General features: G+C 46.3%; 4 protein-coding genes and 2 long non-coding RNA genes across 8 annotated transcripts; 4 read left to right on the top strand and 2 right to left on the bottom strand.

Annotated features, from left to right (window-relative positions):
* Window positions 1–34,628: 34,628 nt before the first annotated feature.
* LOC109767556 (protein AMEIOTIC 1 homolog) lies at window positions 34,629–41,203 on the top strand. 2 transcript variants are annotated; one of them, XM_040390852.3, is made up of 11 exons: window positions 34,629–35,299; window positions 35,968–36,045; window positions 37,207–37,357; window positions 37,469–37,548; window positions 37,695–38,758; window positions 38,885–38,969; window positions 39,273–39,335; window positions 39,539–39,601; window positions 39,797–39,880; window positions 39,988–40,530; window positions 40,637–41,203. In XM_040390852.3, exons 2-11 carry the CDS (start codon window positions 35,983–35,985, stop codon window positions 40,769–40,771), a joined length of 2,331 nt encoding a protein of 776 aa, XP_040246786.1. In that variant the 5' UTR covers window positions 34,629–35,299; window positions 35,968–35,982; the 3' UTR covers window positions 40,772–41,203. The 2 variants fall into 2 exon arrangements, with proteins under 2 accessions (XP_040246786.1, XP_020181895.1); XM_020326306.4 differs by having other exon boundaries at window positions 34,630–35,299; window positions 37,472–37,548.
* A 1,944-nt stretch (window positions 41,204–43,147) lies between these two features.
* Window positions 43,148–46,700, top strand: LOC109767554 (uncharacterized). Its single transcript, XM_020326305.4, has one exon. The coding sequence runs from the start codon at window positions 43,391–43,393 to the stop codon at window positions 46,526–46,528; it is 3,138 nt and encodes a 1,045-aa protein (XP_020181894.1). The 5' UTR covers window positions 43,148–43,390; the 3' UTR covers window positions 46,529–46,700.
* A 2,539-nt stretch (window positions 46,701–49,239) lies between these two features.
* LOC120965296 (uncharacterized) lies at window positions 49,240–52,532 on the top strand. The gene is made up of 2 exons (XR_005757982.3): window positions 49,240–51,533; window positions 51,617–52,532. It is a non-coding gene; the product is annotated as an uncharacterized lncRNA (long non-coding RNA).
* Window positions 52,533–53,186: 654 nt separating this feature from the next.
* Window positions 53,187–60,513, top strand: LOC109767553 (uncharacterized). Of its 2 annotated transcripts, XR_012183140.1 has the most exons (4): window positions 53,187–53,548; window positions 53,780–53,964; window positions 54,173–54,435; window positions 59,896–60,513. It is a non-coding gene; the product is annotated as an uncharacterized lncRNA (long non-coding RNA). The 2 variants fall into 2 exon arrangements; XR_002233852.4 differs by lacking the exon at window positions 59,896–60,513 and having other exon boundaries at window positions 53,195–53,548; window positions 54,173–54,690.
* Window positions 54,852–59,154, bottom strand: LOC120965294 (uncharacterized). The gene is made up of 4 exons (XM_040390851.3): window positions 57,967–59,154; window positions 56,286–57,862; window positions 56,052–56,219; window positions 54,852–55,966 (listed from the first exon to the last, which is right to left on the bottom strand). The coding sequence occupies exons 1-4, from the start codon at window positions 58,816–58,818 to the stop codon at window positions 55,771–55,773; spliced, it is 2,793 nt and encodes a 930-aa protein (XP_040246785.1). The 5' UTR covers window positions 58,819–59,154; the 3' UTR covers window positions 54,852–55,770.
* A 231-nt stretch (window positions 60,514–60,744) lies between the features above and the next one.
* On the bottom strand, window positions 60,745–61,870 carry LOC109767557 (uncharacterized). Its single transcript, XM_020326307.4, has 3 exons — window positions 61,584–61,870; window positions 61,264–61,445; window positions 60,745–61,158 (listed from the first exon to the last, which is right to left on the bottom strand). The coding sequence occupies exons 1-3, from the start codon at window positions 61,692–61,694 to the stop codon at window positions 60,993–60,995; spliced, it is 459 nt and encodes a 152-aa protein (XP_020181896.1). The 5' UTR covers window positions 61,695–61,870; the 3' UTR covers window positions 60,745–60,992.
* Between the last annotated feature and the right edge of the window lie 8,458 nt (window positions 61,871–70,328).

Raw genomic sequence — 70,328 nt, 5'->3', positions numbered from 1 at the left:
GTATTAGTCACATGGAGATGTGAACTAATCACATAAAGATGTGAACTAGATTATTGACTCTAGTGCAAGTGGGAGACTGAAGGAAATATGCCCTAGAGGCAATAATAAAGTTATTATTTATTTCCTTATATCATGATAAATGTTTATTATTCATGCTAGAATTGTATTAATCGGAAACTTAGTACATGTGTGAATACATAGACAAACAGAGTGTCACTAGTATGCCTCTACTTGACTAGCTCGTTGAATCAAAGATGGTTAAGTTTCCTAGCCATAGACATGAGTTGTCATTTGATTAACGGGGTCACATCATTAGAGAATGATGTGATTGACTTGACCCATTCCGTCAGCTTAGCACAATGATCGTTTAGTTTGTTTTTGTTGCTACTGCTTTCTTCATGACTTATACATGTTCCTCAGACTATGAGATTATGCAACTCCCGAATACCGGAGGAACACTTTGTGTGCTACCAAACATCACAACGTAACTGGGTGATTATAAAGGTGCTCTACAGGTGTCTCCGATGGTACTTGTTGAGTTGGCATAGATCGAGATTAGGATTTGTCACTCCGATTGTCGGAGAGGTATCTCTGGGCCCTCTAGGCAATGCACATCACTATAAGCCTTGCAAGCAATGTGACTCATGAGTTAGTTGCGGGATGATGCATTTCAGAACGAGTAAAGAGACTTGCCGGTAACGAGATTGAACTAGGTATTGAGATACCGACGATCGAATCTCGGGCAAGTAACATACCGATGACAAAGGGAACAACATATGTTGTTATGCGGTTTGACAGATAAAGATCTTCGTAGAATATGTAGGAGCCAATATGAGCATCCAGCTTCCGCTATTAGTTATTGACTGGAGACGATTCTCGGTCATGTCTACATAGTTCTCGAACCCGTAGGGTCCGCACGCTTAACGTTCTGTGACAATTTGTATTATGAGTTATGTGATTTGATGACCGAAGGTTGTTCGGAGTCCCAGATGAGATCAGGGACATGACGAGGAGTCTCGAAATGATCGAGCCGTAAAGATCGATATATTGGAAGGCTATATTCGGACATCGGAAAGGTTCCGAGTGATTCGGGTATTTTTTTTGGAGTACCGGGGGAGTTACGGGAATACGGGAGTACATATGGGCCTTAGTGGGCTTTAAGGGAAAAGAGGAGAAGCCACGAGGGCTGGCCGCGTGCCCCCCATGGGCCTAGTCCGAATTGGACTAGGGGAGGGGCTGCGCCCCCTCTTTCCTTCTCCTCCCCCTCTCCTTCCTTTCCCCTCCTAGTAGGACTAGGAAAGGAGGAATCCTACTCCTACTAGGCCGGCCTCCCCTCCCTCCTTTATATACGCGGGGAGGGGGGCACCCTAGAAGACACACAAGTTGATCAGTTGATCTTTTAGCCGTGTTGTAAGGGCATATTTATCCCTAAGGTGTTTTGGTGATTGATGACAATGCTTTTGTGGACTAATCGTATGCCTTGAGTTTCTCAGACGTTTCATCACTAGGCACAAGACGGTTTGGTGCCCCTCAAAGACTATTGAAGACGGCGTTCTTTTTACGTTTATTTTCGGTGGAATTGAGTCGTAGGAAAGCCGTACTATCAAGAGGGGATCCGCTTCGGAAAGGTTTGGGTGGAATCATCACGTACACGTTTTCTTCCTTGTCTCCACCTTTCCCCCTGTGCTTTGGAGCATCCTCCGTTTATTCTCCATGCATTATGTCTTGGTTGCTGATATTGGGCTTGCGGTAGTACTGCTCCCTGGAGCGGTAGTACCGCAGGCACCTGCGGTAGTACCGGACCTCGGCGCGGTAGTACCGCAGGAGCCCACGGTAGTACCGCTCCTCTGGGGCTGTAGTACCGTGCCCCCCAGGCCAAGTGCCGCTGCATTGCGGTAGTAGGGGCGGATGTAATTTTTTACATCCGCGCCTCTGCGGTAGTACCGCACCTTGTGCGTGGTAGTACCGCGCGCGGCCTGGCTCAGCCGCCACGCGGTAGTACCGCTCCTCCAGCTGTAGTACCGTGTCAGATTTTTGCATCGTTTGATTTTCAGCGGAAGTAGGCACGGATGTATTTCTATTCATCCGCGTCTTTCCCAGGCTAGGCCATTCCTGCCTTGCGGTAGTACCGCAAGGGGGAGCGGTAGTACCGCTCCTGCGGAAGTACTGCTCTCAGCCTCTGTGCTTCAGGCTTGACCTAGTTCCTGCCGTAGCAGCGGTAGTACCACGGTCACCCGTGGTAGTACCGCTTGTCAGGTGCAGTAGTACCGCGAGTCGCGGGCTGGTTAGGTGGATAACGGTTGGATTTAGTTCTCGACTATAAAAGGAGTGTCTTCTTCCTCTAGTTGACCACCTCTTCCAACCCTAAGCTCCATTGTTGCTCCAAGCTCCATTTTCGCCCGATCTCACTCCCTAGCCAATCAAACTTGTTGATTTGCTCGGGAGTGGTTGAGAAGGCCCCGATCTACACTTCCACCAAGAGAAATTTGATTCCCCCCCCTAATCCCTTGCGGATCTTGTTACTCTTGGGTGTTTGAGCACCCTAGACGGTTGAGGTCACCGCGGAGCCATAGTCCATTGTGGTGAAGCTTCGTGGTGTCGTTGGGAGCCTCCAATTAAGTTGTGGAGATTGCCCCAACCTTGTTGTAAAGGTTCGGTCGCCGCCTCCAAGGGCACCAATAGTGGAATCATGGCATCTCGCATTGTGTGAGGGCGTGAGGAGAATACGGTGGCCCTAGTGGCTTCTTGGGGAGCATTGTGCCTCCACACCGCTCCAACGGAGACGTACTTCCCCTCAAAGGGAAGGAACTTCGGTAACACATCCTCGTCTTCACCGGCTCCACTCTTGGTTATCTCGCGCCTTTACTTGTGCAAGCTTATTTGTGTTATATCTCTTGCTTGCTTGTGTGCTTATTGTTGTTGCATCATATAGGTTGCTCACCTAGTTGCATATCTATACAACCTACTTTGATGCAAAGTTTAAATTGGTAAAGAAAAGCTAAAAATTGTTAGTTGCCTATTCACCCCCCCCCCCCTCTAGTCAACTATATCGATCCTTTCAATTGGTATCAGAGCCTCGTCTCTTTATTAAGGACTTTACCGTCCGAAGAGTATGGTTGACGTCATAGACGGTGTGGAGGAGCACTCCGGTGCGAATCCGGTCTCGTCTACGGGAGATGGAGGAAGCGCGGTCTCCCGTGAGGAATTCAATGTGGCGTTGGACACATTGAAAACCTCCATGACGACCGAGGTCGAAAGCATGTTTAATAAATTCTTAGAAGGGCTTAAACTTTCCACCGCACCGTTGAAAGTGGGTGATCCCGCTAACAAGGTGATGGATGCTACCTCCGACAAGGGGGAAGCTACTAGCGAGAAAGCTCCTTCTTCTAGTGGTAAAAATGGCACCGGCATCTTTGCCCATGTGGAACCTCCACTTGTCTATGGTGGACCGCTTCCTTCCACTCATTTGAATCATGCCGGCCCAGCCCCTAAGATTGAGAAGAATGTGGAATTTGATTCTTGGGTCTATCGTTTTAAGCGTCATTTAAATCATGTGAACACTAACCTTTGGAGAATCATTGAAGAAGGTTTCTATCCGCATGACCGAAGTAACTTCACTCCTAGAGAAGCCGTGGATAATCAATTCAATGAGAATGCTCTCTTCATCATCCAAGAAGCAATCCCACCCGAAGATCTTCCTCATCTCCGGCCCTACTCCATGGCCAAAGATGCTTGGCACGAAGTGGTTTCCCTCTATCGGGGAAGCGCAAGCATTCAACGCTCCAACTATGAAGTGGTGCAAGATGAAGCCGATGAGTTTGCAATGAAAGAATATGAAGAACCTCGTGAGCTTTATCGGAGAGTAACCAAACTCGCGGTCTCTCTCTGAGATCATGGAAGTAAGGACACAGATGACAATTGGATCAAGCGCAAATTCCTCAAGGCAATGATGCCCTACCACAAAGCCATGTCCTCCATCATTCGTCAAAGGTCGGACTTCCACACCTTGTCCTCAAGTAAAGTGTTGGATGAGTTCGTTGCTATGAGCATCTTGGACAAGACCGCCGACAATGCGGTACTATGCTCTCAAAGAGTAAAGAAGCCCAACCTTGCTCTCAAGGCCAAGGTTAGTATGGAGGAAGAGGATAAAGAGGAAGAAGAGGAGAGCAACCTCGAAGATACGAAGTATGCCTATCATGAACACATGGCCCTTGCTTCAAGGAAATTTTGGAGCAAGAAGAACTCAAGGCCCAACTTCAACAAGAACAATTCAAGTGGCGCAAAGGGCAAGCAACGAGTGAGGACTTGCTTCAATTGTGGCAATGTGAGCCACTTTGTTGTGGAGTGCCCTTATGAGAAGAGGGAAGACAATGGTGGCAAGCTCATCCGAAAGGACAAGGCCAACTCATTCCCCAACAAGAGCAACTTCACCAAGAAGACTCCTCCCAAGGCATTGGTGGTACAAGAAGAGTACAATGAGGATGATGACGATGATGAAGATGGTGAGTCAGTTGCCATGGCCTCCGTTGCCATTGCGACGACTCCACGGGTGTCTCTCTTCGACTCACCCAATGAGAGCATCACCGCCAAGTGCCTCATGGCTAAAGCCACCAACAAGGTAACCCCCAACATCAAAACTACCATCATTAATCATCCTTCTTTGACGGATAGCATTGATGAACATGAGGGAACAAATGTGGAGGAGGATGAGTTTGAGACCTTTATTGGTAAACTCAAGGGTAAATCCAAGAAGCACTTCGTTGCTCTCTTGGAACAACTTGGTGAAGCCAATGACATGATCGAGGCTCATGAAGATACCTTCTCTAAGATGGAGGGGCATAGTCGTGACTATGCCGATGAGATTTCGGATCTTTCAAATGCTCTTCAGGAAGAGCGTGGTCTTCGTTTGGCTCTTGAGGAGTCACAGAACGATGATCATGCTAAGTTAAAGAAAGATCTTGATCATGCTCTTGTTGTTTCTCGTGTGCTAAACTCCGAGAAGGCAAAGCTTGGGGTTGATCTTGCTAGACTCAAAGAGGAGTTTGACATTCTCGACAAGGCTCACAAAGTCTTGAAGGGTGTTCATGCTAGCCTCAAGGAGTCTCATGATCAACTCCAAGTGAAGCTAACCAAGGAGAAAGCCACCTTTCCTCATATGGTGTTAATTGATAATGCAAATGCTACTAACCCTTGTTGTGAGCATGTGCATCTTGTTGAGGAGAATGCTAAGTTGAAGGAGCAACTTGAGAAAGGCCTTGTGTCATGCATACAAGGTGAGAAGAACCTCAACGACCTTTTGAGCAATCAAAAGGAAGCTGTGGCCAAGGAGGGGATTGGGTTCGCACCCAAGCCCAAGAACAAGAAGAAGAATGACAAGACCAAACGACCTCCTCCTCTCAAGCAAACTTTTGTGAAGGAGGGAGAGGGTGCTTCCAAGGAGAAGAAGAACAATGCGAAGGGTGGCGATGTCAAGAAGGGCAATGCCACCCCTCCCAACAAAGCCGGCGACTTTAATCCTTCTTATGTGTTATGCCGTGCTAGTGATGGGCATGTTTATGCCAAATTTGTTGGTTCTCCTCATGAGTATATTGAATGATCTATTTGGGTTCCTAAGACCCCTGTTACTAACATCAAAGGACCCATTACAAAATGGGTACCTAAAACCAAGCATTGATCTCTTGTAGGTGTTTTCTTCTGGTGGGGGATCATGGTTGCTCGATAGTGGAGCTACAAATCATATGACCGGGAGCAAGGAATTGGTGGTGGACGTGCACAAGATTCCATCTATGCCCACCAATGTCGAGTGGGGTGATGCCTCGTCTTCTAAGGTATTGGGACTCGGCAAGGTTGTCATTTCTCATGATCTCACGATCGAGAAGGTCATGCTTGTTGAGTCCCTTGCATACAATTTACTTTCCGTTCGTCAACTTGCAATCATGGGCTTTGCCACTTTCTTTGATATTGATACCGTGGCCCTCTTGTGGAGCAAGACTCTTAAAGTAGCATTTGTTGGGCATGTCGAGAACGGTCTATATGTGATTAACTTTTCGGAGCGACCCACTAAGACCGCGACATGCCTAATGGATAAAGTTGACGTGGGATGGCTTTGGCATCGCCTACGTTTAGCCCATGTCAATATGAGATCTTTGCAAAGTCTTCTCAAGGGGGACCATGTCCGTGGACTAACGAATGTTAGTTTTGCTAAAGATCGTGCTTGTAGTGCTTGTATCGAATGAAAGCTACATGAGAAGGCTCACCCTCCCACGACTATCATTTACTCGAAGAGGCCTTTGGAGCTCCTTCATTTGGATCTCTTTGGGCCTCCATCCTTTGATAGTCTTGGGGGTAGGAAGTATTGCTTGGTGATTGTTGATGACTATTCAAGATACACTTGGGTGTATTTCTTCAAGAGGAAGAGCGAGACCCAACAAACCGTCATTGACTTTGCAAATGAAGCCCAACGTCAACACAATGCAAAGATCTTGACAATAAGAAGTGACAATGGCACCGAGTTCAAAAACTGCACCTTGGATGAGTTTCTTAGTGATGAGGGGATCAAGCATCAATATTCCGCACCTTACACCCCTCAACAAAACGGTGTTGCAGAGAGGAAGAACCGGACGTTGATGGATGCGGCAAGGACCATGATGGCGGAGTTCAAGTCTCCATACAACTTTTGGGCCGAAGCCATCAACACCGCGTGTCATGCATCCAATCGGCTCTACCTCCGCAAGGGCTTGAACAAGACTCCATATGAGATACTCACCGGTAACAAGCCCAACCTCAAGTACTTTCAGGTGTTCGGGTGTAAGTGTTTCATTCTCAAGAAAGGTGTTCGTTTGTCTAAATTTGAGGCTAGAGCATATGAGGGCATTTTTGTTGGTTATGCTACAAACTCTCATGCTTACCGTGTCCTCAATAAATCCACGGGACTCATTGAGGAGACGTGTAACGTGGAGTTTGATGAGAATAACGGCTCCCAAGTGGAGCAAAGTGGCACTTGTGATGTAGGTGATGAAATTCCTCCTCAAGCCATAAGAAGAATGGGTGTTGGTTTTATCCTACCCATTGAGGAACCCCTTGTGGCCGAAGGAGAAGGACAATGCTCCACTCAAGTGGAGCCATCACCAACCCAAGGCCCACACGCTTCCGAAGAACAAAGTGAAGGCCCTCAACCTCATGAACAAGACCAAGGGCAAGATCATGCTCAAGACGGTGTTGACACACCAAGTGATGTCCAAGGTCAAGTTCTCTCCTCCGAGCAAGTTCAAGATCAAGAACAAGCTCAAGACGACGCTCAAGATGATCAAGTGACCGCTCCTCAATTCACCATCGAGGAGGAATTGGAGCGTCGTGCCGCCAAGATTGCATCCAAGCTCTCCACCAAGGGTCATCTCATGAAAAATGTGCTTGGAAGCATTCAAAAGGGGGTAAGCACTCGTAGACAATTGGAAAACTATTGTGAACATCACGCGTTTGTCTCTTGTGTTGAACCCCAAAAGGTATATGAAGCCCTCGAAGATCCGGATTGGCTTAATGCCATGCATGAAGAACTCAACAACTTCGAGTACAACAAGGTGTGGAGATTGGTGCCAAGGCCGACGGGGAACCACAATGTCATTGGAACCAAGTGGATATTCAAGAACAAGCAAGATGCTCATGGGACCATCATTCGCAACAAGGCAAGATTGGTGGCACAAGGCTACTCCCAAGTCGAGGGTATCGACTACGGTGAAACCTTTGCTCCCTTTGCTCGCCTTGAATCCATTTGTTTGTTGATTGCTTATGCTTCCCATCACAACTTTAAGTTGCAACAAATGGATGCGAAGAGTGCTTTTCTTAATGGTCCTATTAATGAGTTGGTATATGTCAAGCAACCCCCCGGGTTCGAGGATCCCTACTTTCCCGATCATGTGTATCAACTCGATAAGGCACTCTATGGCCTTAAACAAGCCCCACGTGCGTGGTATGACCACCTTACCGAGTTGTTACAAGATCGTGGGTTTGAAGTTGGGCTAATCGACCCCACTCTTTTTACTAAGAAGGTCAAAGGGGAGTTGTTTGTGTGCCAACTATATGTTGATGACATTATCTTTGGTTCCCCTAACAAAGCTTTCAATGAGGAATTTGCCGCACTCATGACCTCAAAGTTCAAGATGTCTTCCATGGGAGAGTTGAAGTTCTTTCTCGGTTTTGAAGTGAAGCAAAGAAGAGAAGCAACCTTCATCAACCAAGCCAAATACACTCAAGACATGCTCAAGAGATTCAAGCTAAGTGATGTCAAGCGGCGTCCACTCCAATGCCCACCAAGTGCCAACTTGACATCGATCCCAATGGTAAAGCGGTGGATCAAAAGGTATATCGCTCCATGATTGGATCCTTGCTTTACCTTTGTGAATCTAGACCGGATATCATGTTGAGTGTGGGAATTTGTGCACGGTTTCAAGCCGCACCTAAGGAAAGCCACTTTGTGGCAGTCAAGCGAATCTTTCGATATTTGGCTCATACCCCAAACTTTGGCTTATGGTACCCAAGAGGAGCAAACTTCAAGCTTGTAGGGTATTCGGACTCCGATTGGGCGGGAGACAAAGTGGATAGGAAGTCTACTTCCAAAGGGTGCCAATTCCTTGGTTGCTCTTTGGTAAGTTGGTCTTCTAAAAAGCAAAGTTGTGTGTCTCTCTCGTCCACCGAAGTGGAGTAGGTGGCGGCCGGTAGTTGTTGTGCACAACTCTTATGGATGAGGCAAACTTTATAGGATTACGGTGTCATTTGTGACAAAGTGCCTCTTTGGTGTGACAATGAAAGTGCCATCAAGATTTCTCTCAACCCGGTGCAACACTTCAAGACAAAGCATATTGAGATTCGGTATCACTTCATCCGGGATCACATTAGGTGAGGGGAGATCGAGCTCAACTACATCAACACTCATGATAACCTTGTAGATATTTTCACGAAGCCGTTGGATGAAGCAAGATTTTGCGAGTTAAGGCATGAGCTAAATATCATTGATTCGAGCAATGTTGCTTGAACCCTTGCACACCCCACCGTACTCAACTTGTTGTCTTGTTTAGATGTAGGCATGGACATAGGGGGAGTGTTGTTCTCTCAATGAACTCTCCCTCCCCCCATTATGCATAAATTGATCAACTCTTTCACATTAGCCATTTTTATGGTACTTGTGCTTCAAAGACGAGTTTTGGTCATGGGCCCAAGGATAATTCTTCGCGTTGCCATACCAATTGACTCAAACATAGGTGGCTCCGGCCACCGCCCTCTCTTTGGAGAGGTTGTGTCTCGAGGTTGTTTCTTGTTGTCTTTTGCCTTTCTTTCCTCGTGTTGAGCGTGTTCTTGTGGTGTCTTGTTGGCTTGAAGATTCTGTGCGAAGACCTCTTTTTCTCGTGTTTGAAACGTGCATCTTCTTGAGCTCACGGTACTACCGCGGCCAGCCATGGTACTACCGCGTGTGGTGTGCACGGTACTACCGCACCTAGCGCGGCAGTAATTTTTTACTGCCGCCTGGGAGAGCGGTACTACCGCTTCGGTGCGGTACTTCCGCCCGAGCGGTACTACCGTGATGAAGCGCAGTACTACCGTGCTGACGAGTGTGCGTGGGGGGTTATGACTCGGGCAGGGGGAGTTCCAACTCCCCATACCCATTCACTTGTCTCTCTCCCCGCCGCCTCTCTCTCTCTTGCTCAAGAACGGCGCCGGAGACCCTCGCCGGATCTCTGTCTCCGGCCACTCTCCTCGGATTCCGACCGGTGGGATTGTTCCCCACCACTTCCTCTTGCCATGGACCAAGGTTTCTCCCCAAATCCCTCTCTCTCTTGGTTGTTCTTTTGCCTCTAGGTTTTTGGGGAGATGCATGTGTTCTTGAGATTTTAGGCCAAATCTTTGCAAGAGTAGGATGTAGGAGAGTAGTGTTGCGTAGAAATTATACTTGATATGTTGTCCCGTGGTAGATTTGATCAACCGTAGTACCGCCGCGTTTTCGCGGTTTTTCTCAGATTCAAAGTGGTTTGGATCCGCCGCCGTGCGGTACTACCGCATCTCCTGTGCGGTACTACCGCAGGTCCGGTACTACCGCCCGTCAGGTGCGGTACTACCGCATGAGCTGTGGTACTAAGGTCCTACTACCGCTCCAAGCCCCGGTACTACCGTGTCTTCACACGGTACTACCGCGACTAGGAGCGGTACTAAGATTTTAGTATCGCGCGACCTGGCAGTACTACCGTTGTTGTCCAATCTTCTTCTTGGCAATTACCACGTATGCTTTCTACTTGTTTCCCTTGTCTTGCTAAGGTCTTTGCATTAATTCTTCTCGCTCTTTGTGTGTGCTTTTGCTTTGTGTCTTAGGTGGTGGCTCCGGTGCCCCTGCTCGCCGTTCCAATCCCAGTCGTGACACTGGCTCCAAGCGACTGCGCAATCAAGATGAAGCTCCAGAGGGCTCCAGTGCCCCCAAGCGCAATGTCAAGTCCTCCACTAGCAAGTACAAGGAACCCGCCAAGGGCATGGACGAGATTCCACTTTTTGAGTTTATCCCTCGAAGGCAGATCAACCCATATGTGAATGCCCGTGCTATCTTCAGAGGCAATGACTTGTTTTGGAATAAGCAGCAGACTCTCATTTATCTGGATGTGATCAAGGCCAAGCAAAACACCTACGTGGATGTCAAGTGGATTGACATGAATCACATGAGGAAGGACAAGCATCGTGAGTACTTTGGAGAGGCTCTGGGTTTGGTGGAGCAGTTTGGTATTGAACATGTGATCTCCTTCCACCTGGACTATAACCCTGAGCTTATCTGTTAGTTCTTTGCCTCAGTTCACTTTCACCCTGGGGAGGAGCGGAGGATGACCTGGATGACCAATGGCCGTCAGTTGACTGCTACCTGGAAGGATTTCATGGATCTGCTACTGGTTCCTGATGACGGGCTCACCACACCCGTAGGTGTTCGCCCTCATGCCAACCCTGAGTCCGCAAGCAAGAACAAGCTCCAGCAGTATTATGTTGAGAAGGTGCTTCCCAATGGCAAGTCGATGTGGGTGCTGAACCCATTTCTGGACATCATGTATCGCATCTTCCGCAACTCTCTGTTTCCTCGCATTGGCGACAAGGACAAGGTGCATGCCTATCTGGTGGGTATGATGCTCCTGTGCGAGGAGGCGCGTGTGTCTCAGACTCAACCACTTGATGTCTCACACATCATGTGGTGTGAGCTTTGGTTCGCGGTGTTCAACTGCAAGGTACCTATCTATGGACCGTACCTGTTTCTGTTGATCTCCAAGACTTGGGAGAAGTTGTTCCCAGGTGATGAGTTCCTTGCTCCAGACTGGATTCGGCATGAGTCCATCAGTCTCCGTGTCAAGCCCAAGTGGGCCAACAGTACTACTCGTGCTGAGGCGTCTGCTGCTAGGAGGGCTATTGATGAGGAGGAGGCTGAGGCAGAGGATGTTGTTGAGGACCGTGCTGCTGGGTATACCCATTGTTCCACTGAGCCCTCGTGGGCCAAGAAGCTGAAGGACAAGATGAAGACTCTGTTCTGCATGCAAGCAAAGGGGCAGTACAGGACTCACGTTGCTTCCAAGAAGAGTCGCCGCCGTGACAAGAGGATCATGAAGGTCTTTGGTGAGGCAGAATCCAGCGGGTCAGAGAGGCACATCACCCCGGAGGCCGAATGGATGGCGAAGCAAGGCTACAAGTGGACTGATTCTGAGGAGGACATCGAGGAGACCGTCCCCGCCGCCGAGTCTGACGGGGAGCGTTGGAGCGATTTCTCTGCCTGAGCCACCCATTGTGTGTAGGTGTCCTCTCTGCCTTTTTTGCGTCTCGATGCCAAAGGGGGAGACAGTGTAGGGATTTGCATGCTTGCGAGTCGTGTGTCGTGTTTGTTGTGTTTGCTTTTTCGTTTGAACCTCGTTTGCCTTGGTTTGGTTTGCGCCTTTGAGACTTATCCTTCATATGGTGTAAGACATATGCACTATATCCTATCTTAGTGAGCTTACGATATAATTGTGCTACTTATGTTATGCTCTTGTTTGCTATCTTGCCTAGTGTTAGCCTTACTATTGCAAGATATGCCTTGTATCTAAAATATAGGGGGAGTGTTGATCCTAGTATGTGTGCCGTGCAGTCCAAAGCACCCATCTAGATTGCACACATCTAGGGGGAGCCCGTCTATATTTTAGAGAGGAGGGGTTTGCATTTGCTCAATATTATTTTCCTTTGTGCAAATCCCGTATTGTCATCAATCCACCAAAAAGGGGGAGATTGTAAGGGCATATTTATCCCTAAGGTGTTTTGGTGATTGATGACAATGCTTTTGCGGACTAATCGTGTGCCTTGAGTTTCTCAGACGTATCATCACTAGGCACAAGACGGTTTGGTGCCCCTTGAAGACTATTGAAGACGGCGTTCTTTTTACGTTTCTTTTTGGTAGAATTGAGTCGTAGGAAAGCCGTACTATCAAGAGGGGGTCCGCTTCGGAAAGGTTTGGGTGGAATCATCACGTACACGTTTTCTTCCTTGTCTCCACCTTTCCCCCTGCGCTTTGGAGCATCCTCCGTTTATCCTCCATGCATTATGTCTTGGTTGCTGATATTGGGCTTGCGGTAGTACTGCTCCCTAGAGCGGTAGTACCGCAGGCACCTGCGGTAGTACCGGACCTCGGCGCGGTAGTACCGCAGGAGCCCACGGTAGTACCGCTCCTCTAGGGCTGTAGTACCATGGCCCCCAGGCCAAGTGCCGCTGCATTGCGGTAGTAGGGGCGGATGTAATTTTTTACATCTGCGCCTCCGCGGTAGTACCGCACCTTGTGCGCGGTAGTACTGCGCGCGGCCTGGCTCAGCCGCCACGCGGTAGTACCGCTCCTCCAGCTGTAGTACCGTGTCGGATTTTTGCATCGTTTGATTTTCAGCGGAAGTAGGCACAGATGTATTTTTATTCACCCGCGTCTTTCCCAGGCTAGGCCATTCCTGCCTTGCAGTAGTACCGCAAGGGGGAGCGGTAGTACCGCTCCTGCGGAAGTACTGCTCTCAGCCTCTGTGCTTCAGGCTTGACCTAGTTCCTGCCGTAGCAGCGGTAGTACCGCGGTCACCCGCGGTAGTACCGTGTGGCTGTGCGGTAGTACCGCTTGTCAGGGGCGGTAGTACCGCGAGTCGCGGGCTGGTTAGGTGGATAACGGTTGTATTTAGTTCTCGACTATAAAAGGAGTGTCTTCTTCCTCTAGTTGACCACCTCTTCCAACCCTAAGCTCCATTTTTGCTCCAAGCTCCATTTTCGCCCGATCTCACTCCCTAGCCAATCAAACTTGTTGATTTGCTCGGGAGTGGTTGAGAAGGCCCCGATCTACACTTCCACCAAGAGAAATTTGATTCCCCCCACTAATCCCTTGCGGATCTTGTTACTCTTGGGTGTTTGAGCACCCTAGATGGTTGAGGTCACCGCGGAGCCATAGTCCATTGTGGTGAAGCTTCGTGGTGTCGTTGGGAGCCTCCAATTAAGTTGTGGAGATTGCCCCAACCTTGTTGTAAAGGTTCGGTCGCCGCCTCCAAGGGCACCAATAGTGGAATCACGGCATCTCGCATTGTGTGAGGGCGTGAGGAGAATACGGTGGCCCTAGTGGCTTCTTGGGGAGCATTGTGCCTCCACACCGCTCCAACGGAGACGTACTTCCCCTCAAAGGGAAGGAACTTCGGTAACACATCCTCGTCTTCACCGGCTCCACTCTTGGTTATCTCGCGCCTTTACTTGTGCAAGCTTATGTTGGGGATCGTTGCAGAAATTAAAATTTTCTACGCATCACCAAGAATAATCTATGGAGTCTTCTAGCAACGAGAGGGAAAAGAGTGCATCTACATACCCTTGTAGATCGCGAGCGGAAGCGTTCAAGTGAACGGGGTTGATGGAGTCGTACTCGTCGTGATCCAAATCACCGATGACCGAGCGCCGAACGGACGGCACCTCCGCATTCAACACACGTATGGTTGGGGAAGACGTCTCCTCCTTCTTGATCCAGCAAGGGGGAAGGAGAGGTTGATGGAGATCCAGCAGCACGACGGCGTGGTGGTGGAAGCAGCGGGGATCTCGGCAGGGCTTCGCCAAGCTCAGCGAGAGGGAGAGGTGTCACGGGAGGGAGAGGGAGGCGCCAGGGGCTTGGGTACTGCTGCCCTCCCTCCCCCCACTACATATAGGGTCCCTGGGGGGCGCCGGCCCTGGGAGATCCCATCTCCAGGGGGGGCGGCCAAGGGGGTGGCTTGCCCCCCAAGCCAAGTGGGGCGCCCCCCCACCCAGGGTTTCCAACCCTAGGCGCAGGGGAGGCCCAAGGGGGGCGCACCAGCCCACCAGTGGGTGGTTCCCCTCCCCACTTCAGCCCATGGGGCCCTCCGGGATAGGTGGCCCCACCCGGTGGACCCCCGGGACCCTTCCGGTGGTCCCGGTACAATACCGATAACCCCCGAAACTTTCCCGGTGGCCGAAACTGGACTTCCTATATATCATTCTTCACCTCCAGACCATTCCGGAACTCCTCGTGACGTCCGGGACTCCGAACCACTTTCGGGTTTCCGCATACTAATATCTCTACAACCCTAGCGTCACCGAACCTTAAGTGTGTAGACCCTACGGGTTCGGGAGACATGCAGACATGACCGAGACGACTCTCCGGTCAATAACCAACAGCGGGATCTGGATACCCATGTTGGCTCCCACATGTTCCACGATGATCTCATCGGATGAACCACGATGTCGAGGATTCAATCAATCCCGTATACAATTCCCTTTGTCAATCAGTACGTTACTTGCCCGAGATTCGATCGTCGGTATCCCAATACCTCGTTCAATCTCGTTACCGGCAAGCCACTTTACTCGTACCGTAATGCATGATCCCATGACCAAACACTTGGTCACATTGAGCTCATTATGATGATACATTACCGAGTGGACCCAGAGATACCTCTCCGTCAAACGGAGTGACAAATCCCAGTCTCGATTCGTGCCAACCCAACAGACACTTTCAGAGATACCCGTAGTGCACATTTATAGCCACCCAGTTACGTTGTGACGTTTGGCACACCCAAAGCACTCCTACGGTATCCGGGAGTTGCACAATCTCATGGTCTAAGGAAATGATACTTGACAATTGGAAAAGCTCTAGCAAACGAACTACACGATCTTTGTGCTATGCTTAGGATTGGGTCTTGTCCATCACATCATTCTCCTAATGATGTGATCCCGTTATCAATGACATCCAATGTCCATAGTCAGGAAACCATGACTATCTGTTGATCAACGAGCTAGTCAACTAGAGGCTTACTAGGGACACGTTGTGGTCTATGTATTCACACATGTATTACGATTTCCGGATAACACAATTATAGCATGAACAATAGACAATTATCATGAACAAGGAAATATAATAATAACCATTTTATTATTGCCTCTAGGGCATATTTCCAACAGTCTCCCACTTGCACTAGAGTCAATAATCTAGTTACATTGTGATGAATCGAACACCCATAGAGTTCTGGTGTTGATCATGTTTTGCTCTAGGGAGAGGTTTAGTCAACGGATCTGCTACATTCAGGTCGGTATGTACTTTACAAATATCTATGTCTCCATTTTGAACATTTTCACGAATGGAGTTGAAGCGACGCTTGATATGCCTGGTCTTCCTGTGAAACCTGGGCTCCTTGGCAAGGGCAATAGCTCCAGTGTTGTCACAGAAGAGAGTCATCGGGCCCGACGCATTGGGAATAACTCCTAGGTCGGTAATGAACTCCTTCACCCAGATTGCTTCTTGTGGTGCCTCTGAGGCCGCCATGTATTCCGCTTCACATGTAGATCCCGCCACAATGCTTTGCTTGCAACTGCACCAGCTTACTGCCCCACCATTCAAAATATACACGTATCCGGTTTGTGACTTAGAGTCATCCAGATCTGTGTCGAAACTAGCATCGACGTAACCCTTTACGACGAGCTCTTCGTCACCTCCATATACGAGAAACATATCCTTAGTCCTTTTCAGGTACTTCAGGATATTCTTGACCGCTGTCTAGTGTTCCATGCCGGGATTACTTTGGTACCTTCCTACCAAACTTGCGGCAAGGTTTACATCAGGTCTGGTACACAGCATGGCATACATAATAGACCCTATGGCCGAGGCATAGGGGATGACACTCATCTTTTCTCTATCTTCTGCCGTGGTCGGGCATTGAGCCGTGCTCAATTGCACACCTTGCAATACAAGCAAGAACCCCTTCTTGGACTGATCCATATTGAACTTCTTCAATATCTTGTCAAGGTACGTACTCTGTGAAAGACCAATGAGGCGTCTTGATCTATCTCTATAGATCTTGATGCCTAATATATAAGCAGCTTCTCCAAGGTCCTTCATTGAAAAACACTTATTCAAGTAGGCCTTTGTACTTTCCAAGAATTCTATATCATTTCCCATCAATAGTATGTCATCCACATATAATATGAGAAATGCTACAGAGCTCCCACTCACTTTCTTGTAAACACAGGCTTCTCCATAAGTCTGTGTAAACCCAAACGCTTTGATCATCTCATCAAATCGAATGTTCCAACTCCGAGATGCTTGCACCAGCCCATAGATGGAGCGCCGGAGCTTGCATACCTTGTTAGCATTCTTAGGATCGACAAAACCTTCCGGCTGCATCATATACAATTCTTCCTTAAGAAAGCCGTTAAGGAATGCCGTTTTGACGTCCATTTGCCATATCTCATAATCATAGAATGCGGCAATTGCTAACATGATTCGGACGGGCTTCAGCTTCGCTACGGGTGAGAAAGTCTCATCTTAGTCAACCCCTTGAACTTGTCGATAACCCTTAGCGACAAGTCGAGCCTTATAGATGGTCACATTACCATCCACGTCTGTCTTCTTCTTAAAGATCCATTTGTTTTCTATCGCTCGCCGATCATCGGGCAAGTCAATCAAAGTCCATACTTCGTTTTCATACATGGATCCTATCTCGGATTTCATGGCTTCTAGCCATTTGTCGGAATCTGGGCCCGCCATTGCTTCTTCATAGTTCGAAGGTTCACCGTTGTCTAACAACATGATTTCCAGGACAGGGTTGCCGTACCACTCTGGTGCGGAACGTGTCCTTGTGGACCTACGAAGTTCAGCAGTAACTTGATCCGAAGCTTCATGATCATCATCATTAACTTCCTCCCCAGTCGGTGTAGGCACCACAGGAACATCTTCCCGCGCAGCGCTACTTTCCGGTTCGGAAGGGGTGACTATCACCTCATCAAGTTCCACTTTCCTCCCACTTATTTCTTTCGAGAGAAACTCTTTCTCCAGAACGGACCCGTTCTTGGCAACAAAGATCTTGCCTTCAGATCTGAGGTAGAAGGTATACCCAATGGTTTCCTTGGGGTATCCTATGAAGACGCATTTCTCCGACTTGGGTTCGAGCTTTTCAGGTTGAAGTTTCTTGACATAAGCATCGCATCCCCAAACTTTTAGAAACGATAGCTTAGGTTTCTTCCCAAACCATAATTCATACAGTGTCGTCTCAACGGATTTCGACGGAGCCCTATTTAAAGTGAATGCGGCAGTCTCTAAATCATAGCCCCAAAATGAGAGCGGTAGATCGGTAAGAGACATCATAGATCGCACCATATCCAATAGAGTGCGATTACGACGTTTGGACACACCATTTCGCTGAGGTGTTCCAGGCGGCGTGAGTTGTGAAACTATTCCACATTTCCTTAAGTGTGTGCCAAATTCGTGACTCAAATATTCCCCTCCACGATCTGATCGTAAGAACTTTATTTTCCTGCCACGTTGATTCTCAACCTCACTCTGAAATTCCTTGAACTTTTAAAGGTCTCAGACTTGTGTTTCACTAGGTAGACATACCCATATCTACTTAAGTCATCAGTGAGAGTGAGAACATAACGATAGCCACCGCGAGCCTCAACACTCATTGGACCGCACACATCGGTATGTATGATTTCCAATAAGTTGGTTGCTCTTTCCATTGTTTCGGAGAACGGAGTCTTGGTCATCTTACCCATGAGGCATGGTTCGCACGTGTCAAATGATTCGTAATCAAGAGACTCCAAAAGTCCATCTGCATGGAGCTTCTTCATGCGCTTGACACCAATGTGACCAAGGCGGCAGTGCCACAAGTATGTGGGAATATCGTTATCAACTTTACATCTTTTGGTATTCACATTATGAATATGTGTAACATCACGTTCGAGATTCATTAAGAATAAACCATTGACCAGCGGGGCATGACCATAAAACATATCTCTCATATAAATAGAACAACCATTATTCCCGGATTTAAATGAGTAGCCATCTCGCATTAAACAAGACCCAAATACAATGTTCATGCTCAAAGCTGGCACTAAATAACAATTATTGAGGTTTAAAACTAATCCTGTAGGTAAATGCAGAGGTAGCGTGCCGACGGCGATCACATCGACCTTGGAACCATTCCCGACGCGCATCGTCACCTCGTCCTTCGCCAGTCTCCGTTTATTCCGCAGCTCCTGTTTTGAGTTACAAATATGAGCAACCGCACCGGTATCAAATACCCAGGAGCTACTACGAGTACTGGTAAGGTACACATCAATTACATATATATCACATATACCTTTGGTGTTGTCGGCCTTCTTGTCCGCTAAGTATTTGGGGCAGTTCCGCTTCCATTGACCACTTCCCTTGCAATAAAAGCACTCAGTCTCAGGCTTGGGTCCATTCCTTAGCTTCTTCCCGGCAACTGGCTTACCGGGCGCGGCAACTCCCTTGCCGTCCTTCTTGAAGTTCTTCTTACCCTTGCCTTTCTTGAACTTAGTGGTTTTATTCACCATCAACACTTGATGTTCCTTTTTGATCTCCACCTCCGCTGATTTCAGCATTGAATATACCTCAGGGATGGTCTTTTCCATCCCCTGCATATTGAAGTTCATCACAAAGATCTTGTAGCTTGGTGGAAGCGACTGAAGGATTCTGTCAATGACCGCGTCATCCGGGAGATTAACTCCCAGCTGAGTCAAGCGGTTGTGCAACCCAGACATTTTGAGTATGTGCTCACTGACAGAACTGTTTTCCTCCATCTTGCAACTGAAGAACTTGTCGGAGACTTCATATCTCTCGACCAGGGCATGAGCTTGGAAAACCATTTTCATCTCTTCGAACATCTCATATGCTCCGTGTTGCTCAAAACGCTTTTGGAGCCCCGGTTCTAAGCTGTAAAGCATGCCGCACTGAACGAGGGAGTAATCATCAGCACGTGATTGCCAAGCGTTCATAACGTCTTGGTTCTCTGGGATGGGTGCATCACCTAGCGGTGCTTCTAGGACATAATCTTTCTTGGCAGCTATGAGGATGATCCTCAGGTTCCAGACCCAGTCCGTATAGTTGCTGCCATCATCTTTCAGCTTGGTTTTCTCTAGGAATGCATTGAAGTTGAGGGCAACGTGGGCCATTTGATCTACAAGTCATATTGTAAAGATTTTAGACTAAGTTCATGATAATTAAGTTCATCTAATCAAATTATTCAATGAACTCCCACTCAGATAGACATCCCTCCAGTCATCTAAGTGAAACATGATCCGAGTCAACTAGGTCGTGTCCGATCATCACGTGAGACGGACTAGTCAACATCGGTGAACATCTTCATGTTGATCGTATCTTCTATACGACTCATGCTCGACCTTTCGGTCTTCCGTGTTCCGAGGCCATGTCTGTACATGATAGGCTCGTCAAGTCAACCTAAGTGTATTGCGCGTGTTCCGAGGCCATGTCTGTACATGCTAGGCTCGTCAACACCCGTTGTATGCGAACGTTAGAATCTATCACACCCGATCATCACGTGGTGCTTCGAAACAACGAACCTTCGCAACGGTGCACAGTTAGGGGGAACACTTTCTTGAAATTATTATAAGGGATCATCTTACTTACTACCGTCGTTCTAAGCAAATAAGATGTAAAACAAGATAAACATCACGTGCAATCAAATAGTGACATGATATGGCCAATATCATTTTGCTCCTTTTGATCTCCATCTTCGGGGTGCCATGATCATCTTCGTCACCGGCATGACACCATGATCTCCATCATCATGATCTCCATCGTCGTGTCTTCATGAAGTTGTCACGCCAACGATTACTTCTACTTCTACGGCTAACGTGTTTAGCAATAAAGTAAAGTAATTTACATGGCGTTATTCAATGACACGCAGGTCATACAAAAAATAAAGACAACTCCTATGGCTCCTGCCGGTTATCATACTCATCGACATGCAAGTCGTGATTCCTATTACAAGAACATGATCAATCTCATACATCACATATATCATTCATCACATCTTCTGGCCATATCACATCACAAAGCATATGCTGCAAAAACAAGTTAGACGTCCTCTAATTGTTGTTGCATGTTTTTACGTGGCTTCTATAGGTTTCTAGCAAGAACGTTTCTTACCTACGTAAAACCACAACATGATATGCCAATTTCTATTTACCCTTCATAAGGACCCTTTTCATCGAATCCGTTCCGACTAAAGTGGGAGAGACAGACACCCGCTAGCCACCTTATGCAACTAGTGCATGTCAGTCGGTGGAACCTGTCTCACGTAAGCGTACGTGTAAGGTCGGTCCGGGCCGCTTCATCCCACGATGCCGCCGAAACAAGATAAGACTAGTAGTGGCAAGAAAATTGACAACATATACGCCCACAACAAGTTTGTGTTCTACTCGTGCATAGAAACTACGCATAGACCTAGCTCATGATGCCACTGTTGGGGATCGTTGCAGAAATTAAAATTTTCTACGCATCACCAAGAACAATCTATGGAGTCTTCTAGCAACGAGAGGGAAAGTGCATCTACATACCCTTGTAGATCGCAAGCGGAAGCGTTCAAGTGAACGGGGTTGATGGAGTCGTACTCGTCGTGATCCAAATCACCGATGACCGAGCGCCGAATGGACGGCACCTCCGCGTTCAACACACGTACGGTTGGGGAAGACGTCTCCTCCTTCTTGATCCAGCAAGGGGGAAGGAGAGGTTGATGGAGATCCAGCAGCACGACGGCGTGGTGGTGGAAGCAGCGGGGATCTCGGCAGGGCTTCGCCAAGCTCAGCGAGAGGGAGAGGTCTCACGGGAGGGAGAGGGAGGCGCCAGGGGCTTGGGTACTGCTGCCCTCCCTCCCCCCCCACTATATATAGGGTCCCTGGGGGGGCGCCGGCCCTGGGAGATCCCATCTCCAGGGGGGCGGCGGCCAAGGGGGTGGCTTGCCCCCCAAGCCAAGTGGGGCGCCCCCCCACCCAGGGTTTCCAACCCTAGGCACAGGGGAGGCCCAAGGGGGGCGCACCAGCCCACCAGTGGGTGGTTCCCCTCCCCACTTCAGCCCACGGGGCCCTCCGGGATAGGTGGCCCCACCCGGTGGACCCCCGGGACCCTTCCGGTTGTCCCGGTACAATACCGATAACCCCCAAAACTTTTCCGGTGGCCGAAACTGGACTTCCTATATATTCTTCACCTCCGGACCATTTCGGAACTCCTCGTGACATCCGGGATCTCATCCGGGACTCCGAACAACTTTCGGGTTTCCGCATACTAATATCTCTACAACCCTAGCGTCACCGAACCTTAAGTGTGTAGACCCTACGGGTTCGGGAGACATGCAGACATGACCAAGACGACTCTCCGGTCAATAACCAACAGCGGGATCTGGATACCCATGTTGGCTCCCACATGTTCCACGATGATCTCATCGGATGAACCACGATGTCGAGGATTCAATAAATCCTGTATACAATTCCCTTTGTCAATCGGTACGTTACTTGCCCGAGATTCGATCGTCGGTATCCCAATACCTCGTTCAATCTCGTTACCGGCAAGTCACTTTACTCGTACCGTAATGCATGATCCCATGACCAAACACTTGGTCACATTGAGCTCATTATGATGATGCATTACCGAGTGGGCCCAGAGATACCTCTCCGTCAAACGGAGTGACAAATCCCAGTCTCGATTCGTGCCAACCCAACAGACACTTTCGGAGATACCCGTAGTGCACCTTTATAGCCACCCAGTTACGTTGTGACGTTTGGCACACCCAAAGCACTCCTACGGTATCCGGGAGTTGCACAATCTCATGGTCTAAGGAAATGATGCTTGACAATTGGAAAAGCTCTAGCAAACGAACTACACGATCTTTGTGCTATGCTTAGGATTGGGTCTTGTCCATCACATCATTCTCCTAATGATGTGATCCCGTTATCAATGACATCCAATGTCCATAGTCAGGAAACCATGACTATCTGTTGATCAACGAGCTAGTCAACTAGAGGCTTACTAGGGACACGTTGTGGTCTATGTATTCACACATGTATTATGATTTCCGGATAACACAATTATAGCATGAACAATAGACAATTATCATGAACAAGGAAATATAATAATAACCATTTTATTATTGCCTCTAGGGCATATTTCCAACAGCTTATTTGTGTTATATCTCTTGCTTGCTTGTGTGCTTATTGTTGTTGCATCATATAGGTTGCTCACCTAGTTGCATATCTAGACAACCTACTTTGATGCAAAGTTTAAATTGGTAAAGAAAAGCTAAAAATTGTTAGTTACCTATTCACCCCCCTCTAGTCAACTATATCGATCCTTTCACGTGTGCGGTGCCCCCCTCCACCATAATCCACCTTGGTCATATCGTAGCGGTGCTTAGGCGAAGCCCTGCATCGGTAGCATCATCATCACCGTCGTCACGCCGTCGTGCTGACGAAACTCTCCCTCGAAGCTCTGCTGGATCGGAGTTCGTGGGACATCACCGAGCTGAACGTGTGCTGAACTCGGAGGTGCCGTACGTTTGGTACTTGGATCGGTCGGATCATGAAGATGTACGACTACATCAACCGCGTTCTCATAACGCTTCCGCTTACGGTTTACGAGGGTACGTGGACGACACTCTCCCCTCTCATTGCTATGCATCACCATGATCTTGCGTGTGCGTAGGAATTTTTTTGAAATTACTGCGTTCCCCAACAGGGGATGCTTTGCTTAATGAATATGATCATTTGATTCCTTCTACTTTCGATAAGAAAATTTATTATGATGATAGCATGCCTCCTATTTATGATGATTACATTGATGAAAGTGGGTTTGGAAGAGTGCCAACTTTAGGTAGTAGTGGTCCCACTATTTTGGAGGGTGTTAAATCTTATTACAATATTGATGAAAGTGGATTTAGAGAGGTCATGATTTTATTTAGTGATACATCCACTATTTTGGAAGAGGTTTCAATTGACTATGACAATAAAGTTGCTATTTATGATGATTATTATGATGACATGTATGCCATAAAGAGTGATAAATTTTCTATGCTTGTGCATCATGAAAAGAGTGATGTATGTGATAGTTATATTGTTGAATCCATTCATGATGCCTCTGAAAATTATTATGAGAAAGGAACTTATGCCCTTACATATCTCAATAATATCAAGTTTCTTCTCTATGTGTTGATTGTTTTGAAGTTACACTTGTTTTGCCTTCCTATGCTAGTTGATTCTTGTTCCTATAAGTTGTTTTCTCACAAAATCCCTATGCATAGGAAGTGGGTTAGACCTAAATGTGCTATTCATATGCTTCATGATGCTCTCTTCATGTTTCAATTCTTATCTTTTATGCGAGCATCATTGAAATCATCATGCCTAGCTTAAAAGGCATAAAAGAAAAGCGCCTGTTGGGAGACAACCCAACACTTTTACCTACTATTTTTGTGTGTTCACATGATTGTGCTACTGTATTTATCATGTTTTATTGCTTTTGTCTCAATAAAGTGCCAAGTAAAGCCTTTAGGATCTTGTTGGGTGATAGTTGCTTTGATCTTGCTGAAAAACAGAAACTTTTGCGCTCACAAAAATAATTCTCATTTTTAACAGAAGGGTGCTTTTGAGTTGATTCTTTTTGCAGAAGATTAATATAAAAATTGCTCACGTGGTCCTAAATTTTCAGAATTTTTGGTGTAGCAGAAGTATGGTTTGAGTACAGATCACTACAGACTGTTCTGTTTTTGACAGATTCTGTTTTCAATGCATAGTTTGTTTGTCTTCTAGTTTCTATGGCTTATATTGCTCAATATAAATTGTAGAAATGATATGCTACAGTATGCATTGTGTGAGAACAATTATGAATCTTGTCTTTGACAGTACCAAAAGTGGAATGGTTTGCTCTTTATCATACTAACCTATCTCACAAAGTTCTGTTGAGTTTTGTGTGATTGAAGTTTTCAAGTTTTGGGTGAGATGTCGATATGAGGAGAATAAGGAGTGACAAGACCCTAAGATTGGGGATGCCCAAGGCACACCAAGGTAATATCCAAGGAAGATCCAAGCAACTAAGCTTGGGGATGCCCCGGAAGGCATCCCCTCTTTCGTCTCCAACAATATCGGTAACCTTACTTAGAGCTATGTTTTCATTCGTCACATGATATGTGTTTTGCTTGGAGTGTCAGTTTATTTTGTTAGGATTTGCTTGCTGTTATTTAGAATAATATTTTTCATCTTTTATTTCAATAAAAGTGGCAATGATAGCCTTTACTATGCTTATTTTGCAAGTCTACATGTTGCTGTTTGAAAACAGAAAGTTTACCGCTGTTGCAAAAATTCCCTAGAAAAGTCATAACATGATAAAATGTTGAAACTTTTTGCACAATAAGCTTTGATAAATTTTCTACAGTGTTTTAAATTTTCATAATTTTTGGAGTTGAATAAGTTTGATGCTCTTGCATTCTTTACAGACTGTACTGTTTTGGCAGATTGTTGTCATGTTTGCATTGTTTGCATATGTTTGCTTGTTTAATGATTCTATTTGAGGATAGGAGTATTAAATATGCAGAGCATTTAGTATGCAATGTTGAATAATAATTTTAGTGATTTGCTACAGTAGAGAATTATAAGGTTTTTGTATTGGTTTATACTAACTTATCTCACGAGTTGTTGTTGAGTTTTGTGTGCATGAAGCTTTTGAGATTTAGGAAAACCGTGATATGAGAGGAATTAAGGAGGCACAAAAGCTCAAGCATGGGCATCCCAAGATAATATTTCAAGAAGTCTCAAGCATCTTAGCTTGGGGATGCCCCGGTAGGCATCCCACCTTTGTTCTTCAACAATTATCGGTTAGTATCGGTTGAGCCTAAGTTTTTGCTTCTTCACATGATGTGTGCTATCCTTGGAATGTCATTTTATTTTGTTTTTCTTGCTGTTTTAATAAAGTACTTGGCTCTGAAAGTTTTAAAATAAAATAGAGTCCTCAAATAGTTGCCAAGGAGGCTAAGTAAGCGGCATTCACATCCCGTCAACAAAGCTCTTTTCTTTGCATTTACTCTTGTGCTTCACTTATATCCTATGAGTGTGGCAAACCCTCCTAAGGAGGAAATATGTGGGTTCCAAGGCGGTATCCCAAGTATATTGGAAGCCTGGGGATTCCCACTTTTGGGCAGGTCTAATGGCTACGAAGAAATATTTCTTCTGCTATGGATCCTTCTCGATTAAGGACGGCTCGGAAATTAGATTCTGGGAGGACAAGTGGCTAGGAAATGCCACACTCCGGGAACAATATCCGGCTCTATACAACATTGTGCGCCACAAAGGTGATACTGTTGCCACGGTAATGGAATCATTTCCGCCAAATGTGACGTTCAGAAGAGACTTAATTGGACCCAGACTCCAATCATGGAATATCATGCTCCAACGGTTGTCCACGGTGCAATTGTCACATGGGTCTGATGTATTCCGATGGAACCTTCATGGGAATGGACAATTCTCAGTGGATTCTATGTATAGAGCGTTAATCCAGTCCGATGTGCCAGTTGTTAATAACAAGAAGATCTGGAAGATGAAGATACCTCTTAAGAATAAAATCTTTGCATGGTATCTTTGTCGCGGAGTCATTCTTACTAAAGATAACCTTATCAAGAGGAATTGGCATGGAGGCCCGCAATGTGTATTTTGTCACCATGAGGAGACAATAAAACATTTATTCTTCCAATGCAAATTGGCTCGTTCTATATGGTCAGTCATCCAAATAGCTTCTCGCTTGTATCCTCCCTGTAGTGTTGCTAATGTAGAAATGATTACATGGGATTGATCATAGGTTTAGAACTCTTCTCAGGGTGGGAGCGCTTGCCGTTATTTGGTCGCTTTGGCTATGTAGAAATGATAAGGTTTTTAATGATAAAAGTACTTCCCTGTTGCAGGTTATCTACAGATGTACCGGGACTCTTCGTTTATGGTCCTCTCTACAACGCGTGGAGAATCGAGGCCAGTTTACGAAGGTGTGTACACGATTGGAGGCTACGGCGAGGGATACTTTTACCAAACATGGGTGGCAGCATGATCTAAGAATTGGCCCCCCTCCACATTAGGCGTTATACGAACTCTACATGTTTCATTGTAATTCGCCTTTTTATTTTTATTTTGTGTGAGAGGATCTTATTTTGCTGTGTGCATCTTAGTTATGCAGAGGCTGGGTGTAATGCTTAAATCTTTTAAGTAATAAAGCGCCCCTTTTCGAAAAAATATCCTATGAGTAAATTGTTGAATAAATTGAATGTGATGAAGTTGAAATAATATCATGCCTAGTGGTAGCTTCACATTGGGTTTAGAAAGTGAAATCTTTTGAGGCTTGACAATCACAATATTGGTCATACAAGCAATTCACGAATAATTAGTATAAGGAAAAGAACTTTCACATGCAAATACACTACCTTGGAAATCTTTTGTGATTGTGAGCCCCCATCAAAATATTATATGCCAAAATTGTTGACGTTGGACAAGGAAGACAACGTAATGATTTATGTTTGTTCATATTCACATAGAAGTTATATTGTCATAGATCCTTCAACATGTGGGGCTTGCCCCCCATATTTGCTAGCCAAAAATTCCGCACCAAGTAGAGATACTACTTGTGCATCCAAAAACCCTTAAACCCAAATCTTATTTTCAAGAGTCCACCATACCTACCTAAGGATCGAGCAAGATCCTTCAAGTAAGTTGTCATCGGTGCAATAAGGCAATAAAAATTGCTTCTGAAAGTGTAAGATCATTTAGTGTAAGAGAAAATTGAGCATTGTACGAACTTGTGATGGTAAAGCAATAAAAGCAACAGACTGCATAATAAAGGTTGCCATCACAAGGGGCAATATAACGTGACGTTCTTTTGCACTAAGGGGTTGAGCATACAAACAAATAAGCGCATGGCAACCTCTGCTTCCCTCTGCGAAGGGCCTATATTTTACTTTTCAGTATTTACTTTTATGCAAAGAGTCAAAGTTTTTCTCTCTATTCCTTTTTATTTATCTCTTTTGGCAAGCATCATGTGGTGAGGAAAGATCTAGGCACATATGTCCAGTTGAATATGGGTAGCATGAGTTATTATTGTTGACATCACCCTTGAGGTGAATACGTTGGGAGGCAAAACAATAAGCCCCTATATTTCTATGTGTCTGGTTGAAATGTTTTGCTCATGTGTATGCGATGAGTGTTAGCAATCATAGAAGACTATAAGATGGTTGAGTATGTGGAGCTCTTACTTAAACTCTGTTGAATAAGTTGAATTGCAATCGCTTGGTGACTCAGAACATAGGTTGTTGGGTTTCAAGAGAATTCATTGTTTAAACCTTAACATGTGAATTGGTTGCTACTATAACATGAGAAATTTTATGAGAAAGAATTGTTGTTATGATGCTAGGAAAAGTGATTGAAATTATCATTGATCAAACTTATGCACTTTGATAGCATTCACACTTCATAAATTATTTCTTTTATCATTTACCTACTCGAGACGAGTAGGAATTAAGCTTGGGGATGCTGATACGTCTCCAACGTATCTATAGTTTATGAAGTATTCATGTTGTTATTTTATCATTCTTGGATATTTTACAATCATTTTATAGCAAATTTATATCATTTTTTGGTATTAACCTATTGACATAGTGCCAAGTGCCAGTTGTTGTTTTCTGCATGTTTTTTACATCGCAGGAAATCAATATCAAACGGAGTCCAAATGCAACGAAACTTTACGGAGATTTTTTTGGACCAGAAGGAACCCAATGGGCCAGAGCTGCACCTGGGGGGTGCCCCGAGGGGGGCACAACCCACCAGGGCGCGCCAGGGCCCCCTGGCGCGCCCAGGTGGGTTGTGCCCACCTCGGTGGCCTCCCGCACCCCCTCTTTGCACTATAAATTCCCAAATATTCCGTAACCCTTCGGGGTTAACCTAGATCAAAAGTTCCGCGCCGCAGGGCTCCGTAGCCACCGAAAACCAATCTAGACCCGTTCCAGCACCCTGCGGGAGGGGGGAATCATCTTCGGTGGCCGTCTTCATCATCCCGGCGGCCACCACGATGAGGAGGGAGTAGTCCACCTTGGGGCTGAGGGTTTGTACCAGTAGCTATGTGTTTAATCTCTCTCTCTCTCTCATGATCTATATCATGTGCTTTGTTAATATAGATGGATCATATGATGTTTCTCCCCTCTATACTCTTGCTGTGATGAATTGAATCTTTACCCTTTGAAGTTTTGTCATGTCGGATTGAATGTTCAGATTTGGGAACACATGATGTATGTCTTGCGGTATGAATACTTGAGGTGATATTGGAGTATCATATTGATTCACTTGATATACGTTATGGCACTCAACTTGCGGATTCCCGCGGTGATATTGGGGTAATCTATGCATAAGGGTTGATGCATGTTTTATTATCTTTTCTCCAATAGAAACTTTGGGGTCTCCTTGTAGTTCTTTGTGTGGATTGAGTATTATGAATATGAATTTGCTTTGGTGTTATTTTAGTACGAACTCTTGATTAGATCGATCGGAAAGAATAGCTTGCGTTATTTTAGTACGAACTCTAGGATAGATTGATCAGAGAGAATAGCTTTGAGGTGGTTTCGTACCTTATAAACAATTTCTATCTTTTGTTCTCCGCTAATAGGAACTCGGGAGTGATTCTTTATTGCACTTTGAGGGATAATCATATGATCCAACTATGTTAGCATTGTTAAGAGGTTGCACTAGTGAAAGTACGGACCCTAGGCCTCATTTTCAAGCATTGCAATACCGTTTTTGTGTCCGTTTACTATTTGTTACCTTCCTGTTTTTATTTATTTAGATTATAAAAATATATTTCTACCATCCATATTACACTTTTATCACCATCTCTTCGCCGAACTAGTGCACCTTTACAATTTGCCATTGTATTGGGTGTGTTGGGGACACAAGAGATTTCTTGTATTTGGTTGCAGGGTCGTTTGAGAGAGACCATCTTCATCCTACACCTCTCACGGATTGATAAACCTTAGGTCATCCACTTGAGGAAAAATTGCTACCGTCCTACAAAACTCTGCGCTTGGAGGCCCAACACGTGTCTACAAGAATAAAGTTGCGTAGTAGACATCAATGGGCCTAAGACCCCTGAGCACTTAGGATGTAGACCGGCGTGATGACCTCTCTGGAGAGCCTAGGTAGGACTATGACGTGTTGATCTTCCAAGGCCGGGCCTTACCCAGGAAAGTGTATCCGGCCAGAGGTGATTGAGTGTATCGGGTAATGTGGTGCACCCCTGCAAGGAAGTAATCTATTCGAATAGCCGTGTCCACGGTAATAGGACGACTTGGAGTTGTATTCCGACCTCTTACAACTAAAACCGGATACTTGATAAAATACACCCAGATAAGTGACAGATACACCCCGGTGATCGATCTTTTATAGGGTGATGAGGAGAGGATCTCCGGGTAGGATTATTGCTACACGATGACACATGTTCTATATCAGCTTCTCTCTTCTACTGCTTCAAGATGGTGGCTGCCAGAAGACGTAGTCTTCGATGGGGTTAGTGATACGTCCATTTTGCATCATGTTTTCTTACTGTTATTTATAATGTTTTTATCCATAATAATGCTTTTTGGAGTAATTCTAATGCCTTTCCTCTCATAATATGCAAGGTATACACAAAGAGAGAGAATTCCGGCAGCTGGAAATCTGGACCTGAAAAAGCTACGTCAGGCTACCTATTCTACACAACTCCAAATGAGCTGAAACTTCACGAGGATTTTTTATGGAATATTTAAGAATTATTAGAGCAAATAACTACCAGAGGGAGCCCACCAGGTGGGCACAACCCACCTGGGCGCGCGAGGGAGCCCAGGTGCGCCCTGGTGGGTTGTGCTCACCCAGGCCCACTTCCGGTGCCCATCTTCTGGTACATAGGTTGACCTAGAAAAAATAAGGAGAGGACTTTCGGGACGGAGCGTCGCCATCTCGAGGCGGAACTTGGGTAGGAGCACTTTTGCCCTCCGGCGGAGCGATTCCGCCGGGGGAACTTCCCTCCCGGAGGGGGAAATCATCGTCATCGTCATCACCAACAACTCTCCCATCTTGGGGAGGGCAATCTCCATCAACATCTTCAACAGCACCATCTCATCTCAAACCCTAGTTCATCTCTTGTGTTCAATCTTGTTACTGGAACTATAGATTGGTGCTTGTGGGTGATTAGTAGTGTTGATTACATCTTGTAGTTGATTACTATATGGTTTATTTGGTGGAAGATTATATGTTCAGATCCAATATGCTATTTAATACCCCTCTGATCTTGAGCATGATTATCATTTGTGAGTAGTTACTTTTGTTTTGAGGTCACGGGAGAAATCATGTTGCAAGTAATCATGTGAACTTGATATGTGTTCGATATTTTGATAGTATGTATGTTGTGATTCCCTTAGTGGTGTCATGTGAATGTCGACTACATGACACTTCACCATATTTGGGCCTAAGAGAATGCATTGTAGAGTAGCAATTAGATGATGGGTTGCGAGAGTGACAGAAGCTTAAACCCCAGTTTATGCGCTATTCCGTAAGGGACCGATTGGATCCAAAAGTATAATGCTATGGTTAGAATTTATTCTTAATACTTTTCTCATAGTTGCGGATGCTTGCGGGGGGGTTAATCATAAGTAGGAGGTTTGTTCAAGTAAGAACAACACCTAAGCACCGGTCCACCCACATATCAAATTATCAAAGTAGCGAACACAAATCGAACCAACATGATGAAAGTGACTAGATGAAATTCCCGTGTACCCTCAAGAACACTTTGCTTATCATAAGAGACCGTTTTGGCCTGTCATTTGCCTCAAAAGGATTAGCTACCTTGCTGCACTTTTGTTACTACTATCGTTACTTGCTCGTTACAAGTTACCTTGCTATCAAACTACTCCGCTACTTACAATTTCAGCACTTGCAGACATTACCTTGCTGAAAACCACTTGTCATTTCCTTCTGCTCCTCATTGGGTTCGACACTCTTACTTATCGAAAAGAGCTACAATTGATCCCCTATACTTGTGGGTCATCAGTTAGATTCTCCCCCCTTATTTTGGCATTCTGCAGTTTAGTCCACAGATACTACCCCTTTTTATTGACACCGATGCATATGTAGTGTAGATCTAATGTAAGTCTTGCGAGTACTTTGGATGAGTACTCACGGTTGCTTTGCTTGCCCTTTTTTCTCGACTCGGTTGCTGCAACAGATGATGGCGCCGTGGATGCAGGTTACCCCGGCGGAGCCTACTACGTGGAGACCGACGACCAGGAGTAGTCCGGAGGTCCCAGGTAGGAGGCCTCGCCTTTCGATCTAGTGGCGTTGTTTTGCTCATCCTTCTTAAGGCAAACTTGTCTAACCATGTCTGTACTCAGATACTATTTACTTGATGACTTATGTATTCGGGTCCTCGTGCCCCCTGGCTTGTAATATAAATGTTGAAGTTTATCCTTTGTGTCGTAGAGTTGTGTTGTGATATCTTCTCGCAAGTCTCTGATCTTGATCGTGATATTTGCGTGTATGATTAGTGCACGACTGAATCGGGGGCATCACAGTCTCTGATCTTGATCATGCACATTTGCGTGTATGATTAGTGCATGATTAAGTCGGGGGCGTCACATGCCTTCACACCATGGCTGGAGTTGACAACATCGTCAGGCGTCACATCTTCCTCCTCCGACACCAGTTCATCAAAACCCCACTACACGATCCAGTTATGCAGAATACAATAAGCAAGAACAAGCTTAATCTGGATGGGGAAAGTGTGGAGTGGCTTCTAATCCAGAATCTTAAACCTAAATGCCCTTTCAACCGTAACTCTAAGGCTGGAGTGTCTGAGATTAAACAATTCATGTGGAGTCCTTGGATAGTTCGTACCAGCAAACTCGTTCAGATGGCACCTGGTTTTCCTGAAGGGTGCAAGAACACCTAGACGTCATGCATAGCTAGCATCTCCTAGGTAGAACTTGCCATCAGGGATATTGATGCCATCAGGACGACACATGATGTCACTTGGAATGTTAGCATTGTGTGCTGATCCTTCTCAGCCGGCACATATGTGAACTTCAGATCGAAGTCAACAATAGCAAGCGCATGCTGGCTTGTGTAGTGCTTTCTACCCCTGTATGCTGTAGATTGTGACCTCGGCACTCTGGCGGTGACATGAGTACCATCTATGGCCCCAATGCAATCCTAAAATGGCATTACAACATGGTGTTATGGCTATAGAAGAATAATACAAGCATATCAAGGCATGAACTACATATAGACGTAGTTCAGATTCGCCATCCTCTCCTGATCCCGGATTAACATTGGACCATAATGGATTACATGCTTATCGACACGACGAACAACCCTCTTGTGGATGAACATGAGAATCACAGCTGTCAGTGCTGCTGCTGCTGCCTGAACTACCAGTTTCATCCGTGCGTCCATAACCTCGTTGACATCGAGGGTGCGTTCAGCAATGGGTAAATCAATCCTACACCTTGCCTAATGGCCTAACAACCGACTTAACATAGGGGGAAGGGGGTTCCATGTTGCGTACCAGCTTGGTATCCTCTTGTGGAGGAACATGAACCATGGCCGACTCGAGGAGGACTAGACGGTGGCCAATAGGAAGAGGAGAAGTGGCTCCTACTGCCGGAGAGTGATGCTGCTGCGTTCGCTTGCGCAGATCTGAGTCGCCGCCGCTGCCGGTGCCAAGAACATAGGGAGTGCTTGTCCTAGAGCTAGTGGTGACCGAGTAAATGTGGCGATGAGGCCAGATTTGGTGCCACCCCCCCCCCCCCCTCGGCCAATTTCCATCTCCCGCCAACTTCGCTCGATTTCGCCTTGCCCTCTTGCGTGCGAGTTGCATCCCTTTTGCGCCGCACTCAGCCTGTCTCGCTGGAAATTTCTGATTTGAGGGTTTCCAGCGAGCCATGCCCTGGGCTGCTTTAAGATTCATGCGGATGCGAGCCAGCCCGCCCTGTTTGCAACCAAACACGTTTTTCTTGGCCCAACTCGGCCCGGTTGGAGATAATGCGGGCAACCAAACACACCCTATATAAGGTGATAAATTTTGTGGTTTGCGCCTAGTAGTACATATCAGTGCGGCAGTACTTTTTTGAGTGTAGAAAAGTAGCATTTGTGGGCGGATAAAAAAACTGGTTTGGTAGAAACCAAAATGTGTGAGAGGGAGGGAAGGAAAAGAAGTCGAGGAGGGGAGGGGAAGGAGACACACGTGGAGGGAAGGAAAAGAAGTCGGGGGTGGCGGGAGCGACCAAGCGGGCGCAGCTGGGGCCACAGTCCAATGATGATGCCCCCGGGCGGTTACTGGAGTAGAAGTGAATTTAACGCCGCTAATCACCACCAAGCTTCAAAATATCATATATCGGGTTTGTATCGGTTTGGCTTCGACATATCGGATGTCGGATATCGGGTGATATATCGGAGAAAACATGTCTAGTTTTTTTTGGTAAAATAAAATGTATAATATCAATGTTGTAACGTAGCACTTTTAGATTCCTAGTTTGTTAACTTCTTTATTAAGAAAATATAAATGAAAGATTCACAAATCCATACTCTATGATTAAAAACAGTAAGATGTATATGCATTTGTATGAAGCATTGTGCATGACTTTGATTATATATAATGAAGTTGTAAATGCATAATCTTATTTCACTTCTTTATAATAAATAATTGTTGTCGTCTACGTATCGTTCTATATCGGTGGACATATCGGGCTAGATATCGGCCATATCGGTCGATATTTCGGTCCATATCAGATGATATGTTTGAAAATGATATTTACAAAATGATATGTTAAGTATATATCGGTAGAGCCCCGAAAATGATATATCGGCCTATATATCGGTCGTATCGGCCTAGATTTAAAAGCTTGATCACCACACACTCGAATAAGCAGTTGTTTTATGACAGTAAGAAAACTCGCTGCTCCAAAGGAAATGCAGTATTTACGCTAAACGGGGTAATCAAAGTTAAAAAAAAAAAACGAGCAATCAGACCTCCGAGCCCCGATGGCACCGCACGCGCGCGGCACACGCGTTGGCAGGCGGCAGCGCGAGTGCCAGGAGGGGAGCGATCGATTGCCTCCGACGGATCCGTGGCCGTGCAACACCACCTGCGCGGCGCGCGTGACTGCGCTGCATGCCGCTCGCTCCACTGCTGCTAGCTGGCGCCTCCATCGCCGCTGGCCTGCGACAGGGGAGGGAAGGAAAAGGCGGTTTACTTTTGCCTCCCGCCGCGGTCGTCGCCGAAAGCCCCTTCGCGCGCCGCGGTGGCTCGCCGACACGCTTGGCCCACCGACGACCCTCCCGCCCTCGCCGTCTCCGGGCCCCGCACGCCAGCGACCGTCCCCGTCCCCCTCTCGCTTGGTCAGCGCCGCGACGGCGCTGGCCGGGTGGCCGTTCCGTCCGCTACACTGTCCTGCCAAACCCCTCTCTCTCTCTCTCTCCCCTCTGCGCGAGCGAATCTCTCTCTTCTCTGCAGGCCACAGGCCCACAGCACAGCACACGATACGATCTGCCCCTGCCACAAGTCACACACACACAAACACGTCCCTCGCTTTACACCCCTCCCTTCTCTCTCTCTACGTAGCAAGCAAGATCCTGCACGCACTCTCCCCGTCCCTCCCTCCCCCTATTTAACCAACCGCGGCCACCGGAGATCGACCGATCCACCGATCGGGACGGCCGGGGAGAAACCCCAGCCTCTCTTCATCCGCCCACCACCGCCATGCCCTAGCCTAGCCTCGCACCCAAAAACCCAAGCCTTTCAGATCCATCCGCCCAGTTCGTCGCACGCACGCCCGCCCGCTTGATTTATTTTAATTATTTCTCCTCCCCACCAAATCTCGCCGCATTCCGTACGGCCCTATATATTTCCTCGCCGCCGATCCGCCACGCAGCGGCGCGGTCCACGGTGAGTAGTGTTCGTCTCCAAGGTTTTTCGAAGCACGCGTGCCAAGTGTTTCTCTCGTCTTCGTCCGCGTTTCTGCTGCTTCTCTGTGGTACCAGATCCGTTCTCCGATCCTCGCGCGCAGCATCGGTCTCTGGTTTTCCTGTGGTCTCTTGCGTGTTTCGGTCGTCGGAGAAGGGTACTGGCCTGGGACCATGGCGCAGCAGCGGGGATCGGCTCGTACCGCGCTGGGCGACTCCATGGCAGGCCCAAAGCCGCTTTAATCTGCCTGCAAAAGCGTCGGGTTTTTCTTCTCCATTTCGGTTGGGTTTTTCCGCTGCTTTTCGAGGCCTCCCCCTCTTTTCTTCTGCCTTATTCTCGCAGCGGCGTCAGCGAGGAGGAACTACCACATGCGCTGCTGCTGCTCGACGCAATGCCTTCGTCGCTCCACAATTCGGGTCGCCGATCGTTTGCCCCGTAATTTTTTTCCCGTTGTGTTTTGGGACATCTACCCGATTTTTCCGCATGCTTTTCTGTTTGGGTCGGCAACGGCAGCAAGGAGCATCGGCTAGGGTTTTACTCTTCGATGTGGTTCCTTCCTCTTAATTCTTCGATTCGATTCGATTTGAGGGGCAAGCTTTCGCAGTTCAACGAGTGGTTAATCCGTGCGCTTTTGTTTCTTCTTGCGGCAGACAACGCGGAGGCAGATGGACGCGGAGGCGGTGAGGACCACTCCTCCGTCCGCGGCTCACACGCAGGACTCCCCCATGGTACGTGCCTCCCTACGTACCTGAAGATCACCAGCTTTTCTTTTGCCAGTTCGGCTTGCTTTTGCCTTTTTGTTCATCTCTGGGGCAATCTGTTGGATCTGTCTACTTTTTAATCTACTCTGTGTGTGTGTGTGTGTGTGTGTGTTTAACGTTACGGTTGGAGGTTGATACGACGGTGTATGCAGTGTCAGTTTGTTACATCAGCAGCGAAGTGGTAGATCGTTTGCTAGTTGGCCAGTTCCGTGTTAATGCGTTCTGGCTTAACTAATTGACGTTAGTAGGTAGCTAAAAGTATACTAGAATCGGAGAGTGGAGTGCATTTCGGATGGAAAAGATGGAAGTCCAACTAGTGCATGCATGGTACTAGATCCGGACCCCCCATGCTAAAATGGAATGTGATTTCCCAACTAAATGAACAGAATTCTGTTGAAAAGCATTAATTAATGTTTCTAACTGGAGTTGTAGGGGTAGTTGCTAAAGATGCTCCTGTTTGGTGTTAATTAAGGTGAAGTCTCATGTCATTATGATGGTCTGTTGATGATGCATGCACCAGTGTATTTTTGGGTGCAACTGATCCTTGAACAGCTGACACCTGTGAAGTGCAGTGCTAAATCTGCTTAAGAGTTAAGAGTACACTGAGAAAACAAAGACTGAAAGTAGCTTGCTCAGCGAGTGCCACTTTCAGCAACTTTTTGTTGATTTTTGCTGAATCCATTAGTTATTGGTGCAACTAGAAATGAAAATTTTCTCAATTCGTCCCGAATACTTATGTTGCGGATGCTTTCATGGCTGAAACTAGTACTGTAGTTCGATTTCAGTTGTCATTGTCCAAAGTCTGAGAATGTGTCCAATACTAAATATTGGCTACACACAAACCCCGAATATGGAGCAGATGGGACCAACCACCCAGTAGACAATAGCCAGTATCTGCAATTTGTTAGATTATCCAACAAGAACAGGAAACAAATTATTCTGAATTGGTACAATGTGGTTGGAATGTGTGGTGTTGAAATGTGTTTCCCTTTAGCATGACTGGGTCTTCCCATCACACGTCCACCCCCCAAAGCATTTCCATTTCAGTCCCACTGTTCTCCTTGATTCTCTTTATCTACACGAATCATGCATCTGTCTCACCTGTTCTGACTGTACAACCTTTCGCAGAGGCCACAGGTGCCCAGGTTCTACTACAAGAAGAGGTCTGCAGTCCACAACACAACTGGCAAGGATGATAGCAGCCCCAAGATCCAACCGCCCAGCTCGCCCGTCAGCAGACAGAGCCTGTCAACCTCTGCCATCCCCACCTATCATGCTGGTGAGTGAGCAATGCTGGTCTCGGACATGGAACGTCAGTGCAATCCTCCATTCCTGTTCATGCCAAGTTGTTGTTGAAATTGGTTTTCACCTCATAATTTGGTCTGGTCAGCAGGAGGGTTCTACGAGATCGACCACGACATGCTGCCCCCCAAATCTCCAATCCATCTCAAGTCCATACGCGTGGTTAAGGTAAGAATTCTGTCTTCTCTTCTGTCACTTTTCACCGTGCAACGCAGGTGGCTCTAGAGTGTGTTGTGCCTCACTGTCACTGTTTCTTGGAGTACGAGGTGTTTGATCTGGCTTGTTTCTTATGTGATCTCCGGCCGTGTATGTAGGTGAGCGAGTACACGAGCCACGACATCACTGTGAGCTTCCCGTCCCTCCTGGCGCTGCGGAGCTTCTTCTCCTCGTTCCGGGTGCCCAGCTCCGGGCCAGAGCTTGACGAGCGCTTCGTCATGAGCAGCAACCACGCCGCGCGCATCCTGCGCCACCGGGTGGCCGAGCAGGAGCTCGAGGGCGAGATGCACCAGGACAGCTTCTGGCTTGTCAACCCCTGCGTCTTCGACTTCAGCGCGTCGTCTGGCCCAGCAACGGCACAGGACGCGCTGTCGTCGCCTGAAGCTCCGCCTGCTCCGCCCAAGGCGCCGGCGGTCAGCTCCTGTCTCCTCGCCACCCTGAAGTGCGATGGCGCCGGGTGGGGCGTGCGGCGCCGCGTCAGGTACATTGGCCGGCATCGCGAAGTTGCCAAGGAGGCCAGCATCGGCGGCTACGAAACAGAGGCCAGCGTCAAGGAGCTGCAGCGCCCGGCTCAGGAAGATGACAGGAGGAGCTCAATCAGAGCCAAGAGGAAGCGGGACGAGGCAGAGGGAAGCAAGGACAAGCCCGGCAACCCGGCGAAGAAGAAGAAGAGCAAGGCATACAAGAGCCCCAAGAAGCCGAAGAGGCGCCACGTGGAGTCTAGAGACGGCGACCCTCGGCGCGGCAAGGAGCGGTGGTCGGCCGAGCGGTACGCGGCGGCGGAGAGGAGCCTGCTCGAGATCATGCGCTCCAGCGGCGCCACCCTCGGCGCCCCGGTGATGCGGCAGGCGCTGCGGGAGCAAGCCCGCAAGCGCATCGGCGACACCGGCCTCCTGGACCACCTGCTCAAGCACATGGCCGGGAGGGTGCCCGACGGCAGCACGGACCGGTTCCGGCGCCGTCACAACGCGGATGGCGCCATGGAGTACTGGCTGGAGCCAGCCGAGCTGGCGGAGGTGCGCCGGCAGGCCGGCGTGGCTGATCCGTACTGGGTGCCGCCGCCCGGGTGGAAGCCCGGTGATGACGTGTCCCCAGCTGCCGGTGATCTCCTGATTAAGAGGCAGACGGAGGAGCTCGCTGAGGAGCTCAATGATGTCAAAAGGTATCCATTTTTCTGACGTGTCCCCATTTTTCTGACTGCCCATCGCAGTTTCCCCTTCATGCGTTCGCCTGCAATAGAGCAAATTGTTTGATTTCCAACATTGTTCCCCCTCTTGGTGATGTCAAGGAACATGGAGCAACTGAGTTCTAACATGGTGGAACTGGGCAAGGAAGCGAAATCTGAGGCTGAAAGAGCTTACAGTTCATGGAAGGTAACCATGTCCTTCATATTATACTAAGATCCTGTCGATTTCCCTATCCAAGTATTTCCCTCTGTTCCTCTTTTGTGTACTTCTGAGGAAAGGTGATTTCAAACATACAAAGTTTTGTTGCTGCATCAAACACACAACCCTTTTGGAACTGCACTTCTGATCATCTTTAATCTGGTCTCCCAACTAACAATGTATAACAAGGTGTTAAGCACATACTAGTTCTTAATTAAGAATTTGGTTTCATTGTTCTGGTTTACTCTTTACTATATCTAAGCCACCTCCTTTGCTTGTTTTGTTTCTCAGGAGAAGTACCAGAAGGTGGTTAACGCAAATGAAAAGCTAGAGAAGCAGGTGTCGTCTTTGAAGGTAATTGATTGCCTTCAGAAATTCTAACAGTCCATCCCAGACTAAGCAAACTGTACATGTTAGTGCTCGAGTTTTTAAGAGAATTTAGCATTAGTTGAACCATTTTGATCCTTTTTAACTGCGGTGCATAGCTATATATATGCACATTGGTGAGCCTTTGTTAGCTGCAAGTAAATATATGATGTTGCATTTTTGAATTACAGGACACCTACGAGAATGTGGTTCAGAAACACAGTAAGTTAAAGAAGGAGGTGCGGTCACTGAAGGTACACTCATGTTGCTAAATGAATTCCTACTATTTGCATACCACCATTGCATTGTGATGTCTATTTATCTAACTAGGCCATGAAGGTTCTTAAGAATGTCTTGATTTGAGTCAGCATGTTCTCTGCTTATTCTGCTGTAATGTCTGCAGTACAATGACACTACTAGTAACTGAGATGAGCTGGGTTCTTTTTCAGGATAAGTATGATTTTGTAGTTGAAAAGAACGATAAGCTGGAGGAGCAGATGGCTTCTCTCTCCAGCTCCTTCTTGTCTTTGAAGGTAGGTAGCAGAGCCCTGTTGCATTGCATAGAATTACTGAACTCTGTCCCAGGCTATCTCTGTGTTCCTGGAGTAATAAATCGCTGTTTTCCATTTTGATTCCACAGGAACAATTTCTGTTGGCAGAAAATGGAGAGAAGCTGAAGCGTATTGCAATAGAGGAGGTGGGTGTGGGTCAGAACGAGGGCAGGCGGGCGCTAGATTTTGGTGGTGGTGAGCAGAGCCAGAGCCAGAGCCAGAGCCAGAGCCAGAGCAGGCAGCGTTCAGATGTTAGCGCCGGCGAGAAGAGGACGGCCAGGAAGAGCAGCTTCCGCATCTGCAAGCCACAGGGCACGTTCCTGTGGCCAAGCAGCACCGGCACCGACATGAGCGGGAGCGGGGGCGGCAGCAGCGGCATCAGCATGGACCACCACCAGCTCCCCCGCATCGGCCGTGCCACAGCAGTTGAGGTGGTGATGGCAGAGGAGCAGGCGATGCTGGGGGCGGGGGACTACTTCTCCACGCCGCCATCGGCGTCGTCCACCACCAACGCCGGCAAGCTGCTGGCCCTGCCCAGCCCGAGGTCACCCCTCCAGCCACAGCCCCTCTTCACCGCAGGGTTCACCGTCCCGGCCCTGCACCCCTTCGCCGGCCTCACCTTGCGCCACATGGTCAGTACACTTGCCTCTTCAGTCTTCATCTCCCCGCCAAATCAAGGCAGCAAACTGACGCTGATCGATCAATGCGTGTTGTGTTTGTTTGGCTGTGCGCGCGCAGGATTCGCCGTCGTCGCCCTGCGGTGCTAGTCTGCTGCAGCAGGGGGGGAGGAGGATGGCCATGCCCAACCTGGAGGTCGGAGGGATGAGCACCGTGGGCACGGACCTGGCCCTCGCCACTCCCTCCTACTGCTGAAGCTGAGCTCCTTCCCTTCCCCTCCCCTGCATATGAGATACTACCACGATCGGTACGGTACGGTGATCATCATAGGTTAAGATAAAAACTGCACAAACACATAGAGAGGATAAGATAAAACAAAAAAAGAGAGATAGATTAACGAAAGTGAGAAACAAGTTACTACATGGTCTCGGCGGTTCTCGATTACAGTCAGTCAGTCGGTCGGTCACACCTTGGTTACAGTCCGATAGCAGCAGTTTGCAATTTATTCGTCGTCAAAAAAGTTTCTAGTTGGTGTCGAGGATGGATGTATTGCCGGAAACGTGACTTTGGTTGGTGGCTCGCCAATGCCTGTTGATGACTCCACTATGTCTGTCAGTTGCTTCCTTCGACTGCCCTTTTTGTGACACATTTCAAATGGAATGGAATGTGTGTTTTGTGGGCTCCTTATATTTATATAGACTTCATACTATCATTCTGATTTATTTTTCATTTCCTGCTGTGCAGCTATATTCTCGAGTGGTGACACCGTGCATCTATGGTCGATCACACATTCACACCTACTAGATCGTTTGAATTCTATGTACACCTCAAACTAGGTAGAAACACATATAAACTCGTTATCTGACTATATCTTACTCCAAATGGCATTACCGCTAGCCCTCCATCTGAAAATTAGAGAGGAGTGCAATGTAGATCCTTGAAATATTTCAGTGATGTCACGTAAGTGCTCAAATTATAAAAATCATCATGCACGCCTGTAAAGTGCAATAAGACTCACCCCGTTTCCGCCTTACCGCTTTGGGATTTTAGCATTTGGCACCTTCTCACTGCATAACAAATCTATTTGTACACATCTCGTGCTCGCACACCTTTGGGAGTTTCCCGCCGCGCTTGCCTAATTCGCATTGGTTGTTAACACCGACGCTGCGACCGCGTGGAGGGTGCCCCCCCCCCCCCACCGCATCTTTGACATGTCTGTGCCTGAAAGGATCGAGATGGCCCGAGGAGGGTGAATAACAACAACTGTAAATTTTAATTAATTATTAGTGAGTTTAGGCCATGCGGACTATAACGGCATGCGTAAACTTGCTGCAGTGAGATAAACAAATCGATAAGCCACAACATGTAGTGAATGCAAGGTCAAGTGACGAAAATAAGCCACAACTAAAGAGCCAGGGTTAGGGATAACTAGAGAATCTAGAGACGAGGATGTATCCCAATGTTCACTTTCTTGAAGGGAAGCTAGTCACCGTCGGAGGGATGGGTGTTATCATGAAGAGTCACCCTATTCTCCTTGAGATATATCACAACGAATGTGTTTCTCAACCTCTGGTGGTAAACCTTGATGCGGCCTTCAAACCTTCACAAGCATCGAAGAAGATCACAACTTGATTTCTCACTGGGGACTCCTATCGCCCAGGAGTATATGACCTCCAAGAATAAAAAGACCACCATGGAAACTAGGGGCATTCAACTTTTGGTTGGTGGAAGTGTAGATAGAGCACTTCTCTTTCACTTTCCAAAATATTTGAGTGAAAGGGGTGGGATATCTCCAAGTAATTTGAGGAAGAACAATGAATGAGAGGGGGGGGGGGAGTTGTCACCTTCTTCTTGGGCAAGAATTGGGATATTTATAGCTAACCCCCAAATCAAACTGTTACGGCACATTTTCTACGCGGCTCGGAAGTTCTAGGCAGGGCTGGAAGTTCCGGGGTTTACAAAGAGTTTGGACCAAAATTATAACCTCTCTTAATGCACGGAGGTTTCAACCCTTGGAAGTTCCCGGGTATCCATGTAGTTTGCAACTGCGATGTAAACTCTCTTAGTCCGACAGAACCTGCCCGGAAGCTGCCTCTGATGTTCCAGGCTATTCGGAACAGGTGCGTTAACAGCTTATTCAAGGGCTCTCTCTTTATATTAGATCCCAGGCATGACTTTGGGTGCATTTTTGTATGTGTGCATGCAGTTGATTTTCACGGTATGTTCAAGATGCACCCCTCTTAATAGTGTGGTTGCCTTACACCCAATATAAAATATAAAAATGACCAACAATAGAATATGAATTTTTCCATTGAACCTAGGCTTTTTTTTCTTTGAATTGTGAAAGATTGGTTTCTATCCTGCATAGGAATAGGGGAATCCATTCCTGCAAACTAAAGGGCTTCAAATATTATTTTTTACAAAATTACTATCCTTTTTTCATAAAACTCCTGTAAACAGGCTTTGGTTTTTATTTATGTTTTCTCTTTTTTGAGATTATAGAAGCGCCTTTTCGTTGCTGCCAAGTTTGGTGGATCAAACTTGAGCGCCAAGTTCCTTCGGACCGGGCCAGAGCCACTTAGAATCCGACCGGTATACCCCTTTGCCCCTAAAACTATCAGTATTTACGGTCAGATTGCCACTAGGAGACAATCGTTTCGGTCCGCTCCTCCTCTTCCGCAGGGACAAATCCCCTCGTCCCGACACGAGCGCTAGGGTTTCTCCCCGCCGCCGCCGCCGCCGCTCCTCTGCCGCCGCCCATCCGCCCGGATCAGCCTCCCTCCCCAAACCCGCGTCACCCACCGCCGCCGCCGGCTTCCTCGCCGCCTCCACGTTCCCCCTAGCCCGACTTAACTAGCACCACCTCCCACCGCGATGGCGGCGGCAGAGAGCACGGCGCTGCCGGCGGACCCCCGGCGCGTCCGCAACACGTGCATCCTGGCGCACGTCGACCACGGGAAGACCACGCTGGCGGACCACCTCGTCGCCTCCTGCGGCGACGGCCTGCTCCACCCCAGGCTCGCCGGCCGCCTCCGCTTCATGGACTACCTCGACGAGGAGCAGCGCCGGGCCATCACCATGAAGTCCGCCGCCGTGCTCCTCCGCTACGGCGACGGCCCCGCCGCGCACCGGGTCAACCTCATCGACTCCCCGGGCCACATCGACTTCTGCTCCGAGGTCTCCTCCGCCGCGCGCCTCTCCGACTCGGCGCTCATCCTCGTCGACGCCGTCGAGGGCGTCCACATCCAGACCCACGCCGCGCTGCGCCAGGCCTTCCTCGAGCGCCTCCGCCCCTGCCTCGTCCTCAACAAGCTCGACCGCCTCATCACCGAGCTCCACCTCACCCCCGCCGAGGCCTACACGCGCCTGCACCGCATCCTCGCCGACGTTAACTCCATCTACTCCGCGCTGCGGTCGCACTCCTACTTCTCCGTCCTCGCCTCCCTCGAGGACCAACCGTCCTCCAGCTCGTCAGCCTCGCAGGACGATCTCCCGGACGATGCTGATGACGACGAGGAGGACGCCTTCCAGCCCCAGAAGGGCAATGTCGTCTTCGCCTGCGCCCTCGATGGCTGGGGCTTCCGCATCCACCACTTCGCTGAGTTGTACGCCACCAAGCTTGGCGCCAGCGCCTCTGCTTTGCTGAGAGGATTTTGGGGGCCGCGATACTTGGACAAAAAGGTGGATAAGAAGGGTAAGAAGAATTTTATGATTGTGGGAAAGAAGGCGGTGGAGGGTACTGACCGGGAGCCCATGTTTGTGGAGTTCATTCTGAAGCCCCTATGGAAATTGTACGAGGGAGTGCTGGGGCAGGACGGGGAGATAGTTCAGAAGGTCATTAGCAACTTCAAATTGAACATTCCGCAGCGGGAGCTGCAGAACAAGGACCCAAAGTTAGTTTTGCAGTCTGTGATGAGCCGGTGGCTGCCGCTGGCAGATGCAGTGATGGCAATGGTGGTCGAATGCACTCCTGACCCTGTTGTCGCTCAAGGGGCCAGGGTTGCAAGGCTTATGCCAAAGAGGGAGCTTGCAACAGAGGATGCTGCTGGTTGCGCTGAGGTTGTCTTGGAGGCAGAGAGGGTGAGAAGGTGTGTGGAGACCTGTGACGCGGGTGCAGATTCACCGGTGGTGGTGTATGTGTCGAAGATGTTTGCGGTGCCATGTAAGATGTTGCCACCGAAGGGGGTGCATGGCGAGTTGTTGAACCACGAGGATGCAAGTGAATCAGAGGAGTGTTTTATGGCATTTGCGAGAGTGTTTAGCGGGGTTCTTCGTGCAGGGCAGAAGGTTTTTGTGCTGTCGGGGTTGTATGATCCACTGAAAGGGGATGCAGTGCAGAAGCATGTACAGGAGATTGAGCTGCAATACTTGTATGAAATGCTGGGGCAGGGCTTGAGGCCAGTTGCCAGTGTGAGTGCTGGGAATGTGGTTGCAATTCAGGGCCTTGGGCAGCATATATTGAAGAGTGCCACATTGTCATCCACCAAGAATTGCTGGCCCTTCTCAAGTATGATGTTCCAGGTGTCTCCGATGCTTAAGGTTGCAATTGAGCCCGCCAACCCGACGGATCTGGGAGCTCTTGTTAAAGGGATCAAGCTTCTTAACCGAGCAGACCCATTTGTTGAGTACACTGTCACGCACAGGGGTGAACATATCCTTGCCGCAGCTGGGGAGGTTCATTTGGAGCGGTGCAAAAAGGATCTGGAGGAAAGGTTTGCAAAGGTTAAATTGGTCGTTTCGGACCCCCTGGTCTCCTTTAAAGAGACGATCGAAGGAGAAGGTGCTGGCTTACTGGAAGGCTTGAAGGCTCCGCATGCATTCGTTGAGAGGACTACTCCAAACGGGAGATGCACTGTGAGAGTTCAGGTCCTAAGACTTCCCAATGCTCTGACTAAGGTCCTCCAAGAAAGTGATCAACTGCTTGGTCAAATAATGGAGGGGAAAACAGCAAAGAGGAGTGTAATGTTAAACCCACAAATTTCTCAAGATGATTGTGATTCTGTTGCGATGCTTAGGCAGCGCATGGTCAGTGCAATAGACAGTGAATTGGAGGCCATTTCTGAGCAAGTGGATAAAGAAAAACTTCAGAAGTATAGAAAGACATGGCTTGGCTACCTCAAAAGGATCTGGTCCTTGGGTCCTTGGCAGGTTGGCCCAAACTTCCTTCTCTTGCCTGATGTTGAATCAAGTGATGGTGTGATAACCATGGAAGATGGAAGGCAAGGTATTCTTGTGCGTGGTAGAGCAGATTTTTCTGAGAGATTGGGGTTTGTGAGTGGATCTGATGCTGAAGCTAACCATACTCCTGACAGCAGTAAATCATCAGCAGATACTCCTGAATCGTTACATCTAGAATCTGTGGCACTAAGGAACAGCATTCTTTCAGGATTTCAGTTTGCCACGAACGCAGGGCCTTTATGTGATGAACCAATGTGGGGTCTGGCATTTATCATTGAGCCTTACATATTTGCTGACAACTCTGATGCTGCCCATCAATCTGATCAATACAACATCTTCAGTGGCCAAGTAATAACCGCAGTTAAAGAAGCATGCCGAGCAGCCGTTCTTCAGAACAACCCAAGGCTTGTCGAAGGCATGTATTTCTGTGAATTGACCACCCCGACTCAGCAACTAGGTTCAACATATGCAGTTCTTGGTAGGAGACGAGCGAAGATTTTGAAAGAAGAGATGCAAGAAGGGACTTCAGTATTTACAGTGCATGCTTACTTGCCTGTTGCCGAGAGCATTGGATTTTCTAGTCAGCTCAGGACATTAACATCAGGTGCAGCCAGCGCGCTGCTTGTTCTTAGCCACTGGGATGCTATTCAGGAGGACCCTTTTTTTGTCCCAAAGTCACAGGAGGAGATTGAAGAGTTTGGAGATGGGGCAAGCATTGGGCCAAACTTGGCTAAGAAACTTATGAATTCCGTGAGGCGGAGGAAAGGATTGCACGTTGAAGAGAAAGTTGTGGAGCATGGCACGAAACAGCGAACTCTCTCTAGGAAAACATAGCTGTACTTTTTTGTTAGGTAGGGAAAGTGTATCATTGTCCCTGGTTTTGTGCTGGTAAACTGCAATACAAGACAATATCAAATATGGAATCAATGTGACCATATGGCTTTGATTATTTTTCATTTTTACTGGTATGTTTTGCTTGAGAAATTATTACTGGATTGTTTTGTCACATGTGTGATATATTAGAGAATGTTTAGTTGTCTGTTATGGGTTGCTGATATTCCTATCATGTTGGCTACCCTATTTGATCACATGCCCAGTTATGCAGGAACTCTCTAGATATTTTTTGTTTTATCCTAACTCTTGTTTTTTCTTCTTTGGTACTGGACAATTTTGAGTTGTTCCAGAAATCTTACTTTCCGCTTAATTCCTTCAGTTTCTTTTAATTCTCAAATTGTTATTACTCTACCTTGAGTTCACAGCAGTTGGCTATTCTTGATATAGACTGTTAGAAATAACTAATCAACATGTTTGGTAGGACAGTTGTGGGGAACTTGTATGATATTTCCGACAATGATTTCTGTTTTGTGCTATATTGATTTGTATATTTTCTCTTGCTTCAGTGAACTGAAGAACTTGCTTAACTGTATAACTGAGTTGCTTGCCAAAACCCTCAGGGCTATCTTCTTTGACATGTCTTTAAAATCTTAACTTGTCAAACAACCGATTGACATCCCTTGGATCGGTTAAACTCGTTTCTATGCTTACACGAATCTTCAGGTGTACTCTGTCTGCTTTCCACTTCAATTAGTTGCTATGTTTTGATCATGGTGACATACTATTTTGCATTGTCTTTGGCAGCGTTGGTTCTGATCATTCATGGCACGGTTTATGTATGTTATCTGTCGTCCTGGTGCTTATTCTATGGCATTCATTCACTTATGAAACCAAACATTCAGAATTTATCAGAACCTGATTAACTTGGAGAGAGATGAGTGTGTTACTAACCTTTGGAGAACATCCTATGGCCTGTGTAGGGAGATGATTTCTTTGTACCAGGAAGGAATTACTGGTGTTGTATTATTGTACTTGTTCAGGGGCATGTGCAGCTGCTGCAGCTCCTGACTGTAGGTGAATCTATGACAAACTGACAATGGAAGAATGGTAATTTTATGGGTTCGATGATGACTTATTTGATTGTGGAGGTGAGATAAATAAGCAGGAAAGTGTTTTCATTCTGTTCATTTGTGAGTACTCCCTCCGTCCGAAAAAGTTTGTCCCAAGCTTGTTCCTCAAATGGATGTATCTAGCACCAGGTTAGTGCTAGAAACATTCATTTGAGGGACAAGTTTTTTCGGACGGAGGGAGTATTTGATACAAGTGCAAATATATTTGGTTAAGTATCACTAGTATAACTGAGTTTCAGAGAAGACTAAGCTATGCCTCATCTGTTGCATATCTAATAGCAACCTACCAGTTAAATGATGGCAGTATGTTCTTCTGCAGATTTCTATTGATTATGCATATCATTAGTATAATTTATGTGGAGTCAAGACATATAAAATGTCATTTTATAAGCATTCCTAATCCTACTAAAGATGCCATCTATGAGAACCCCACATGCCAATGATGCAATGTGTCCAGTCTGAATTCACTTCTCATTTGGTTTTGCTGGTTACATCTCAATGCAGGCATTTCACCTGAGGGCTACCGCACTCTAGAATTAGTTTGAGCTCAGTTCTTGGATCTTATTACTCACATGTATTCTTTTTGCGGGTTTATTGAACTACAGCTTAGCAGAGAAGTCTATACTGAAACCCCACTGATTTGTATAAACTGATTGCATCGTGTGTTATCTTGTCTGTGGTTGCAGCCATTATCAGATCAGGGTGGTCTTGTGTGGTGAGCGAACCATGGATATTATAGCTCTAACAGGAGGAAACTTGCTCCACGATTTTCCTTGAAACCTTAATAGGACCACAGCTACATAGAACACAGGAGTGAAACAATCCATTGTCCAGCAGCTCCTTTGACGGCAACCGGATTGGCATTCTGGTTAAGACCTACTGTACTAAGGTTACTGCGGTCATGACCACGTTGAGACTTCAGGTATGCATTGCTCACTGCTCCATACTACATGTTTATACTTCGTTCCTTGCCCTCCTCTGTAGTCTGTAGGGGATTCAGTGAAAGCACTGCGTGCCGCTAGTGTATTAACAAAGATCTCCTTGGGATCGCTGAATTCTATGTGAAGTATGTTGCTCTTGGTTCAACTGTCGATGGTTTGACCCGTTTTTCCACTTTCAGTCCGTCAGATAATAGCTAATTCATTTCTGGCCTCCGTGTCGTCGAATTGCAGGATAAAGTCCGTGTGGTCAAGAGCATCCCAGTCCAAGCCAAAGTGCCAAGTTACTTCGTCTGGACATCTTCAAAAAGAAGGTGAGATTGCCATGTTGTATTTCTCCCTGATTTTTCCTTTTTTGGCGCCTAGACTGCAGCGTTGTCAGTTTACCATCACCATAGTTAAGCTTAGCCCTTCGCAATGGTTGTGGTATTCTTCATGTACATACAACTGTATGTTTTAGCAGTACCAGTAGCTTTGCAGCGAGCTACCATCTATGCCTTGTCCAAAAATTATTAGTTTCTGCCCCTGGCACCACTGTAGACTGTTTATTTGGTCTGCATTCATCTTACACCTATTGAAGGAAATTTAGTTTGGCAGGCAGGCATCCACTAAATTGGGTTTCCTTTATATATTTATATTGCAGTCGACACTCATCACGGTAGTTACATTATCTATGTATGCACAAAGCGGATGGCCTGCCGAAACGCCCTCTGAGGGCCAGGTAAATATGGTGGTCAAAGATGCTGCAAACCCAGGGGCTAGGGAGCGTCTGCGATAGGATTTGGCAGCTACTATGCCTGCTGAAACGCCGCGAAAGCCTCATCTGCTAGGTATATATGTCTGGTTCTGTTGTAAGGATTCATCGTTATTTTGATCTTAGGTTGGTATTTAATTTCGTCCAAAGTAGGGTAGCATAAAGAATCACCGGCCTGAACCCTTGTGCACCGAGCCCTGTCTGCTGCAGACGCAATCAACACAGCTATTTTCTAGTGCGCATCTCCTGGTTTGAACCATTTTGCGTGTCACGGATTTATGCTCTTGTGTTCTTAAGGTTCATATTACCCTCTGTCCTCTTTACAGGAAACTAACTCTCCTTATGTCACCGGGGAAACACACAAGTGGACAGGCCATTCTGTTGTCTGAAATCTGACCTTATCTATCAATACCATCGTGTAATCAGTGACATGTGGCGCCACTTATCCGCTGCCCCATTGTTTCTTTCTGCCTTTACGATTCACACCCAGGCCATGTCTTGTGTCTCCGCAGCACATCATTTTCTCAAAATCAAACATTTATTTTCACTAGAGCATTTTCTCAGGATTACAAAATGATGAACCCACCAAATTATTCTCCGGAGAAGCAGGTGGTGCCCCCTACCTAGCATCATGGAACAGAGTGAGATAGGTTTACCCGCACTGAACTTCACAGCATCGTCGACTTGAACTGACTGTAGCATGGTGCTAATTTCGTGCATGGTCAGTGGTATACTCTGACACTTAACCTCGGCTTGCTCATTTTCATGGTTTGGTCAAGGGTGCAAATTCAAACAACTGATGTTGTTATTGATATAGAAAACTCACCATGTTTCGAGATGGAAGCCTGAAAACTAATCTATGCTCTCCAGGGCTGGGTTTTTGTCATCAGGGACTATACACGGTTCATGCGCTGGCTTCTGGGGCTGTTCACAGCAGTTGGCCAGACTTAATGTGTCTCTGGAAATACATATTATTAGATAACATAACTAGATGAGACGAGACTCACGAAAATGTTTGTTTGGATATTTACAGGGAACTTGTATGATATTTCTGACAATGATTTCTGTTTTATGCTATATTGAGTTGTATATTTTCTCTTGCTTGAACAAGCTGAAGAACTTGCCTAACTGTACAACTGACTGACATCCCTTGGATCGGTTAGACTCGTTTCTATGCTTACACTAATCTTCAGATGTACTCTGATCAGAATTTCTGCTTTCCACTTTAATTACTCCCTCCGTTTCAAGAAGGAATTACTAACCTTTGGAGAAACGTCCCATGGTCTGTTTAGGGAGATGACTTATTTGTACCAGGAAGGAATTGCTGGTGTTGTATTATTTTACCTGTTCAGGGGAATGCATGTGCAGCTGCAGCTCCTGGCTCTAGTTGAACCTATGGTAATAAACTGAGTAACTGACAATGGAGGAGTCCGTTCATGACCATCTTATTACTCAAACTCTTGACTTTGTATATCCTTCTTTGGTTAAAGATCTGTGGCTACCTGGACAAAAAGTTTGGAATAATGAGCTTGTTCTCTCTCTTTTTCAGCAGCCCATGGCCTCAGTTATTATCCAAACTGATATTATTGATGATGAGGGCCCAGATTTGCTTTGTTGGGACCTTTCTTCTAATGGCATTTGTTCTTCTAAATCGGCTTACAAGCTTTGTTTGCAGGAAATCCAAGCTAACCCCAGGAATGCTCCTACAGTACTTTCTTTGCAGCTCAAGGACCTTCTTATGTTAATTTGGAAGCAAAAGAGTGTGCTCCCAAGGGTGAAAACTTTTGCCTGGAGACTGGAGGGCTTTACCTACATGTTTGCGGGCTGGACGTTTTTCGGTTCACATATCTCAGAATTGTTGTATGTGCGGCCATCAGGAGGACGAGCTTCATTTGTTCTTTCTTTGTCATTTTGCTCGAGCGGCTTGGTTTTCCTCTCCTTGGTTCCTTAGATCGTACATATTAGTCCACGGGCATTCAACTATGCATTCTATTCTTATTGCTTTACTTAGCATGAGGCACCCTTATGGTTCCATCTCTAATATTCTCAATTTTTTGTGGTGTCTTTGGAAGGCTAGAAATGGTTATCTTTTTGATAGGAATAGGGCTCTTCCTTATCAGGTGCATGTTGCTGCTACAGCTTTGTCCCTGGATTCTGGTAATCACATGTCTTATTTATCTAAGGTACAGGATGTGCCACAAGTTCAACCTCTTCCTAATCAGCTTCCAAAGCAGGGCTTAACTCAAGTCTGATTTACTTGTTACAGGTCCAAAAATATTTTCTGATGCAGCTTTTAGGACTGCCAAAGTTCCAGGATTACTTCCAGGAACAGTTGCTACTGGAGTTGGTATTTATCTGTCGGTGCCCTATGATCAAATAGAAGTTAATGTGCAAATTCAAGCCTCAGCACCTTCCACAGATTCTCCTCTTCATGCAGAAGCTTTGGCCCTTTCTTTTGCTGCTCAAGTAGCTTCGAAACTCAACATTGCTAGCCCAGCCTTTCTCATGGACTGCCTCTCTCTCGCTTTGGTGGTTGCCTCTGGTAAGATTAGGGATTCTCATACCCCTTGGAGCATTCGCAAGCCTTTGGCTGAGTTTTTCAGGCACACTGCTGATATGAGATCGCAAGTATTCCATATATCTAGAGAAGTGAATGGAATTGCTCATAATCTAGCTCAGCAGGTTTTTCGTCCGAATATGCAATCTCAAGTTTGTTGTTTTGCTGCTGCTCATAGGCACAGCTCTTGTCCTGTCGTGTCTCTTTTGTCCAGTTTTCAGGTTCCAGAGTTTACAATACATGCGGTTTATTGCTAGTGAGCAAAGGGGTGAGGTTTAAGGCCACTAAATGATGCAATGCAATCTTCAGGCTTCTTCGGCCTTCCTCTCAAGCCTGGGCTTTTTCTTCTTCAGAATAAAATGCAAGTCTCAGTCGTTCCTTCTTGCTTATCTGTAGAAAGATCTTGCTGTCCCAAACCTTGTAGTTCATCAGGTTGTGTCTCTCTAAAACCTGTCACTTCTGGTCTCTCTTTCAGCTCTTTGTTCATCAGCTGTATTATCTGATCTCTATGTTCTCTCAGCTGCATGCATGATCAGCTTGCTGTAAATCTTGATGTAAGAACACTTTTGAGCTAAATGAAGTTGGCACCTTCTGGTGCCTTTTGTTGTTCAAACATAAAATAAAATGGAAGAATGGAGATTTTATGGGCTAGAGATGACTAATTTGATGGTGGAGGTGAGATAAATAAGCAGGAAATGGGGCTTTTATGCGAGTGCCGAGTGCAAATATATTTGGTTAGGTAAACATTATACCACTAAATATATTTGGCACCACTGTGGACTGTTTATTTGGTCTGCATTCATCTTGCCACTTGTTCAAGGAAATTTACTTTGGCATCCGGACAAGTTTAATCAAGGAAATTTACTTTGGCATCCGGACAAGTTTAATCGAGCACTAAAAAAAATACTTATCATCCATGTCGAACTGTACGGTGCTAGTCGAGACAAGTAGTGAGCTGGCGCGTTCGGCCCCATGCTGAGGCGCGTTCACTCACATGTGGCTCCTCTCTGCGGCGGGTCCCGGCTGCCTGCGTCACATGGGCGACCGCGCCGCTGTTCACCGCGAGGTATAGTTTGTACTGCACCGCGTCATGTCTCGTGTCAGACCGACTTGACTCACTGCGGAGCTGAGCTTATAATATTACGAGCTGAAATTTTACAGGCTGCCGATGAAAGGATCAGTGCTTCTGGACACGGTTAATTAGGGCCAATAACTTGTGCCAATAATACTACTACAGAACAAACCCAGCCGCCCGATCCGCTTTTTGGGGCAGTCCGGTCCGATATTAATCAGGAGCGCCGGCCGAGCGGCCTCGCGTTCCCCTACCCTAGCCGCCTCCTGTCTCGTCTCATCTCTCTCCAAGGAAAGAAAGAAAGCTCCCTCATGTCCTCCTCCCAGCCTGCGCCTGCCATGGCGCTCTTCTGCCCATTTATCTTACCCAGCTCGCCGACCCTCGCTCCGACGGCAAACTTCTTCCTGGTTGCATGCCAATTGGATCCCCACCCATGGACTATTTCTTGTGGTGCAGCCTCAAGATGTTCACGGACGGGTCGGTGAGATCTATCAATTGGTTCCTCAATCAACAGCCGGATGCGTCCGAATTTCTCGTGGTGCCAACCTAAGATGAACACGGATGCCAAGGTACGGTCGCCGAGCACCTTCGATTCAATCAGATTCATCCCATCCGTGGACCAACTCAGAAAAAAGAAGAAGAAAAAGATTCATCCGTCGACTATAGATTCTGACCATTTATGTTGGCACATGACTTGATTGTTTGTTTATTTATTCCAAGTAGATTGTGTTTGCCTTCTGAGATGGTAAGATATGAATTTGATGTCCACCATTAAGAACTCTTATATTTGATGTATGTAGGTCGTTGCCCACATTTAGTTTGCTCTGAATGAAAAATTCTGCTCTTTAGTCTCTGACGAATTTCAAGGCGGAGGCTAACAGAGTGGCTGGCGGAGTTGGCCACGGGCCATTAAATCAAGCAAGGAGAAGGTTAGGCAGCGGCGCATGACTCTGAATCTTACATGGAGGAGGTCAGTGGCTTTATGGTATGTTCTGGTGCTAGAAGCAAGGGATTTGTGTTCGTATCTTTCTCAAAAGAAAACCGTGTGCCTAGATTTGCTAGCGTTGGCCGTTGGGCTGTTAAGTTGGTGATTTAGAAAAATAAAATGGTTATCTCTGTATGCATACTTTTTATGTACTGGACATATATTTTCTCCCAGCTTTCAACCACTTACTTTTTTTTTTTGCTTGCAGGTGAATTATTTGCATCTTCGGGACATGACAGTTTCTGGTCACATATTCAGATTTCACCGAGGAGGCTTGAGTTGGGCAGGCGTGATGCAATTGAATATGTATCGTTGAATTTTGAGTCCAAGAAAATTCATGTTTCTAATCCTTCGTTCCTGCAATAGAGTTGCAGTCTTTTGGCTTTTGCAGATGATAGCAAGCAAAATTGAGATGCATAGATTTCCACTACAGGGGTTGAATGTTCTTCAAGTCAGAAATAACAAATCTAGGTAGGGGAGATTAAAAACTGTGTACATTAATAAGAAGGTTACTTGAATTGCTTTTCTTTCTGCATAATATTCTTCCATCCATTTTCTTTGTTTTTAAGTCATGTTTTGTTATCTGTTTGATGCCCGTGATGGAAAAAAAATGACATGTCTTCAGATTATGCAGTTTTAGATTAGGTCAAACTGTTGTTGTATACGAACTGAAAGTAATAACTGTATTTCACTTTGAACCAAGAATAATACCAGAATGATTTCTTACACTAATTGTTCAGTTTTAACCACGCAAAACTGTAACTGTTTCCCTCCTCTCTGGTCCTTCACCATCTGTACTAGCACTAGAGAAGAAGAACTTCCTGCTTCTGTACTTTTTGTTACAGCTTGTGAGAAATCCGCTATGATCTACTCCCTCCATTCCTAAATATAAGACCTTTTAGGGATTCCACTATAGACTATATACGGAGCAAAATGAATGAGTCTACACTCTAAAGTATGTCTATATACATCCGTATGTAGTTCATAGTAAAATCTCTAAAAGGTCTTATATTTAGGAACGGAGGGAGTATGTATGGTTATTTGTTTAGCACTAAAAGCATAGTTGGTTGTTATCTTGTCCAAATTGATTTTCGGTGCCATATGAATGCTGTCAGTTGGTTATTACATGAGACAATTGCTTATTTACCATTGACAAGCTCGGTCATTGCTCATTTGCCATCGAACAAACTAGCGTTGCTCTTGTACCGCTTACAAGCTTGTTTCGTTGCTAATTTGCCATCAGCCGTTTACTTGGTGTTAGCCACTTCTGTTAAAGTAAGCAAAATGACGATTTTACCCTCAATGGCAAATGAGCAACCTTACCTATTGTTCCTTTTAACCATGTTGAAGCACTTCTGTTCAAATTATCATAACATATTGTGATTACATATTTCTGTAAAATAAATTGGCAACACCTTGCTTGTAATTATAGATCAAACAATTTATGAGAACAATATAGTATTTTCATCATAACACATAACAAGGATAAAAGGTAGCACCTTGCTGGAGCTAGCTTGCATGAGAATAACAAATATTAAGATAACATATTTCTCTATAAAAAAATTGGCAGCACCTAGCTTGTAATTTCAGGATCAAACAGTTATAAACATGACAATAATATATTTGCATCATAACACATAATGAGGATAGTAAACAGGAGAAATAGACATGGTACTCATATTCCAGTACAAGAAACTGAAGTGCACGAAAGAGACCAATGTCCAGTACAAGAAATTGAAATGCACAAAAGAGACCAATGTCCAGTGCAAGAAAACAAGTCCACAAATGTCATAGAAAGAAACAAGTTCACACTTTCAGTTTTTTCTTGCTACGAGTGGCCATCGCAGGGCTGTTTGGTTGCCTTTTCTTGCTTCGAGTGGCCATTGCGGGGCTGTCCGCTGCAGCTGGGATCACCTTTGCCTTCGACTTGCCCTTGCGCCGCTTTGCTGTTGACGCAATTTCCATTGAGGTGCTCTCAATTTGGTTCGAACCGGTTTTGGACCTAAATTAACAATTCATGTATAAGTAGATGATATGATTGCAAAAGAGAAGCACAATATAATCTTGAAAACTAAGGTGTCATTTACCTCACAGATTTAGATGATGTAGTCTTAGATGATGTTGACTTCACCACATCTACTTCACTTGGGTTGGTAGTTGAACATGGAAGAGGCAACGTTGGTTGGGTACCTTCGATTGCTTGAATATTAGCGTCACCACTCCTTGCTGCAACTTTGGATTTATTTCTTTTTTTCCTACATGACCAAAAGAACATTAGCATTGTTATATGCATGATAATTTTAACAAAATTACACTCTTACCTTCTTTCTTTTGCCACATCAGCATACGCTTCTTTTGCATCTGGATCAGCATTTTTGCAACCTTGCCATCTATGACCATAGTCTTTGCAAATTGGGCACTGATGTTGTCCTTTTCTTCTCTTGCTCTTGCTATGCTCAGCACCACTCTTGTGCCTCTCTACTTTTGGCCTCCCAGGAGCCCTTCGAAGGATTGGAGGGTGCAAAAAGAATTCATGGGTTTTCTTTGGCCATTGAGATGCATCAGTAAGCCCCGGCATTACAGGAGTATATGCTGCTGCGAACTTGGCAACACTATAGTAATCATCAACAAAGTCTTCTATAGTGACCCCTCTAATTCCGGTGATGAAGGAAATGGCATGCTTGCAAGGCTTCCCTGATACTTGGAATTCTCTACATGTGCATGTCCTCATGTCCAGATCCACAACATGTCGCTTGCCATCTTCACCACCCTCACTCACCTCTGCTTTCATGTGGTCAATCCTCTCATACTCTATGTCCAACCCTCTACTCTTTGCATTCAACTCCTTCATGACACTAGGTAGTATACGATGGCCTTCCAATTTTTTGGCAATCCTCCTCCTCTTCTCCATCTTGACTAATATATTCCTTCTAATTTTGTCCACCAACTGAAACAACATCATGCCCTTGTGCTTGTTAATCCAGTTGTTGAAGCACTCGGCCAGATTGTTTGTCACATAATCCACCTTTGAGGAAGTGGAAAATTTGCTCCTGGACCAAAGCCTACTATGGTATCTTGTCAAGTACTCTATTGCTTTAGGTTTTTTCTCATGTATGGCTGCCATGTGGGCTTCGAAAGCTTCTGGAGTCCATGAATAAGCTGCTGGCCACATATGGTCATCAAATACTTTACCATGAATTTTTTTCTTAAAGTTGACAACCAAGTGGCGCATGCATTCCCTATGTTCAGCATACTTATACACCTCTTCAATTGCACTATCAATCCCTTTTCCTGCATCCGAACAGATTGCAAGTCCAGGTGGACAACCAATAGCTTGATGAAGCTTCTCCATGAACCAATCCCAACTTTCTGTTGTTTCCGAGTCAATAATTGCATAAGCAACAGGGTACAACCAATTGTGCCCATCAACAGCACAAGCAATTGCTAGCTGACCTCTATACTTCCCAGTCAAATGAGTACTATCAATTGCCAAGTATGGTCGGCAACCGGCCAAAAACCCATCACACAAAGGCTTGAATGTAACAAACATCCTCACAAACCTTTTTTTTCCTTTGTACTCCATGTGATCAATGGCCACTATGCTTCCAGGAGATCTCTTTTCAACTTCAGCTTTCCAAGCATATAACTTGTCAAATGAATCATCCCAATTTCCAAACAACCTCATCGATGCTAGCTCTCTTCCACGGTAAACTTTGTCATAACGGATCCAAATCTTGTACTTGTCATGCAACCTCCTTCGTAGCTCCATTGATGTCACACTAGGATCTTCTTTTACCCAATCAATTACCTTGGAACATATCCAAGACTTCGAAGCAGCCTTTGGGTTATCACTTTTTCTTGTGCTGTGACAATTATGTTCTTCATCATGGATTTTCACCTGCAAATACAAATCATATAACAATCAGTACTAAATACTAATTCACTTTGAAGTTAGACATCAATTCAAGTAACATAACATATATTCAAGTATCATATACATACCTCCATAGTGACACCGTCATCAATTGTACCGACATGTATTCTCCATTTGCATCCTTTTTGTCCACATTTAGCTCTGAATCGAGTAGGTTCAGATTTTTCAATTTTGTACTCAAATTCACGCTTAATAGAGTATTGAGCAATTGCCAATCTAAACACTTCAATATTCGGGTATATAGTGCCCACAGCCATGGGTGGGTCTTCCATGTTATGCGCTACATCCGGAGGAGCATCATCCGGTATAGCATCTTCTACAATCCACTCCTCATCATCACTGCTGTCCTCAACACCGTCCACATCAACTACAACATTATCAAGCTCATCCTCACTACTATCGGAATCCGAGCAAGCACTACCAATTGAGTACTGGTCTTCCTCATCAACACCTACATGTTCATATTCCTCGTGTGGATTCGCTAGATATGTATCCGTAGGTTCTTCAGTTTCTTCACTGACATTACTTGGCTGACTAGGCAGTGCTAGAGAAGGTGTTGCATGTGAAGGAGTAGATGGCATATCAGCATTTAACTCATCCCTTTTTTCATGTTCATTTAAAACTTTAAGTGCTACTTTGCCATGTCTAACTTGCTTAAAACACTCAAACATTGTCATCAACTCTTCATCATTTGCAACAGGTTTGTATTTCTCACTAATACTATCAAACCATTCTACAATGATAGTTTCATCATCAGACCACACAACCCAAGAGTACTGTGCAGAAATAGCATCTAGAAACCCCTTCATAGTAGTGATAGCATGCAAATCAATGCTCCAACTGAAGGAAAAACCTCCGCTGAAGTTACGGCGACTGCTACATATCCTAACTTCTAGCACACATGTTGATGCCTGGTCCATCCTGCGGACGCAACCATGACAATCATCAACCAATTTGTCTAAAGATTAGGCGCAATGTGCAACTAAATATCATGAGAGAACATATCACGAACACATGAGACAATGAACTACCTTACTGCAGCAATTCGTCGCGGGGATTGAGCAGATGCTGAAGAAGCAACATCCTCACCAGCTGGAACAGAAGGTCCATCGGCTGTAGGGGCGCCGGCTGCTGGGGATGAGGCAGCAGTAGACAGTGCAGGGGCGGCGGTGGCTGGAGCAGCATCTGCAGGGCCGGCGGCTGGAGAAGCACCTGTAGGGGCGCCGACGGCTGGATCCGCAGCTGCAGGGCCGGCGGCTCCGAGATCTGGTGCTGCAGGGCCAATGGCGGCAAGATCCCCAGCTGCAGGGTCGGCGGCGGAGGGAGCAACAGCTGGAGGGCCGCTGGCGGCCGGAGCAGCAGATGGAGGGCCGGCTGTGGCCGAAGCAGCAGCTGGAGGACCACCAGCGGGAGCAGCAGCTGGAGGGCAGGGGGCGGAAGGGCCGGTGGATGGAGAGACGACCACGAGAGGAGGACCTCCGGCCAGCGGGAACAGATGCGGGAGGGGCGGCGGCGGCGGTTCCGCCATGGCCACGCCGCGGCCAGGCTAGGAGGCTAGGGTTGGAATCAGGGGAGTTGTGCGGGTCGAGTATTGCGGGAGGAAAGAAAGGGTTTTTTTTACCACATGTTTTTCCTTTTTTTTTACAAGAAAATAAGAGGGTGATAGATGAGGGTAGTACTGGTATTTTCAGATAAACTGACAGGGGCTATTCAATCTAACGGTGGATGTATAACGGCAGAGTAACGGTGATGGCAAATTGGCAACGAAACGAGCTTGTAAGCGGTACAAGAGCAAAGTTGGTTTGTTCGATGGCAAATAAGCAATAGCCGAGGTTGTCTATGGTAAATAAGCAATATTCTCTTATTACATCGTCCAAATCTTCTGTGCTGATTGTATGGAGTTCATCTTCTATCCTAATTGTGTTCTTATGAATGTCACGAATGTTGGATGGGCATTTTGATCCCTCCAATTCACTGCAAATGATTCATTTTATCAGTTACGTTGAGGGGAGCATTGCTAATATCACCAACATTGTTGCGCGCCAAAGACGCACATTTGGAACTAGTAATAGCACCATTCTGCTCTTACATGCAATTGAGAGAGCGCATCTTTTCGGTCAAAACAAAGTTGTGAATGTGCGGCCTCATCATACACCGTACTCTGGAAGAGTCATAGTCCCCGGCGCTTCAAGGTGTCGGCTTTGAGTGCGGTGATAAATGCTGAGAACGCCAGCCTGAAGACCATGAGCATTAACCAGCTACTTGATCTGTTCACTTCGACCCCTTCGAAGAAAGCGAAGAATTCATAGGACATATTATTTGAGAAACTCGTGTGAATGATTTCTATCTGATCCTATAAGTAAACACTCCAAGGGGAGGTCTAACTACATTAAATTGGAAATTGGACGCATGATCTAGACTCACAGATTTTGTTGGCAACCTTGGAGATTTCTGTTATGTTTTCATATAGAAGAAAAAGGAGAGGTCACAATATCTGGAATTAGATGACTAACTTAGTGCTTTAGATGATGATCTCAATTTTGTTTTTCACTTTTGGTAGCTGAGGCATCTGTTTTTCTTTTGTTAGCTGGCATAATCCAAGGCCGAAAAGTTTTGAGAAGACTCAGTTTTGTTATAATGAATGCAAGTGCAGGTCCTTTATTCTGTCATTTTTTTTTGAAATTTAGATTGGTTTTTCTGTTATGTTTTTCAATAATTTTCTAAAGTAAGCAACCGCATGTTGCCATATATTAACATAATCCAGGCTGGTTTCGCACAATCATAGATGAGAAAGGCAGACGGTGTCATGTAAGAGGATCATGAGCAAACGTACAATAAAGCAGTCATATGAAATAAAACTCTGGAATGAAAATCATCCAGTCCAAACAGAAGATTAATTATAACATCGTTCTTATGTGTTGGTGATGTCAAACATTTACATAGTTCCAACCATAGTGTTGATGGACTTCCAACTATTACAGCGCTAGCTGATAAACAGTTGATCGTCTTGAGTAATCAGTCATTGATGTGCATCAGACTTGACTTGAGCTAGCGCCGCCTCCACCAATCCCGGAGCTAGCTCCTGGACCCAAGTCTAGTTTCCGAATACTGCGTCCCACCATTGCTCCAACAAATTCTTTTTTCGAGGGGTTAACGCTGTAATCAGCGAACTTACAGCAAAAGGAGCCATACTAATAAGAGAGCATGATCCAACCGTGATCAAGATATGATTGGTTATTTCCGTTCTCAGACAAGACCGCCTACATAAAAGGTCAGGTCAGATGATATCAGAACCAGAAAGAAAAAGAAGCACATGTAGATATATAAGCTGTAAATGCTTGAGATGAGATCAAATATAAGCTAACCAGTAGGGGTCATTGGGTCTAGGCTCGACTTGCATGGAGAGTCGCTCGAGCAGCAGCCTGTTGTCTCTGCCTGTCTTTCCACGAACCTTGTACTTGGCTGTGATGTCAGAGATGGTGTTGTAGAGCTCCTCTTTCATCTCTGCGGCCCGCGCCAAGTCTTTTAGCTCTTCCGCCGTGGTGGCCTGTTGATTCGGACAGGTACAAAATCGAGTAATTCGTCCAATCTATCTACTCCCTGTGTCCGCCGGAATTACTTGTCGCTCGAACCAACGAACCAACGAACGGATGTAATCGGGTAATAATTAAATTACTCTACTCACCCTTGTTTTGCCGAACCACCTTGTCGAGACCCACCGCTGCTGCGTCGAGGCCACCGCCGGCTGCTGCGTTCGCCGGAGCGCGCGAGCGCAGAGCCTCATCGCCGCCGGCATGTCGCTTCCTAGTTCCGCGGATCCTCACCCTACCTTTGCAGGGCTGGTTTTATATTACGGAATAATAGGCGACCGTGTTCCGACTTCCGAGTCCGCCACAGCCACGCCTTGGTTGCCGTATCCCACAACGAAACAGAGTGCGGACCAGACAAGAAGTATTCTGGCGAGCGCACTCTGGGTGTCTACTCCCAATCGTATCAGATTAGGGTTCCGCGGCCTCCGACTCCAACACCGGAAGCGTTGTATTGCAGGACGCGTCTAGCCAGCGCACGGCCGCATGGGATGCTTAGCGAGCGACCCGCCACTTTAGATAATTTCTTGTCTTCCCTTTAAATTAACCTAAAGTCTGACTCGTGCAACTGCGCTCGTTCGCTGGCGCGAGCGCACGCACTCCAGCCGTCCGATGCGATGTGGCGATCTCCTCCCGCGCGATGTGTCCCGACCAGGTGCCCGTTACGGGATTGCGCGAGACGTGCGGCGCGTGGTGGATGAGGGAGTCCTGGACTAAGGGGTCCTCGGGCGTCCGACCTATTATCCATGGCCGGACTGATGGGCTGTGAAGACATGAAGGCCGAAGACTGTACCTGTGTCCGAATTGGACTCTACTTGGCGTGGAAGGCAAGCTTGGCGACAGATTATGAAGATCCCTTCTTATGCAACCGACTCTATATAAACCCTAGATCCCCCAGTGTCTATATAAACCGAAGGGGTTAGTCCGGAAAGGATACTGATTACCATATTCACATAGGCTAGACTTATAAGGTTTAGCCATTACGATCTCGTGGTAGATCAACTCTTGTAACACTCATATTCATCAAGATCAATCAAGCAGGAAGTAGGGTATTACCTCCATAGAGAGGGCCCGAACCTGGGTAAACATCGTGTCCCCCGTCTCCTGTTACCATCGATCCTAGACGCACAGTTCGGGACCCCTACCCGAGATCCGCCGGTTTTGACACCGACATTGGTGCTTTCATTGAGAGTTCCACTGTGCCGTCGCCAAGAGGGTTGATGGCTCGCCTTGTTGTCAAGGATAATATCATCTCTGGAGTAGCCCTGGCCCCAGGCCAAACCCTCCGGCTGGGCGGCTTCGTCATGACCGCCAGTTCGGCCCTTAAGCCGACGATGACCTCTCAAGTCATCGAAAATCGCCTTCGCGTTGACCCTGAATACTCCGCCCGCATGGATCCGACGGAGTTATCGTCGTTGAACGAACTCCTGGATCGCATGGCCGCCCTGGGGGTCGCTACAGACTACGATTGGGTTGGGCTTAAACCCGACCAGAGAGAAATTAAAACTCCGCCGATCACCCATCAGATAGCGGTAGTCGAGGAGCGGGACAACTCTTCTGTTGTATTGAAGACAAACTATGTTCCGATCTCCGATCTGGAAGGGCCGGGTATTCTCCGGCAGAAAGGCATGTCTCGCCCTCCGAACATAGAGTCGAATGACGAGCCTAAAAAATCAGTCGATATCCTGGAGCCCGAACTGTCAGGCCCAGTAGATCTCCAAACTCCGGATCCAAAATCGGGTCAGGGTTCGGATTTAATTCCACCCACCCACCCGGACATAGACGCTCTCATGAGCATCAAACAACAGTCTCAGGAAACGGTCCACCACTTCTGGGCCAGATTCCTCCTTGTCAAAAATAAGGTAAAAGACTGCCGCGACGAAGATGCGATAGCACCATTCTGCAACAACTGCGCGGACGAAGGCATCCTCAACGCTATCAATCGCCGCCGCATACTAAAGTTCGCTGACTTAGCAACTATCGTACAAAAGTACAGCGCGATGGAAAGCGCCTGGAAAACTCAGGCAGCTTGCTGGGGACCGTCGGTCCCAACTCAACTCCCCCTACAGGCAAAGAGGACGCACCCCCGCGGTACGCCCAGCCCAATAGTCAAAAAACATAAACCCATCACGCTGCACGACACCGTTCTGGAGGGATGGCTCAATGGCCCATGCAAAATACACACGACGCCAGATACCGCGGCAACCCACAACCTCAGAGCATGTTGGATACTTCGGCAGGTAGCCAAGAGCGGCGAGGACATCCTTATCAGGGACACCCCAGAACAGCACCCCCCAGAAAACGACGACACAAGAGTATTGACGGTCTTCGAGACATTCGCTCCAAACAATAAGCGTAAAAAGGCACTGCGTGATCTCGTCGAAGTCTGTCAGGTCGCCGCAATTGACCCCTGGAACGACACGACCATAACCTTTAACGCCAGTGACGAACCTAAATACAGAACAGCCCGAGCGCCAGCCGCATTAGTCCTCAGTCCCATCGTGGACGGTTTTCGACTTACAAAAGTCCTTATGGACGGCGGCAGCGGACTAAACCTCATTTACGAGGACACGCTCCACAAGATGGAAATAGACAGGAGCCGCATCGAGAAAAGCAGCACAACCTTTCGAGGTATCATTCCCAGTCGGGAAGCGCGGTGTGCGGGAAAAATTACACTTGATGTGGTATTCGGCACGCCGGACAATTATCGATCCGAAGAAATAACTTTCCAGGTGGCCCCTTTCAATAGTGGATATCACGCCCTGTTGGGGCGAGAAGCCTTCATGCGCTTTCAAGCTGTACCTCACTATGGGTATATGAAGCTAAAAATGCCCGGGCCTAACGGAATAATCACCCTCGTCAGCGATACGGATATAGCACTCCGCGCCGAGAACAAAACCGCATCCCTGGCCCTCGAGGCATTATCTGAGGCCCTTGCGGCCAAAGAATTAACCGCACTACGCGCCACTGTGGATAGGGACGACGTGATCCTGGACAAACAACCCAAGTCCACTTCCTTCAAGCCAGCAGAAGAAATAGTCAAATTTCAGGTCCATCCAACAGACCCGAAGAAGACAGCATCTATTGGAGCGCAACTCAGCCCTACAGTCGACTCCACACTACGAGACTTCTTACGCGAAAACTGGGATATATTCGCCTGGCACCCCTCAGATATGCCAGGAATCCCGCGCGAGTTGGCCGAACACAGCCTCAACATACAGAAGGAATATAAGCCAGTCAAACAATCACTGCGGCGCTTTTCCGAACCCAAACGACAAGCTATGGGGGAAGAGCTAGCCAAACTCATCGAGGCCGGATTCATCAGAGATATTAAACATCCGGACTGGCTGGCAAACTTGGTAATGGTACCAAAGAAGGATAAATCCTGGCGCCTATGCGTCGATTTCAAAGACCTTAACAAGGCTCGCCCTAAGGATCCCTTCCCCCTTCCTCGCATCGATCAAATCATTGACGCTACTGCGGGACACGACTCGCTGTGCTTCCTTGATGCATATTCCGGATACCATCAAATCAAAATGAAGGAGTCCGATCAAGCCGCAACAGCATTCATTACACCATACGGGCCGTTTTGCTTCATCACCATGCCTTTCGGGCTCAAGAACGCCGGCGCCACCTACCAGCGCATGATCCAAACATGCCTCGAGAAACAGATCGGCAAGACAGTGGAGGCCTACGTGGACGACGTCGTCATCAAAACTAGACACGTCGAAACACTAATAGACGATTTGCGTCTCACATTCGACAACCTCCGTACATATGACATCAAACTTAACCCAGAAAAGTGCGTCTTCGGCGTCCCCGCCGGAAAACTGCTGGGCTTCATCGTTTCCAATAGAGGGATTGAAGCAAATCCAGCCAAAATCCGAGCCCTGTCACAATTGGCTACGCCAACCGAACTTAAACAGGTCCAAAAACTCGCTGGGTGCGTGGCAGCTTTAAGCCGCTTTATCTCCAGGTTGGGGGAAAAGGCGCTGCCCCTATCGCCTTCTACGACGCATCGATAACTTCGAGTGGACAGACGCAGCGACAACCGGACTGGCAGAAATAAAAGCCCTTCTGGCAAGCAACCCAATCCTGGCCGCGCCAAATGTCGGCGAACCAATGCTCCTATATATATCGGAAACACACCAGGTGGTGAGTGCCGTACTCGTCGTCGAGCGAGAACAGGACGGACACAAATTTCCACTCCAAAAGCCGGTATACTACGTATCCACCGTCCACACACCATGCAAATCCCGGTACCCTCACTATCAAAAGATAGCATATGCAGTCTTCATGGCATCTCGAAAGTTGCGACACTACTTTCAGGAGTGTTCAATCACGGTGGCTTCTGAAGTGCCCCTCAATGATATAATAAACAACCGGGACGCCACGGGCCAGATTGCCAAATGGGCCATTGAGCTCCTCCCATTCGACATCACATACAAACCTCGTCGAGCCATCAAATCCCAAGTACTGGCTGACTTCGTCGCCGAATGGACAGAGGTCGAACTCCCTAAAGAGTACAACGCGTATTCCAACTGGGTTATGCATTTTGATGGATCCAAAATGTTGGCGGGGTGATACGTCTCCAACGTATCTATAATTTTTTATTGTTCCATGCTATTATATTATCCATCTTGGATGTTTATGGGCTTTATTATGCACTTTTATATTATTTTTGGGACTAACCTATTGACCCAGAGCCCAGTGCCAGTTCCTGTTTTTCCCTTGTTTCAGTGTTTCGAAGAAAGGAATATCAAACGGAGTCGAAACGGAATGAAACCTTCTGGAGAAATTATTTTTGGAAGGAAAGCAACCCGGGAGACTTGGAGTGCATGTCAGGAAAGCTACGAGGGAGGCACGAGGCAGGGGGGCGCGCCCTCCACCCTCGTGGGCCCCTCGTGGCTCCCCTGACGTACTTCTTTCACCTATATATATCCATATACCCTAAAACGATCGGGGAACATAATAGATTGGGAGTTCCGCCGCCGCAAGCCTCTGTAGCCACCAAAAACCAATCGGGACCTTGTTCCGGCACCCTGCCGGAGGGGGGAACCCTCACCGGTGGCCATCTTCATCCCGGCGCTCTCCATGACGAGGAGGGAGTAGTTCACCCTCGGGGCTGAGGGTATGTACCAGTAGCTATGTGTTTGATCTCTCTCTCTCTCTCTCTCTCTCTCTCTCTCTCGTGTTCTTGATTTGGCACGATCTTGATGTATCGCGAGCTTTGCTATTATAGTTGGATCTTATGTTGCTTCTCCCCCTCTACTCTCTTGTAATGGATTGAGTTTTCCCTTTGAAGTAATCTTATCAGATTGAGTCTTTAATGATTTGAGAACACTTGATGTATGTCTTGCCGTGCGTATCTGTGGTGACAGTGGGATATCACGTGATTCACTTGATGTATGTTTTGGTGATCAACTTGCGGGTTCCGCCCATGAACCTATGCATAGGGGTTGGCACATGTTTTTGTCTTGATTCTCCGGTAGAAACTTTGGGGCACTCTTTGAGGTTCTATGTGTTGGTTGAATAGATGAATCTGAGATTGTGTGATGCATATCGTATAATCATACCCACGGATACTTGAGGTGACATTGGAGTATCTAGGTGACATTAGGGTTTTGGTTGATTTGTGTCTTAAGGTGTTATTCTAGTACGAACTCTAGGGCTGTTTGTGACACTTATAGGAGTAGCCCAACGGATTGATTGGAAAGAATAACTTTGAGGTGGTTTCGTACCCTACCATAATCTCTTCGTTTGTTCTCCGCTATTAGTGACTTTAGAGTGACTCTTGTTGCATGTTGAGGGATAGTTATATGATCCAATTATGTTATTATTGTTGAGAGAACTTGCACTAGTGAAAGTATGAACCCTAGGTGAGTGCTTGAAGGTATATCTTTAGATCTTGCAATCGAATCTTTTTGTTTCTTGTTTTAGCACTAGTTTAGTTTATAAAAGAAAACTACAAAAAAAATGGAATTGAGTTTGTCTCATACGCTTCACCTTTTTAATATCTTTCATGAGTATGATGGAAAAGAAAATTGTGCCAAAGTGTTAGAGGAAGAATGCATTAAAATGTTTGGCACTAAATATTTGAATGATGAGCATGATTGCAATGTTGTTAGTATGAATTCCTTGAATATCCATGATGCTAATGATATGCAAAGCCACAAGCTTGGGGATGCTATGTTTGATGAAGATGATATGTTTTGTCCCCCAAGTTTTGATGAGCGAATTTATTATGATGAAAGCATGCCTCCTATCTATGATGATTATTGTGATGACACTTATGCTATAAAGAATAATGATAACCATGAAACTTGTCATCTTGATCTTAATTTTCAATCACATGATAGTTATTTTGTTGAGTTTGCTCCCACTACTATTCATGAGAACAAATTTGCTAATGTGGAGAGTAGTAAAATTTCTATGCAAGTAGATCATGAAAAGAATGATTTAGGTGCTGGTTATATTGTTGAATTCATTCATGATGCTACTGAAAATTATTATGAGGGAGGAACATATGCTTCTACAAATTGCAACAATATCAAGTTTCCTCTCTATGTGCTTAAAGTTTTGAAGTTATGCTTGTTTTACCTTCCTATGCAAGTCGATTCTTGTTCCCATAAGTTGTTTGCTCACAAAATCCCTATGCATAGGAAGTGGGTTAGAATTAAATGTGCTAGTCATATTCTTCATGATGCTCTCTTTATGTTTCAATTCTTATCTTTTATGTGAGCATCATTGAAATCATCATGCCTAGCTAGGGGCGTTAAACGATAGCGCTTGTTGGGAGGCAACCCAATTTTATTTTAGTTTATTACTTTTTGGTTCTGTTTAGAAATAAATAATCCATCTAGCTTCTGTTTAGATGTGGTTTTGTGTTTTAATTAGTGTTTGTGCCAAGTAGAACCTTTGGGAAGACTTGGGTGAAGTCTTTATGACCATGCTGTAAAAAACAGAAACTTTAGCGCTCAGGAGATTAGTTAAAACTTTTTACTGGAGAGTGCTATTTAGTTGATTCTTTTTGCAGATGATTACTAGACAAATTTCTCAGGCCCACCAATTAATTTTAGAATTTTTGGAGTTCCAGAAGTTTGCGTTAGTTACAGATTACTACAGACTGTTCTGTTTTTGACAGATTCTGTTTTTCGTGTGTTGTTTGCTTATTTTGATGACTCTATGGCTAGTAAAATAGTTTATAAACCATAGAGAAGTTGTAATACAGTAGGTTTAACACCAATATAAATAAGGAATTAGTTCATTACAGTACCATGAAGTGGTGTTTTGTTTTCTTTCGCTAACGGAGCTCACGAGATTTTCTGTTAAGTTTTGTGTTGTGAAGTTTTCAAGTTTTGGGTAAAGATTCGATGGACTATGGAATAAGGAGTGGCAAGATCCTAAGCTTGGGGATGCCCAAGGCACTCCAAGGTAATATTAAAGGATAACCAAGAGCCTAAGCTTGGGGATGCCCCGGAAGGCATCTCCTCTTTCGTCCTCATCCATCGGTAACTTTACTTGGAGCTATATTTTTATTCACCACATGATATGTGTTTTGCTTGGAGCGTCATTTTATTTTCTTTTGCTTTGCTTGCTGTTTGAATAAAATACCAAGATCTGAAATTATTAAATGGGAGAGTCTTCACATAGTTGCATAATTATCCGACTACTCATTGATCTTCACTTATATCTTTCAGAGTAGTTTGTTGTTTGCTCTAGTGCTTCACTTATATCTTTTAGAGCATGGTGGTGGTTTTATTTTGAAGAAATAGATGAACTGTCATGCTTCACTTATATTATTTTGAGAGTCTGAAATAGCATGGTAATTTGCTTAATCCTAATGTGCTAGGTATTCAAGACTAGTAAAAACTTTCTTATGAGTGTGTTGAATACTAAGAGAAGTTTGATGCTTGATGATTGTTTTGAGATATGGAGGTAGTGATATTAAAGTTGTGCTAGTTGAGTAGTTGTGAATTTGAGAAATACTTGTGTTGAAGTTTGCAAGTCCCGTATGGTAAATGTTATGTAACAAATTTGAAACATGAGGTGTTCTTTGATTGTCCTCCTTATGAGTGGCGGCCGGGGACGAGCGATGGTCTTTTCCTACCAATCTATCCCCCTAGGAGCGCGTAGTGCTTGGTTTTTGATGACTTGTAGATTTTTGCAATAAGTATGTGAGTTCTTTATGACTAATGTTGAGTCCATGGATTATACGCACTCTCACCTTTCCACCATTGCTAGCCTCTTCGGTACCGTGCATTGCCCTTTCTCACATTGAGAGTTGGTGCAAACTTCGCCGGTGCATCCAAACCCCGTGATATGATACGCTCTTTCACACATAAACGTCCTTATATCTTCCTCAAAACAGCCACCATACCTACCTATTATGGCATTTCCATAGCCATTCTGAGATATATTGCCATGCAACTTTCCACCATCCGGTATATCATGACACGTTCATCATTGTCATATTGCTTCGCATGATCATGTAGTTGACATAGTATTTGTGGCAAAGCCACCGTTCATAATTCTTTCATACATGTCACTCTTGGTTCATTGCATATCCCGGTACACTGCCAGAGGCATTCATATAGATTCATACTTTGTTCTAGTATCGAGTTGTAATCATTGAGTTGTAAATAAATAGAAGTGTGATGATCATCATTTTCTAGAGCATTGTCCCAAGTGAGGAATAAAAAAAGAGAAAGGCCATAAAAAAAGAGAAGGCCCAAAAAAAAGAGAGAAAAAGAGAGAAGGGACAATGTTACTATCCTTTACCACACTTGTGCTTCAAAGTAGCACCATAATCTTCATGATAGAGAGTCTCTTGTTTTGTCACT

This window comes from Aegilops tauschii, chromosome 5 (genome assembly GCF_002575655.3).
Source record: "Aegilops tauschii subsp. strangulata cultivar AL8/78 chromosome 5, Aet v6.0, whole genome shotgun sequence".
Taxonomy (NCBI): Eukaryota; Viridiplantae; Streptophyta; class Magnoliopsida; order Poales; family Poaceae; genus Aegilops; species Aegilops tauschii.
The sequence above is the reverse complement of the archived record's forward strand: the minus strand, read 5'-3'. Positions and strand labels throughout refer to the sequence as shown.

What these genes read in the sequence shown, in the direction of transcription:
- LOC109767556 (XM_040390852.3), top strand. Translation starts at nt 35,983, where the DNA reads ATGGACGCGGAGGCGGTGAGGACCACTCCTCCGTCCGCGGCTCACACG. An exon ending in GAGCTCAATGATGTCAAAAG is followed by an intron (nt 38,759 to 38,884) that starts GTATCCATTTTT and finishes GGTGATGTCAAG; the next exon opens with GAACATGGAGCAACTGAGTT. An exon ending in AGGAGGTGCGGTCACTGAAG is followed by an intron (nt 39,602 to 39,796) that starts GTACACTCATGT and finishes GTTCTTTTTCAG; the next exon opens with GATAAGTATGATTTTGTAGT.
- LOC109767554 (XM_020326305.4), top strand. Translation starts at nt 43,391, where the DNA reads ATGGCGGCGGCAGAGAGCACGGCGCTGCCGGCGGACCCCCGGCGCGTC.
- LOC120965294 (XM_040390851.3), bottom strand. Translation starts at nt 58,818, where the DNA reads ATGGACCAGGCATCAACATGTGTGCTAGAAGTTAGGATATGTAGCAGT. An exon ending in GATGTGGCAAAAGAAAGAAG is followed by an intron (nt 56,220 to 56,285) that starts GTAAGAGTGTAA and finishes TTGGTCATGTAG; the next exon opens with GAAAAAAAGAAATAAATCCA. An exon ending in ACATCATCTAAATCTGTGAG is followed by an intron (nt 55,967 to 56,051) that starts GTAAATGACACC and finishes TTGTTAATTTAG; the next exon opens with GTCCAAAACCGGTTCGAACC.
- LOC109767557 (XM_020326307.4), bottom strand. Translation starts at nt 61,694, where the DNA reads ATGCCGGCGGCGATGAGGCTCTGCGCTCGCGCGCTCCGGCGAACGCAG. An exon ending in GGTGGTTCGGCAAAACAAGG is followed by an intron (nt 61,446 to 61,583) that starts GTGAGTAGAGTA and finishes CCGAATCAACAG; the next exon opens with GCCACCACGGCGGAAGAGCT. An exon ending in AGACCCAATGACCCCTACTG is followed by an intron (nt 61,159 to 61,263) that starts GTTAGCTTATAT and finishes CCTTTTATGTAG; the next exon opens with GCGGTCTTGTCTGAGAACGG.